We start from the raw sequence: 72089 nt of genomic DNA on the forward strand, positions 1-72089 counted from the left end.
GCAGATGTGATACCAAAAAGAGACAGCAGCTGTTTCACAGACATCTGATCTAAACAGAGACGTACACACACACACACACACACACACACACACACACACACACACACACACACACACACACACACACACACACACACACACACACACACACACACACACACACACACACAGAAATATCTGACTGACAGAATGTTGCCCTGTGTGGGCCGTTGTGATTTATAGGATAGCACTCGATATCAACCCCCTGTGGTTACACACTTGTACACACACACACTTGTACAGACACACACTTAGGACAATGTGACCTTGGGAGTCCATATCACAGCATATGTGTGTGTGCTTGTGTGAGGGTGGAGTTAAAGAGAGAGAGAGAGATAGAGCAATTCCCATTTTGCAATATACTGTACAGAACCAGTAAGAACGAGAGAGAGAGAGAGAGAGAGAGAGAGAGAGAGAGAGAGAGAGAGAGAGAGAGAGAGAGAGAGAGAGAGAGAGAGAGAGAGAGAGAGAGAGAGAGAGAGAGAGAGACTGTACAAGGGAGATCCACTCATAGTTGAAGTACGGAGGAAGGCATTAACAAGATGGAGTTTGGTGGCACTTTGAAGCAAGAAACACTATAATTGGCTTCGGATTGAGAACGCACATTCAATAGAAAAAAGAAAGAAAGAAAGAATGTTCTATTAATGTGACCTTAATATGGATAGATGGATTTCACATACGGGACACCATAATTCGAATTGTACTCTAAAATGAACGATGTGCAAGTACTGGAAAGCATCCTGGAGGTGAAGCATCCTGAAAGAAAAACGTGATAGCGAAGATGCTGGACTCCCTGGACTGCACCAGCAAGGGGAGCATGATGTTGCAAAACTTCGCCAGATGGGAAAGGCAGAGAGGAATGGGGAGGGGTGGTAGAGAAGAGGTGTGGAGTACAGCAGGAGGAGGGAGAACGCAAGCCGGAGAGGTAGAGAGTAAGAGAGTCTCAGCATTTGAAGTGCTTACAGTGACCTTAGAATCTCCCTCTATGTGTTTCACTCCCAGTCTCTCTCTCTTATTCACTCAATCCGCATTAAAGTACAATGCTGCATTTCTTCAGACCTTTAGCGTCCCAGGAACAACTGCAAGAGTGTCTGCAGGAGGATGCAGCACTCCCTACCTGCGTTGCTCTCTTCCTCCCTCTTTTTCTACAACTTTATGATGAGTGGAATGTGAACAGTGACTCTGAGGCCTGAGAGCGGAGGAGAAGTTTGGACTTGTGGGCAGGACAGGCTTCACTTACAGAAATGCACTTCACTATTTTAAGAGCAAATACTTCTTGTTTGATGGTTCATAACTGGGTAAGTAAAAGTAATTTTATCTTGCTGTGCTGTGAATAAATGCATCTGAATGTCTTTAAAATCTCTTCACTAATACTAATGTCTGTGTAAATGTGTTATGTCAGTGTACGTTATCATTTATTGTGGTGCTATACAATGTTGTTTACTCTAGGACGTATTTGTACCTGATCTGAAACTTAAAAGATGACTTTTGTCGGTTTAACTTAGTCAGGTTGATTCCGTGATGTGATTTGAAGCAAAACATTTTAGGTTTCCTGGCAGAACACACACATACTAAAACTAATCAAATAAGAATTTCAATTGTCATTATTATTCATTTTGTTTATTTAACAAATGTGATTTGGTATTGCATATATTGTAATTTATTCATAACGAAAGTTATATTATATCAAATGCATTTTTACTGAAGAACAATGTACATATGGGATGCAAACAATAAATACAAATTGTGCAAAACATAAGTTGCTTCAGTTTAAGCTTGATATAGACAAATGGTGTTCTTAAACATTTGTGATAGTCACTTTTCTTTCTGCGCATGATGGTCTCTGGTTACAAATGTAACCTTGGCTCCCTGAGAAGGGGAACAAGACACTGCGCCCTGAGACTCTAATTGGGAACGCCTCAGCGTGACTGGTATCTGAAGCATGTGTTTAAACGTGACAATTGTATTGGCTGGCAACACCAATCACTATTAGTGCAACCGTGAGGTATAAGGGCACCTCGAGAATGTGTTATCCACTTTTTAGTCTGAAGGGACTATGCAGTCAGCCCAGAAGCATGGCAATGAGAGTATCTCAGGGACCCAAGGCTACATTTGTAACCAGAGACTCCCTTTTTTGATCTGGAACCCGCACTGTGTCCTAGGACGCTAATGGGAAACAAATGCCTGTGAAGAGTACTTTGCTTCCCAGGGCTGGGTAGCAGTAGGCTTTCCTATTGCCTCCTTTATAAGTAATTTGAGCATCAAGTTAAGGGATTGTCTATGAGCCTCCTTGATAGACGGATTTTAGTAAGATCTTGGTTAGTACTCCCCTTGTTTGAGGGTCGCTATGCAGAGCAGTCTACTCAGCTCCCCCAGAGCTATTTTTCTGTAGGTCCTGAAGGACCCTTTCGGGTTAAGCTTGGAAGGTTAAGTTGAGTGTTGCTTCCGAGGGCTTCCATCTCTAAAATCCGGTGTGGTGTGGCCTTTCTGCAATACATTTTCATTGGAGGCCTCTGCTAAGGGACTGAGTCTAGAGATTATTTTTAAGCAGACAGACTTTGGGCTAACTAGGTTAAGATAGAATGATGTCAGCCTTCCTGGTGATTCTAGGGGTCAACTCTTCTACCCCCCTGAAGTAACAGGCCAGGGTCTTGTATTCCCTTATTTCATTAAGTAAATGATTCCAAGTCTTTGATCTCTGCCTTGTGTCAAGTCCTTACGTTTGACCTTGCAAGGTGAAGGGTAAGAGTAAACTTACTAATTGAGGCATGTAGCTTGGACAGTGACCATAGGAAGTAATGTCACTGAGAGCGAAATGCTGGTTTGTAGTTTTGGGGAATTTGACTCTGACAGTTAGGCCATTTGAGTCTTTAGGGCTCTCAAACGCGAGGAGAACTATACAAGCTTGAACACAAAGACGGCTTGTCAAAAACGCTCAGCCAGTTTGTTTGACAACAAGCATCAATGTAGCTAATGGAGCGGAGTACTTTACATAACTACGCTCTAGACCAAGGGGAGTACTGGACAAGCTCTGGAGAAAGTAATCAAGGAGGCTCCCAAAGAGTCCTACAACGTGTTACCAATCTGTAGAGTTTGAGGGAGCAGAGTGCTTTACATAATTACCCATAAAATAGGCAATGTACTTCAACAAGCTCAACCTGAAATCTGCTTGTCAAAAAACTTAATAGCGAATCAAGAACTCTAGTAGAAAAGGTCTGTCAAGGAGATGTGAGTGATAACACATCTTCCTCCAGCAGCTCAGTCAGCCGCTGAGGAGTGTGGCAGATTTATACCTCTCTCAATCTCCAAAGCAAGCTCCACCTGAGACCCCCACAATCTCTGTCTCCTCCCCCCCTCAGGACCCAAACCCTGGGATACAAGTGCCTGTCCCTCCTCTTTTGAGAAGAGGGACAGACGAGAATGGGGATTTGTCTAAAAATAGCGCTCACAGTGCATGCAAAAAGACCCTCAAGGACTGAGCATGCATGCTCCTCGCCCAAACAAATAACACCCAAGTCGGGTGTTATTTGGTGTCAAATATCTTGCTCACAAAACCATACACTTCTTGAAACCATTCACAAGTCATAGTAAATGCTTTCTTACCACTCAAACAAAACAGTCCCTGAAAAAGAAGAAAAAGAACATAATGTTCTCTAGGAGCCCTTCTTATGCCTCACGGCGGCACTAGTATAGTGACATAATAGGCTGTCGCCAGCAGTGTTGGAGTAACGTGCTACAAAAGTAATACATTACAGTAACGTATTACTTTTTCTATAACACAGTAGTGTAAGGCATTACTAATCTTCAGTAATATTTTACTCTACATTTTCAGTAATGCCTGCGTTACAATGCATGCCACAACCCCCCAAAACAGTGAGACATTAACGAAAGAAAAATGCAAGTTTTTACCTGTTCGTGGTCAGTCAATAGCCGCGTGTGGTGTCCAGGTTAGTAAATACAGACTAAATGACAGCTGCTAATATGTTTGATTAGCGATTTATTTCATTCATCTCTCTCTTGCTGGTGTACATTTGTATTGTGTGACATAGTCCAGTGAATGCGTGTTTAGGATAGATTTTACAGGAATGCCGCAAGCATGATTTCAGCCTCTGGCTCGCGTTGGCCCGTGAAAAAGTGGCTAAAAAAGAAGGTTTAAAGGCTCTTTCATTTCAAAGAATAGCACAACGGCAAGCTAATCGAAGAACGGACAAGGCACGCGCGCAGTCAGTGGAGGCTCACGCTGCGGAGCCAAACTAAAGTATAAACAAGACTTAATGGGTGAAGATGGCAGAAGAAGATTGTCCATTTGCGAGATGGACGTATGCGCATTACTTGGAGTTTGTCAGAGATAAGGACAAAGGCTAATAGTCAAATGCAAATACAGTCAAGTGCAACCTCTGTCTAAAACCAAAAGAACTATCGACGTTGCGAAATTATAGCACTAGAAAAAAAAACAAAAAAAAACATCTCTTGCACTTTGTGGATGACGTTTCTGTATTGTGAACCTCTTGATTTCAAAGAGAATAAAATAATGACAACAATAAGAGAAGAACAAATGCGCATCTTGTCATAACATTAGAGTTTACACACAGTTCTGTTGTGTCTATGAACGGGCCTAAGCTATTCCCATATATTTCCAGATAATCACTTTACTTCTTGTAATGAAACATTTAATTTTATTCTGTCAGACGTCGAGGCACGCACACGTAGTGTACGTGAGTGAGTCACTGGTATGTGACTAGTGAGTGAGATAAATAAATAAAGTTGGAAAAGTTATTGGACATCAACGTCTACTGACATCATTATGTATTGCTCTACAGATATATGTTTGTAAGGTTAACAACAATACAGAGTGACATTACACCTCTACCATAATTATAACAGAATGGGATCGTTTGTAATTCAGTCTGTCATGTTTTTTTCTTGCATTGTCTTGAGCCTTCACTTTGCCAATTATATGCTCTATAGTTAGCCTGGATAGCCCACAGTCATATGCTTTATCATATCGCCTTCAACTGGATATAAAATGCTCTGTGGTAGCCTACATTTTGTCATTTTGAGCTACTTCTGTAGTTATTTGTGTGAAAGTAACTCAAAAGTAATACAGGAGTAATGTCACGCATTGCAACTCTGAGCCAGTAATATTGTAATGTAAAGAATTACTTTTAAATAGCATCAATAAGTAATCTATAATGTATTACAGTTTGGAAGTAACTTGCACAACACTGGTCGCCAGCCAATACAATTTAGGTCGCGTTTAAACAGGTGCTTCCCACATTAGAGTCCTAGGACACAGTGCGAGTTCCCTTTCGAAATGGAACTTCATGCATCTTGATTAATTAAAAACAAATTGAAAGGGACAAAAAGAGAGAATGGACAAAACTAATTTAAACAATTAGATAAAATGACATCACCACAACAAACATTCATAAATGTATTCTTGTATGACTTAAGAACTAAAGAGAAATCCTTAGGGGAAAAAATAGATACAGCGGGACGTTGATGAGATGAGAATGACTTTACACACATAATATCTGCAAACCAAAAAACAACAACAACAAAAACACATAAGGGTCAGAATAAGTTAAGGTAACAGGTAAGAGTGGTCACACTGTACATAAATTGTAGTTTATAATTTGAGTATTATACACAGAATTACCAATAGAAATAAGAAAATAGAAACAAGCACTTTTAAAAACCAGAGTTGGACAAAGTACACAACTCTATTACTTGAGTAAAAGTAAAAGCACTACTGGTCAAATATTACTCCGTTACAAGTGAAAGTTGTAAAAACAGATTTTTACTCAAGTAAATGTACAGAAGTATTTGTTTTCAAAAGTACTTAAGTATAAAAGTAAATTTCTTTTTTATGCCAATGCATTACTTTATTATTGTTGTATAAATGCACACTGTCATAATGGTTTAAGCCATTCAGTGATGCTCCATCTGACATACTAGCATACGACTAACTTAAACTCATTTAAATACTTGTAGAAAAGTTGCAAAGCTCTTTACCCAGCTGCTGTCACTTTAAGGCCGAATGCACCAAGTGTATGCCATCTTAACTAATCTAGATATTTTTTTTTTTTTTTTTTTAAACTGAAACATACTTTCAAAGTGTGGCTATGGGTGCACACACTTGTGCCTAAGAACCATCTTCTTCCATTTTGGTATGAACTGATCAGTGTTCAAAAAAAGTTGGGGAAATATGTATGACCCTATAAGAGTGATTCCTGATAGACTGTCTGAAACAACAACAACAACAAAAAAAAAAAAACCTTTTAAAGAAGGAAAGAAATCATGCACCGACTTTCAGAGCTGCAACAGAAACGACTTTTGACCTAGATAGAAATGTAGTGGAGTAAAAAGTACGATATTTGTCTTTCAAATGTAGTGAAGTAAAATTCATAAGTTTCCAGAAAAAAATAATACTCCAGTAAAGTACAGATACTCAAAAATTGTACTTAAGTGCAGTACTCAAGTAAATGTACTTAGTTACTGTCCACCTATGTTAAAAACTGACTAATTACAGCATTGAATTGTTGATTGAAAGGGTTTTTATACCAGATGTTTGATTTTACACCTGTCTTGCTGACTCACTAGTGGCGGCACCGCTAAATTTACCTGTGATTCATTTAAATAAAATACGTTTAAACAAGTAATCATTTATTTTGACTGGGGTATTAATACTGATCAAAAGATGCACAGTTCCAATACAAGGTTGTCTGTTTAACCAAATTTGTTGGCAGATTATCAGAGTGCTTAGGCCTATTGATCTAAGTTGCCACAATGTTGTGGTCTGGCTGAATTTGCCACTTTGATATATATCTATGGTGTATATTCGCATACATGAGTCACCTTCACTTTTGCCTGTGCAGCAATTTTCTAATCACACTGCAGAGATGCTGTCCCCTTAACCCCCTCTGCCAGCTTCTCTCTATATAACCTATTTAAAAACACCTGCCCTGCTTACCTGCTCCAAATCTCCATGTAATGCATATTGCCACCATTTACTGTTTTAGACAACATAGCTTTAAGTAGCTCAGTTGACTGTATCAAAAAAAGAAAAGAAAAATATCAATATTTTAATACAGCTATTGTAATATTGGATATTTCTTTTGAAGGAATGGGTCATCTTCATGTGTTTTCTCCAGAGGAAAGAAAGCCATATGGATTTTAAACATAATGGGCGAATGATGACAGAATATTATATATTGAGGGGACAAAATATTGAAAATATTTAATACTTTCAGACATTTTTAGTGAAAGGTTTAATAAGAAACAGGAAGAAAATGCATTTTTCGATGTTTTTATTGAAAAAAACAAAACAATCAGTGATACAGCTCATAGTTATGGTGCAGCGCAAGCATATGCATTTAAAGTAGGCCAGGGTTAGACCTTCAGAGAGATACTAAAACAGAGGCATGCACAATGAAAAATGGGCATAAACTGGTCCCCAAACCATTCCAACCAGCCTCGCTGGACTGCTGTTATTGATTACGTCCATATAAATGTTATGCTTGCATGGTCTTGATGTGTAGGCAAATGCATTAAAGAAAACATCAAGGCAGTACAATCAACAATATGGTATTATGGTTACATATTTGTGATATAATTTACCTTTAATATATTATGAGGCTTCTTACAGTGCAATTATGTTTATTTAATGATCCAGCATCATGCCTATTATAACAAACCTATCAGTACATATTGAATACATGACCTAACCAAGTAACCAGGGATATCATTGTCTAATTCTAATAGAAGTTAATTCGGGATTTAGAGTCGAGATTCCTGGCGATGAAGGCATTTCAACCTATGAATGGCAACCGTTAATGCACCAGCCATAAAATCACTGTGCCACAGTCTGTATTTCACAAGCTGGCTTAATGTTAACTGCTGTGCAGCAAATCAAATTATGAGCTTAATGATTTTGTTACATCTTTTAGGAGTATCTTTGTGTCGCTCATACACAATTGCAAAAATGCACATGGTGGTAAAATACAATAATTAACAATCTACATGTGTACGTGAACAAAGTAAGTGTCATTTTGTATTACATTATAATCAGATACATAGCAATAACAGTAACAGTTATGATTGCACAACAGAAAATACAACCTCATGAGCACATTGATTTAAACATGTTGCTTAATAATAATAATAATAATAATAATAATAATAATAATAATAATAATAATAATAATAATAATAATAATAATAATAATAATAATAAAAAATAATTGAGAATACATTCCTTTACTAAAAAATATAGAGGTAACATGGAGCAAATTACAGTAATATTTTTGGTAATGTGTCAGTGCTATAACAAAAAACAATACATGTAATGATCTATACAATATCCCTTACATTAACCATGGTTTTATTATACTTAAAGTGTAGTAATCATGTTTTTTGTGTATTGTGGATTCCATTTGTGCAACCACAGTTTTAACACAAATACTATGCTTAAACTATAGTGTAGCAAAATAATGGTTTATTTTTCATAAGAGATGTCGAAGTGTAATATAATGCTTTTGTCAGTGAAAAAAAGGCAGCCTAAACCAATCATGAGGGTGTTTAGTGAGTTAAAGAGTGCCTGAACAGAAGCCAATATACATGTTGTCTTTGCCCAGCTTAGGGTGAGCCCTCCTGGGCTCAAAATCACTGTGGCTCCAGGCTTTGGGCCTGTGCTGCGTATATGTTGTATTACAGCATGCAAACCTAGTAACTATACACAGTGAAGTAAAATAAGTACTACAATTGTTTAAACTGTTATGGTTTGTAGGCAAATACTGTACAGTATATATTGTATGAATTGTTATGCCACAAAGATGAACTCCTTATCAATGAACAAATGTAATGTTCTAACCTAGATTTCTATTAACTGCTTCAATTTTAGTAGACAGACTTTTCAACATCATTCAGGATTACACTATACATACATATATATATTTAGATATATTTACTTTTATTGAATAGAACTATTTAAAACATACTGAACATAACACAAAATCATACTGTTATAATGTTGAGGCTATTCTTTGCAGAAATGATTTAATTTAGCAGATGGTATGTAGGGGACCTGCCCCTTCCCTACATACTACACAGTCCACAGTCTACTACTATGAGTCCACTGAAAGTGAGTTCATAATCACCGTTTTTCACAATCAAAATGGACTCCCAAACAATTCGATATGGAAACTATCACTTTTTTTTTTTAAATGGAATAAATATCAGTTTTTGGTTTTGTTTTATTCTTTTTCGAAAAATGTGTAAATGCAAGCTTCCCAGTTTAATTCTCAATTTAAGCCTCTTTTGAATTTTAAGATTAGCTGTGAAATTTGATTATCAGGTTAAAAGTATGAAGTGTTCACAAATTCAGAACTTATATGTTCATGAAGATACTCATGGGAAATAAATTCTCACATTCCAAATAACACACTGCAACATACAACACAAAAATATCAACAATCAAATTAGTTTTTTGGTTTTTATCATTAAATATAAGTATCCACCAGAATGTTTTTAAATGCCACATAATCACTGCACCTGAAATGAGACAATGTTTGTGTGTGAAAGCAGTGTTTTGTAAATGGCATTTTCCATAAATAGGGTAAAAAAATGCCTTAAAATATTTTTATAGCAGGGTTGCAAATGTGGCATAAATTCAACTGTCATAAGATATTTGTTTTATCTTTTTTTTCTCTCCCCCCTATTCATAATGTGTGGAAAGGATCTAATTTATCTTATTTTGGGGGGCATCACAAGGCATGTAACATGTTGTGTTTTTGTAATGGAGAAAAGAACCAAGGTTCTGGTTCCCTGAAGAGGAAATGAGACACTGTGGGAACGCCTCTGCTTTATTGCGTCGTGAAGCACTTGTGAAATCATTCTGATGACGGAACATCATAGACGGGTGACTTCATGACCTGGTCATGGTCATGACACTCTTCTATGATTTTAATTGTTATATAAATTAAAGAAGATTAAGTCTTCTGAGGTGGAACAGGCCAAAACCACAATTTTAAAAAAAGCAACTTTTCATGCTAAGTTAGCTTTATGTTAGATAGTAGGCATACAGTTTCTAATAGGTCGCACACATAACAAATACAACATGGGATCTGTGCCTCGAAAGGCTGTGGCATTCCAAAGGCGACTGTGTTGTCACCTCAAAAGGTGACTTTGCTCAGGGTCTTAATTTTTTAAATTTTTTTATTCATGGGACACCAAAGTATACCCTATTCATGGAATGTGCCAGATGCTTGTGCAAAGTGATAATTTGTTTTGTGCAATTTGTGTGTATCATGTATAAGCAAATTGTCATGCAATGATTGTACATGTTTTGTAGGTGTATAATGTGCTAATCTAGCAAATTATAGATTTTGATGGATAGTCAAGGTCCTGCCATTTTGGTAGGTTCAAGGTATCACTGCTAAATATTCTCCTGTTGTACATACTGAATTGTATAAACAGCACAAACTTTTGCAAACTGGCACAATGAGAAGGCACACACACAAACATACATTATGTTTCTGCCTCCACTTAAAGAGGACGTTGAGGGCAGTGATTTCTCAAGAAACTATCAAAACGTGTAAACACCATAAAGGTAACTTTGGCAGTTTTAAGGAGGACTTTGTATAATCTAAAACTTTCCTCTTTAGAAAATTCTTAGCAGAAATACTGGATGGCTAATATTAATAGTGCTAATAGGCAGTAGTTGAAGAAAAAATACATTACTGACTTTGAAGAAAGGGTGGACCAAATAAGGATGCTGTTATCACCTTAACTTGCCATAATGTCTAGAAGAGGCAGTATAAAACCCTTTGTGATTTCTCACCAGTGATTGGACATCATAGCACTGTGGCAGAGATCTTCCTACCATGACATGTTTGGTCGCTACACAAGAAAACTGAGGAATGTTGAATGAGACCGTTACAGGACGAAGAGTCAAACAAGTTTTACATATCTTCAGGCAGGAGGCATAAATTTCTGAAAGGTAAAAGAAAAACAATGAGAGAAAGACGTGAGAATAAAAGACGTATATATATATATATATATATATATATATATATATATAAGACGTATATATATATATATATATATATGACAGTTTACAATTAATCAAACAATTAATTGTTTTAAAATACTCAATATTCAATTATTCAGTTGTCGGAACCTCTGTAGGAAAAATTCCAATAAAGTTGGAAAATGTAATAATGTTATATATATATATAACAACAACGACCACAAACAGACACAGCAGAACTTAACCAGATAAAGTAAGACAACAAACACACTGATAGAAACCGGGTAATTCAGAATTCAACCTAAAAACAAGAAGGACAGACATGATGAAACAAAGATGGAAATAGAACTTGAAAGGGCCACTGTCAACCACAGTCACATGACCACCAAGACACACTAGCTAGCAATCAGTTTTACCAGAACGTGAATGATGGAGCTCCACCATCCATTAGGCCTCCATGGCTAAGATGGCAGGGTTAGGGCTGTCTGTTTCAGGATTCAAAGTAAGCAGTTTGTTTACAGGGATGAAGCACTCAAATACTGGGAAAGAAAAGTTCAACAACAACAAAATCTTACTTCGTTGCTTCTTCTGTTCCTCCTTCTCCATCTACTTTGCCCTCTTCCTCCATCTTCTGCTCGTCTGAGATCAGCTCCTGGTTCTTTTGTCTACGGATACACTTCACCACTACCATGGACAGAATGAGCAAAGCAAGAATGCCCCCCACAGATGCCCCAATGGCGACAGCAATGGTCGAATCCCTTGGTGGTGGCACTGGACAGAAGAAGACAGAAAGAAAAAAACTGATGAGATGCTAACAACAAACTTTACCATGGTAGAATATTTATTCAGTGAAAAAGTGTATTCTGAAAATAATAGTGTAAAACAAAAATATTTAAAAGCTAAGATTTAATATTTACAGCATCTATCTCTAGTGGCAAACTGGCTATGCTAAGCAGCCAAAATCTTAGTACTGCATGGTCTCAATATTGCCATTAGGGGTGCTAGAGCACACAGTAGTTCTAAACATTTTCTATAGTTTTCTCTTTCAGGTTGCCGGTCTTAGGGGCCATTTACAAAACATTGTCTAAAAAAAAAAAAAAATTTTTTTTTTTGCTGTTCATTTACACAACAGCATTTTGATTATCATTCCCTTGTAAACAGCACAAATGTGAATTTTTTGAAAAACTGATGTCATGTGCATCTGGATTATGTGTTTAGTCTATAGGCGTCTAGTGTTACATCGCCAACTACTGACCTGGCTGCATAATATAGCGTTTTTTAAATCATTTTCACAGATTTGTTAGCCTAGAAATCTAGACGCACCCTGTGGCACACATCGGATATGACATGTGAACGTGTAAGCAGTAAAAAAACGCATGGATTCCGATATCCTCAGATCGTATTCAGGCCTCACTCATATGTGATGATAAATCTGATTTGAATCGGATACGTGCATTTGCGTCTGCCATGTAAGCAGTCAAATCGGATATTCCCCAGTAAATGCGAATCGTACATCATTGAAAAAGGGATGGAGACGAATGATGTGCAGACAGCAAAAAATTGTATAATCATTTTGTCTGCTTCCATTGCATATCACGTCATTTTACTTCCTTTTCCAGTTAAGACCGTCTTGGGCTGTTTCACCAGTGTACAGTGTAAATGCAAATATCGGGTACGGGTCGATCTTAAAAGATGATGTAAGCGGGTCATCAAATTTTTTTTTATATAGTCACCAAATTGTAATTGTGCATCAAGACCAGCAGTGTAAATGCAGCCTTAGACAACGTTGTTGTCTGTACACGGAAAAACTCTTCATTTTTTTAGTATATCATTGTTGTGTAAATGTACACTTGGTGGAGCAAGAGTTTAAATCTTTCTGAGCAAGTTAAGGTTGTTTACCATGGTGTAGCTCGATTATATCCTACATTTAGGTTTTTACTTCTGCAGATTGCATTTAGGCTTCAAAATAAAATCTATAAAAAAATAAAGAAAATTGAACAATACAAATAAATAATTTGTTGGCACAGGAGCTAATTTTCTGCAATAATCCAAAATTGGATTGGTTTTTGTTAAGTGTTATCAGGCTAATGGAAAAAATGGGGTATAATCTACAAAAATACATTATTACGGCAGTACTCAACACCTGCAATAAAGAAACCCCATTCATCATTGCCTGTCCTGAAGTAACTCTGTTTGAAGACCTGAATATTTTGTCCAACAGCTTCTTAGCCCATACTGAAATCTTACATTCAGTCAGGACGTTGAACTGGATGGTGCCGTGACCCGGAATGCGATCTGGAGGGTTGCGCACATAGCAATTGTAGATTCCATCGTCCGTCAACTGCACATCTGAGATAGTGATGCTGAGGTCGTTTTTATCCAGGTTTCCAGAAAACATAACCCGATCTCCAAATCTGTTTGACTTCAGGGGTGCTATCTTGTTCTTATAAGTCATGAACTTGTAAAAGAAGACATTTTGGATGAAGGTAGATTAAGAAAATTGACAAAACAAAAGATTCATGTTACTTGTAAGGCAGTGATATTTTGATTATATTTGACATTTTAAACCTCTTATTTTTTCTCACCATCTCCTCTGTGCTGTTGAGTGTCTCCTGATAGGTCCAGTTCATTGCGAACTTGCTGGGGTCCAGCTTGTAACATGAGGTGAATGCACATGGGATTCTGACATTAGTCCCATTGAGAGCGTTGATCTGTTGTGGCACCAACACATCCATGGAAGTCACGGGAAGGGCTACAAGATATGTAAATACACACATGTATAATTCCTGCAATTTGATTTTCCTGTCACCTGATTAGTGTTTTTTTTTTGTATTATTATCTAAAGTCACGAAAATGTGTCTTGACTTCATTCACTTAAGTGTAAGTTAAAATTTTATTGCCAAGCGATGAGAAAGCTGTTTTTAAACTTTCAAAATATGCATAATGGTCTTGTTTATACTTCTGTTCACTGACAAATGTTTTTTTGAACACATTTAAAAGTGTATCTTATCATAAAATGGCTATTTTTTGACTGTAAATTCTTATTGGAAGAGGCTTTTGGAAGAGAAAAAACATTTTTATAATTTTTTCTATTTTTTTGTGGAAATCATGATAATATTTTTTTCAGGATGAATAGAAAGTTCAAAAGAACAGCTTTAATTTGAACATACATATTTTACAAATAAAATATTTATATAATACATATTTTTTAACAATGTAACAGTCTTTAATTTTACTTATGATACATTTAATGCATCCTTTCTCAAGTATTAATGTCTTTAAAAAATCTTATCGACCCTAAACTTTTAAACAGTAGTGTACTATAACCTCAAACAGTTTTATGTACATGTTTTTAATATCTAAGGTAACAAAATTATTGGAAAATATATTGAGAAATTGATATTTTCACTCAGAAAAATGTATTCAAATGTCAAAATTTGGTCTTAATAACATTCTACTGGGCACCATTTTGTTTACAAATCCCTAAAGGAAATGTTCTTTTTCTAATGTTGACAAGTTAAAAGCCAGATAAAACCACATGCGCAAAACCACTTGTGGTCACATGTGAAACACATTCTTTGCACAATGGAAACATGGTTTTGTAACAGTTCCCATGTGGAATCCATAGCAACTTTTCCACTTTTAGGTCAAACGGTTCAAATAATGGAAAGGAAAAAGGTTACGGTTATATTTCCACTTGAACTTGGTTTGGCAAGGCATGATTACAAACCGTTCTCGGTCTTGGAATTCTCCTCTAACTGTGCTGAACTCAACTGTGCTGGTAGAATGTGTGAAGTGAGTGACATCTTCACTCAGGATCGGTCACTTTTCTCTTGGCTGCCAGTTTCTTTTGCCCCGTTCCAAATGGCACACTTCATATAAACTTTCGGTTTTGTGGACTTACAATGGCTGCCGAGTGTGTCCGTTGGGTGTCCTATTTGTCCTATTTGCACCCTTGATACACACTTTTTCCTAGCCTGCACTGAAGTGATTTCTGCAGCAGACTTCTTCCTGACAGTCAAAGCAGCATTGCGTCACGAAAGTGTGCATTTATTGGGCTCCGAGAACGGCTGCAACGCTTAGTATCATGATACATGCTTACCAAATCAATGCTCTAAATTTTAATTTATCCTGCTCGCTTTACAACTTAAAATAGTCTAGAAAATCAGACAAATAGTTGTTGCTGAATGCTGAACACATCTATAATGTATTATTAAATATAGAGGCCTATGTTTTGATGAATATAGCCAATGCAGATGAACCGAGGCTGGACAGTAGAAAATTAAACCATATCCGTCCGCAAGGGCTGGACTGGCACATAATGGAATAGTTAAAGGGTTACGTCAGTGATTAACATATGGCTTTGTATCAGTAGAAACACTGTTGTATATTCGAATGATTGCATCAATTTGTGTCATCAGAGGAATTTTTGGCCAGAGGCTAAAGACTACAGCCAGCAGAGGGAGCCATTTCCACGTTTTCAACTCGCACATGGGGGGTGGGAGATCACACTCACAGCTCAGCTCGCAGCTGCAGCCTCAGGCATTCATGTAAACGGTGCGGCCGGCTGAGCAAAGTAAGTGTTTCAACTTCTCAAATGAATTCCTATGAAAGTTAAGCTTCCAAAGGCATGAACTGAAATCACACCATACTGAACACGCGCTGTGAATTTATGCCGTGAGTGCGGTCGCGTTTACCTCGGGTCTCATCATGAGAGCTCATTCAGCTCATCACGAATGTATGTAATCTGACTCCTGCAGCGTTTAGGCTGTGAGACTCCCTCAGCAGCTAAATCACATATTAAACAGACACGTTCAGATTTTAATTGTAGTGTCTGTTCTCTAACTGAACTGGTTTTATAAAAATGAACACTGTCGCAGTGGGAATGTGAAAGTGATCCAGTCACAGTGATTTAGTAGCGGTGGCTTTGGGAGTGGCCTCGTAGAGCAGCGAAGCATTCTGGGAATTGTTGTCTTTCATCCCCATGAGACAAAAATACATTTTCTGTCTTTTCTTAGTCGAAAGCACAAAATTCAAAAATAATTTCACATTTCTACTACATTAATAACTCAGTTTAAATACAGATTCATATTCCCAGCGCTGAAGTACCCCTTTAAGCAATGAGAATGGTTTGACCTGATGGTGGAAAAGTCTCATGTAGAAAACATGATAAATTCTTTATTTCTATCTGTATTAAAGGATTAGTTCACTTTAAAATGAACATTTCCTGATAATATACCCATCTCATCCAAAATGTTTATGTCTTTCTTTCATCAGTTGAAAAGAAATTAAGTTTTTTTGGAAAACATTCCAGGATTTTTCTTCACGTAATGCATTTCAATTGCAACCAATGGGTTAAAGGTCTAAATCAATGCAGTTTCAAAGTTCTTTGAAGGGCTTCAGAGGAGCTGCATGATTCCAGATGAGGGTCTTATCTAACAAAAACATCTGTCATTTTCAAGAAAAAATTTACATTCATATACTTTTGGGGCGGCAATGGCTCAGTGGTTCATGTAGGTTGTCTACAAACCGGTTGGGGGTTCGATCCCCGGTTCCACCTGGCCAATTGTCTGTTGAAATCGCTATATAAATGCAGTCTATTTTACCAATGTTTTTTACTTTTTAACCTAAATTGCTCATCTTGCGCTGCTCTGCGATGAGCCACGGATTGCGCAATCACGTCGGAAAGGTCACGCTAGAAGTAGGCGGAAGGACTGCCCCAAGCGGACGTGCGAACACTAAAACAAACGCCCTTTTCAAAAAAACAAAAAACAAACTCCATCTCCAACTTTAAAATCATCCTACATCATTGTTTAACCAATTTTTGCTAAAGGATGTTTGCTATAGTCTATGCACGAGTACTTTGTAAACACAGGCGGTACGTCCGCCTACGTCTAGTGTGACCTTTCCGAAGTGATTGCGCACTCCCTGGCAGGTCGCAGAGCAGCGAAAGATGAACAATTTACTTTTCTATTCTTTCTTTTTATTTATTTAGAAAATGACCAATGGATTCGCTAGATAAGACCCTATTCTTCATCTGGGATCATGCAGAGCTCTCTGAAGCCCTTTGAAACTGCATTGATTTGGACCTTCAATATTTTGGTTGCCATTGAGGTCCATTAAATGGAAATGTTTTCCTCAAAAAAAAGAAATAAGGACTAAAAAAAACATGAACATCATGGATGGCATGGGGGTGAGTAAATTATCAGGACATTTTCATTTTGAAGTGAACTAATCATTTAAGCTTATAGCTTACACTAGATGACATTATTTGCATTGTATCAACGGACAAAATGTCATAATGTTGTCTATCAGAAAGGTTTATTGTCTCCACCTATGCACCATTTCATCCCTCTGCAGTCAGGAGTTTTGTGTTTCTGGACAAGTTCCCACTGCTGCAGCAGTTATGTTTTATCGGCCTGGCTCTCTGCAGTAGTAGCAGCAAGTTCGTCACACCCTCCCATCCCATCCCACCCCCTCAAAGTGCTGCAGTTTAGTCCGCCCCCCTCCCTCTAGAAAAATCAGGTGTCCTCATGGATAGAAAGCAAGAACTACAGCAGCTGTGTTCAGCATACACATACACACACAAACCCCATGTGTATGAGATTACCTTCAGTAACTATTATGATTTATAGAATTATAATACTAGTGCGTTATACTCAAAGTGCTTACAAAGCAACATTTTAACTATACAGGTATACAAGGATACATTATATGCATAGCGTTTTGTGCTACAAATAATGCAGCACTCCATCATGTCAGTCTCCTATACACTTTCAGTGTGGGTTGTAATATACACACTCAGAGACACACACGCATGTTCAGCATAAATACACACACACACACACACACACACACACACACACACACACACACACACACACACACACACACACGCAGAGTCAGCACTCGGCCAGGCGTGTTACTCAATACCGGCACTACGTCAATGTCGTCCCCACCCACCCTTTTACTTTCATGTATATTTAGTCGGTTACTCTCTGCGCTCTGTGCTACAGCAGAGATGCTTTAAAACTCCTTCGCATACCCCATGCACATTACATCACTGAATTCATGCATTTTCTTGGAGAAATCAGTAAATAATTCTCTCTCAATGTTGTAGTTAAAAAGCAACAATGTATACTCTCTTACATGACTGTTTGGGTTTATATGAACATGAAAGGGGTCTGAATACTGCTGTCTCCAGCCCACTCTTGGGGCGCCGATTTGATGCTTATGTATCAATATTCACTGCTGTAGGCCTAAAATACTGCAGTGTATCTCTCTCTCTCTCTCTCTCTCTCTCTCTCTCTCTCTCTCTCTCTCTCTCTCTCTCTCTCTCTCTCTCTCTCTCTCTCTCTCTCTCTCTCTCTCTCTCCACCCTCCCTTCTCTGTCTGTGTCCTCTTTTTCACTGCTCTCAAGGTTATGGTTAAAGGAGAAATGTGGACAAGGTACGCAGTACATTGTGGAGCTATGCATGCACACGCAAACAAACAAAAAAATATAATAATAATAATATAGAGTCAAAATCAGCTAAGGGGTAATAATGGTCAGTTTTATTTAAAGCGGCGGACTAATGCTATTTCACGTATTCAGTTTTTAACATTGTTAAAGACTTGGATCCCCATGGCCGAAAATTCAAGAGTATTTCTGTGCAAAAAAAAAATTCCTTCCGGTTTCTCAGAAGCTTCGTAACGTTTTTTTTTTTTTTTTTTTTGGGAGTATGGGTTTATGCGACGTCAACAACACGTCAACAACTTGAAAATAAAGGTTCTCAAATGGTTATTTGTCAGGTTGTATGGTTCTGTGAAGAACCTTTAATATCCAAAGAGCCTTTCACAAAACGGTTCTTTTGGGGACCAAAAATGGTTCTTCACTATCACTGTGAAAATCCATTTTTGGTTCTTCCTGGCACCTTTATATTTTTAAGGGTGAAGTGCAGAATTTCCTTGTACGGGCACTTCTCCCAGAAGGGCTCACATACACGCACATGTACACGCACACGTCGACCAGAGCGAGAGAGCAAAAGTACGCCTATGAATGCGATTTGCACGGCTTTAAGGAAGTCGTCAGCTGAGGTCACAGGGCTTCATGAAATCAACAATGTCACCATAGAAATGTGTTTTTAGTTGTTAGGGCAAGACATAATTTCACTTCCCAAAGAACCCAGCTATCATTAAGGGGACAGTGGATGGAGTTTGTTTTTCCGGAGCAGCGGCGAAGTCGCGCAAATGTTTTTGTTTGTTCCCTGCATTTCGGCGACTATGGTTTATAAAAAAGGTACAGTTCAACTCTGGATTTGCAGATTGTCTAAAGATGAAAGATGGAACGGTTCCAAACGATAAAGGCTCACGGTCAGGGCCGGCTCTAGCTCTTTGGTTGCCCTAGGCGAGATGGACTTTTGCGCCCCCCACCCCTCCCCACCCCACCCCACTCCACTCACTTTTATCGTCTCTATTCTAATTCAGCACGTCTGTTTTCCTAGGCCTACCCGTAACCGAGTTAAACACGTTTGCCGCTTTATTTCCACTTTTCAAACATTTTCTCACTTTTTATTGAAAATATATGCCTTTCCGATCTGGTATGTGATGGGAAAAGGGAATAGAGCGAGTGTGGCAAAAGGCAGGATCAAACCTCTGATCGATCTGCATCAAATCTTGATGCCATCCCACATGGAAAGAACCTATATGAGGATATATGCACATATATGAAACATATATGCAGCTTATATGTACATATGCATATATGCACATATATGATAATATGTATGCTGCATATATGCACATATATAATATGTATGCTGCATATATGCACATATATGATAATATGTATGCTGCATATATGCACATATATTCCACATATAGGTAAAATTGAGGTGCATATATGTGCATATCAGGCCATATAGGTCTCCTGTATTGCTTCTTTATATCCACATATAAGCCATATAAGATATGTCTCAGCTCATGGCAGGATCCGGTCATAGCTCAATGTAATTTTACAGGTTATGGTCTGTATTATTTGTTTTGTTTTTTGTTTTTACAGAATTTTTCTGTTTTTTCATTATACAAGAAATGCCTGGTGTTTTACAGATATTCGCTGTAATTTAAATTTCGACTATTAAATTTACAGGAATTGCTTGTATTCTGGTAGCCTATTACATCTGTGTTTTTTTTTAAGATGGATTTTTACAGAATAATATGTAATTTTAGCCTATACATAAAAGTGTGATTAATATTTTACAGATTTTTTTTTGTAAAATTAGAAAAAAGTAAACGAATGTTTAACTACAGAAATCAGCAGTCATTCAACATGTTTTACTTACCATTTAAGATAATGTGCTGGTTAGTGAGTTGTTTTAGGCTAAATAATAGTATTTGTACATTAGGCCTATACATATTAGTCAAACTATAAATTGGATTGTAGCTACTAATCTTTTAACCTTGTCTTGCAAACAAAAAAAAAGAAGCTAATTTTGATAATTTTTTGCACTGACTAATTCTCCCCTAAATTTCCTAACCACATCTATTCATGTACATTTGATGGGTTTCCAAATCCAGTTGCAAATGCAGCTGTGTGTGTGCATGTGCGTGTGCTTGCATGCGCGCGCGCGTGACGCAGTTTCAAATTTGCTGCCGGTTAATTTTCCGTTAGTCACGCCCACAACAGTTTGCGGAGAGGTAACGTTACAGTGATGTTAGAGCGGGTGATTTGATATTAGGCTAAGCTACACTCGTGAAGTGAGTCGTGAGATTAACTGGATTTGAGCAGCCGTGAGCAGGATCTCGGAACTATGTGAGGAAAAATAACGCGCCATTTCAGCGAGAATGTCTCGGCAACTACAGCGACTTTTGACAAGCAGCGGCCATCATATCAACCGATCACTGGGCTGAGGTAAGAGTCTCATTCTATGATATTTATATCGTGTGGCTGCACATTGATGTTGTTGGTTGTTTTAAAGCTGTTGTTAACATTTCTAATCGGTGTTCAGTCACATGACTGGCGTTGAGAGTAAAACACTGAAAATTATAGCAGTTCAGGCCTCTTTCAATTTTCCAACTGTTTAACCAAGATTAACTTAGCTATTCATAAAGTTTGAAAGGTTGTGGTAGTTATGTTACCGTCATTATATCTTTTGAAACAATGAACTAACTTTATCGATTAACTATAGGCCTATATATATATATATATATATATATATATATATATATATATATATATATATATATATATATATAGCTCTGGAAAAATGAAAATATATTATATTATCATCGATCCAGATGATTGGACAGTTACGTTACACCCCTAGAGTTATATGATGCAGCTAACGTTAAGTCTTCCAGATCACATTAGGTTGAGGTTTTTGGTCTCAGTAAAACATGCTGGCATGTTTTAATTAATGTAATAGTCCTATTTTTTTTATTTGTATAATTTTTTTATGCTTTTTTGTGTGATTTCAGGTCCTGTGGAAAGACTGGAGGTCTACAGCAGGTGAGCATTGCAGGTGTGGAATAAGGGCACTGTTCTTCTCATTCAACAAATTCTTTGTTTGCATCTTATCATGCAGCTGTTTTGAATAGTATTTTGTTATAATTGCAACTAGAATAATTCAGAAACATGGCTTTTCCTATCACTGCTATCCTGACACAGCTCTCTACCCTTCATTCCAGCGGATGATCAGCCGTATAGCTGCTCGCATCTCAGCCTGCTTGATGGAAATTTCCGACCTTCACCTGGATGACCTTTACCTTCAACTCAACCTCGCCAAGACGGAAGTGCTCGTGGTTTCAGCCAGCCCTACCTTTGTGTTATAACTGATCAGTTAATCTTCACAGACCACATTGCTAGAACTGCCCGATCTTTAGATTTTCCTTGTACAGCATTGGGATGATCAGGCCATTCCTATCGAAACATGCTACACAACTCATCCAAGCTCATGTTCCAGCCACTGGCATCAGTGTTTGCTGATGCACTGTGAAGACTTGCGCTGTGAAGGCAATTGGCGCATTGTGGTGCCATCCCAAAGAGGCACAAAATCACTTTCACAGACCTTTATCTGGACTGTTCCATGCTGGTGGAATAACCTGACTAACTCCAGCCATTTTCAGGAGACCACTAAAGATGCATTCTTTTGTGAACACATGACCCATTAAAACTAGCTCTTTTCTGTTTCACAAAACTGCTAGACTAACTAAAAATTGTCACTGCACTTATTGCTGCTTCCATACTCTTCATTTGTAAGTTGCTTTGGATAAAATTTAATTGTACATGTGTAAAATAATAACTGCAATGTGACAGTATAAAAATAGAAAGATAATTGTCTTTTAATGTAGATATTTTTGCATATTCTAAATTATATACTAAGCTTGTATTTCCTACAACAGAAGTAACTTGACATATGTGTTATGTAAAATGACTAATAATGTAAATGTGCAGTTTCTGTACAATATTTTGTAAATTTAACAGAAATTGGCTGTAAAGGTTGCTATTTATGTACAAGTAGGCCTACTTAATTTAGAGGTTGAAGTTGTGAGTGGTTCTGTTCAAATAAATATTAATACTGTAAATATGCAAACATGTTTTTGAATTGATGTGCTTACTGCATTTTTATAAATAATATCTTAGTTATTGTACATAGAAAACATATATTTTAAAAGTAAATTACTGTAGATGGACAGCAGGTTTGTAAAATAAATTTGAAAATTTGATGTTTTATGTGTAATTTAACATAATTGATCCGTTTTTCCACAGTTTAATAAATTATAATTAACATTAATATACTGTAATTAATTTTTTTACAGTGTAGGTGAACATTTAGGTGCATATATGCACACATATGAGTGCATATATGTACATATATGTGCATATATACATATATGTGCATATATGTACATATAATATAGGAAAACGGCCAATTTTATATATGTCACATATATTAAAAACCTATATCAAATCCTATATTAAAACATATATGTTTATATAGGTTCTTTCCATGTGGGATGCGCCGTACCACTACACTACAGCCACTGTAAAGAACTTGGTGAACACAGCATATTTGTGTTTAATGTAAATAATATGGCATCTATCGTTAGGCTGCTCCAGTAAAAAAAAAAAAAAAAAAAACGAGAGGCCGTATTTATTTCCTTCCGACGCCCACGTAGAGAGTTTTTGTACTTTTCATAAATAACATGCATACGTTATCCATATTCATAACGAACTGGACTTTTGATGACATCCATTTAGGTTATTGTAGATTATTGTCAGTGAAGTTATGTTTGCAATACGTATAGTAATTATGTAGAAAACTAGCAAGTGATAGCTTAGTGACAATATTAATAATATTTATAAAATAAATATTAGTTGATAAGATTGATACTAAGTAATTTTATTTAGTTTGACAACTTATTGGCTGAGATAAGAAGACTAACCTCTATACTGGGCTTTCTTTCGATTTTCTTCCTTTCTTTTTTTCTCTTTTTCCGTCCCTGTGCATCCGCGGGTTTAGACGCCTCACTTTTGATGAACGCGCAAGATGAGCACTTGCCTGACCTAACGCCTGAACTAATAATCAATAATCACCATCAATTCAATCTAATAATCAGGTTGATAAGTAATTAAACGTGTGGCTGAGGGGGCGCCCTATGATGATCATGTTTAATGATTATTATGTTGTATTTCGCTTGTTTCGATTCTATGCTTAATGGGAAGTAATGGGCGGCACTAGAGCGCGCTTGCGCCCCTAACACAATTGTCGCCCTAGGCAACCGCCTAGCTCGCCTATAGCAAACGCCGGCCCTGCTCACGGTCATGCATTGGATCTGCAGGCGGTGAGTAAAACTGCTTCAAATGTCTGTATGTTCTGTAAGTGCACATCAAGTAAACCTGTGACTCTTTAGCTCCGTCAGTACAGTGTATCTGTCTTTTATAAATATGATAAAACTAAAGACTTTTCTGATATAGGAAGGATTCAGTACTACCCTATAGATACACAAGATTGATAAAAACTGTCTGATACCCTCCTTAAGCCACGAAATATACTTCATTCCGTAAAATAAGTATAATGAACTACGCAAAATGCATTTTGAACACCTCCAACATGTTTTACAACTACCCAAAAATCAAATGTTGTTCACCACTTATGCATGTTATCACGTCCATCAAAAAACATATTTTTGTTAGAAAATTAGTACTAAAAACATCGCTATAATACTTGCTAGCTAAGACACAAATAAATATGATCAATATTATGATCCATCTGTTTTTAAATCCACATCACTTGAATATCACGGCATCGATGTCCGTCAAAAAAATGACATGCACAATACACTGTAGTATTTATGAGAAGCAGAGTAAGCGCATTTCCTGGAAAACCCACACTACCGGAAAACTCTAATTAAAAATAATTTTCCGAGAGGAGAGAGAAAAAAAATGGCCTTAGACGCTTTAACATGCTGTCTGTCCGAGACGATAATTTGCATAATACATAACGCATGTTACGATAAATGTGTTCCTTACACACTGAAATTATACTTCACACTAGAGAATAAACGTCAATCCGATTGAAAAACTTTGCTGGCTTTGAGAGCGTTCAAAATGTTGGTTTTGGCGGATATTTTTTTATGCACAAATTCATTCTCTGACATCACTGATTTAAATATTATCAATAATATTGATTATACTTATATCGGTGGTTAAAAAAAAAAAGTTTCACACACACTTCTCAGTTGTTTAAAAGATTAAGTCATTTATCAAAGTTACAATGTTACATTTTCAAATGAAAGATTATAAATTATTATATGATTTGTTCCATTTAATTACCACTTAGCAGATTTTGACTTATAAATAATGTATATTTCTGTAGGCTATATTGATATATACATTTCAATTGTGCTTGAAATAGTCTAACAGCACTGAGACAGACACTATTTGTATCACACTGCACTCACGTATATGTGATATTTCTTATAGTCACAGAAAGCATCTCTTTTATTTCACAAGTAAACAGTACACAGAAAAAGGGTGTCAAAATTGTACCTTTAGGAGTATAACAGCTCGGTGCCGGGCAGTACCCTTAAAAGGACATCTTTGTAACTTTTTTTTGCTCCTAAAAGCTGCATATTAGTACCTTAGAATACAAAGATGTCCTTTTAAGGGTACTGCCCCGGGCGGTTGTACCCCTAAAGTTACAATTCTGACCCCATTTCACACTGTGCATGTGTATAGGGATTTTAAAGCATGTGGCACAAATAAGTTTAAATGCAGAAAGTTTAAACACACTGCATTTTAGTTGCTGCCTAATGACTGAAATATTGCAGGCAAAACAGTGAACATGGCATGTTTGCACAGTAAATCAGAAGAGCGAGACATCTGTATTTCAGTGAAAACAGATTTTTAAGAGCAATTGTTTTCTCATAATCTACCATATGTCATATCCAGCTTACAGACAACTGTCACCGCAGTTGGATTTTATCCATCGATCCGCTATTTTCAGGGACAGTTCAACCAAAAAATGATATTTTGTCATCATTTACTCACCCTCATAAAGGTCAGAATGAAGTAGCAGAATGTCCGAGCAGCTATTTTCCACAGAATAAAATTGAATAACTTGCAAGCGAAATTGTCAGTAACTAATATCTTAAATTGTAGTCTGTTCCACACAAAAAGAACAAGTTTATGACAGCTCTTGGTACCAGCCACTTTTATTGAATAAAAGGAGTCAGAACAATGTTCCACGGAAGAAAGAACATCCTATAGTTTTGGAATGAAATGGCCATGAGTAAATGCTATATTTTTATTTGTGGTTGAACTGTCCCTTTAAATTAAGACTAACAAAACGGTAGCATAATAAAACAAAGAAATACATACATTTACTGTATGCATTCTAAAATATTATTTTAAACTATTATTCTTATAGTTAGATTTACTCCGATATATTGGTGTAGACTTTGTATATTATCTATAGTTTATTTATCTTTTATGTTTGTATACCTTTAAAAAAAAAGATTGGGGTTGATGAGATTTGTAGCCTATTTCTTTGAAAAAAAGTATCTTATGCTCACCAAGGATGTATTAATGATCGAAATACAGAAACAAGTATTGTAAAGTATTACAATTTAAATCAGCACTTTTCTATTGAAATCTATTTTAAAATATAATTTATTCCTGTGATTTTAAAGCTGAATTTGCTGCACCATTACTCCAGTTTTCAGTCTATGATCCGTAAGAAATCATTCTAATACGTGGATTTGATGCTCAATAAACGTTTCCTCAAAGATATTAATATAATAAATAATTAAAATTGTTTTAACATTGATAATAATACAAGTTAGAAAATTAAAAATAACATTTACTTGAAACTTTTTTTGAACCATTGATCTTTTGAATGCAACATTGCGGAATGCAAATATTCATATCTTAAAAAAACTAAAAACTAAATAACAACCTTTTGAACAGTAGTGTATCTTTATACTAAAGAAGGTTTTAGTAGTTCAAAATTTGAGTTCAAATGATGTTTTCAAAAAGCAGAAATTATTAACTTGCGCAAAATATTTCTACAATTCATAGTATGCATCTTTATACCTGGATGCGGTATTGAAGTGTAAATAATTTTGCAAATGAAAGTCACTGAGGCCAATTTCTCTAGAGGAAGAAAACTGAAAGTTTCCTGCATTGATATTTGTATTTAAATTCATATAGAGGGCCAAAATATATCTGTACACAGAACATTTAAATTTGCTATCGCAATAAATATCAAAATATCAAACCAACTGACATGCATTTTACATTAATAAATAAATGAATTAACCTACATGAAATATGAGCATCTGAGCTGCAGACATGAACTCTGCCGAATGTCTTTGCATATGTAGTGTATATTTAGAAACTGTCTAAAAGTTGATGCTTTTTATCTGGCCACATCTTTCAGGATGGGAAGTAGGAGGATTTTTTGGAGCTTGTGTTTATCTTCTGTCACTAAAATCCTGCATTCTACGCCCTCTGCTGACTTTATAGAGAAACTGCACTTAATTCACTTGAACTTGAATGCAACCTCCCTAGTCTCATATTTTTAACGAAAACTATTTTGGTGTGTGTAGCTCTTTTTCCTTAATGTAAAGTCTACAGTACAATGAAATATAGTTCAGTAAGAAAACGTTAATTCATTAAATTTTATGGACTATACATAGCTATGGATTAAGCACAGCAAAGTAGGTCATCTGCCTTCTGTTGAAATAAATAATCCTCATGTAATGTTCAAAAGCAGCAGTCTCATGAGGACAGAAATACAGCAGTAAACCTTTTCACAGAATAACCAGAACATGCGCATTGGTTGATTATGATTTTCATTGTGTTTGTTCAGACATTCAGTTTCTTTTTTTTCTTTTCTTTTTTTTGTTGCTCTGAATCACTTTGTATTTACAAAGTGAAACGTGTGGTCTATTAAATATTGATTCACTCCATTAAGCCCTATTTGCTCACCCAGGAAAATGTTCTCCACATTTCCCATTTAACTGATATTACTGTTATTATTGTTTGAAAGTGTTGTTCCTCTGCATGTCTTTAAACGTTAAATAATATGTGGATGTTACTAGTTATGACGAAATCAAATGTCACACACTTTCTCTCCTGCTTTCAGTTTTTGAATTGTATCTTACAAAAGGCTATTGCCAGTTCTCATGGTTCCAAATAAAGCCAAAGCAGAGCTAGTTTAGTCTTCATTCCTGAATGAGTCTGCTTTTCTAAAGGAATCATTTGAGTTAAAGATTATATATATATATATAAGTGTATTTATATTTTAATTTTTGTATAGTTTTAAGTTTAAGTTTGTAACTATTTAAACATTGGCAAGGATGCATTATTTTATCAAAACACAGTAGCAAGTTTTATAAAGTATTGCCCTTGAAATTAGCACTTTTCTATCTAAATATATTTTGAAATATAATTTATTCCTGTGATTGTAAAACTGAATGTTCAGCATCATTACTTTAGCTTTCAGAGCATGATCCTTCAGAAATCATTCTAATAGGCTTATTTGATGCTCAAGAAACATTTTTTTTATTATTATCAATGTTGAAAACAATTGTAATGAATACTATTTTTGAGGAAACTTACATATTTGTAGAAGTTGAAAATAATATATTTGGAATGAACAGATTTTTATAACAATGGTCATTTTGATGCATTGCTGAATAATAATAATAATAATAATAAGAATAATACTATCATAACGACTGTTGAATGATAGTGTACATTTATACTGAGGAGGAGGAAGAAGAAGTTTCAGTAGTAAAATTGAGTTCAAATTTGAGTTCAAATTGAGTTCCTGAATGAGTCTGCATTTTAGGGAATCATTTGAGTTAAAGATTCCATGACTCACTCACTCATAAACAATTTCACTTGCCGCCATCTACCGATTTAATGAACCATGAAGAGTGTAGCTACATCATCAATATGATGCTTAACAGATCATACAAAAAAGGCAGCAATGCTCAATATCATCAAAGCTGCTTGTCTGGGGAAAATAAATAAATAAATAAATAAATAAATAAATAAATAAATAAATAAATAAATAAATAAATAAATAAATAAATAAATAAATAAATAAATAAATAAATAAATAACACAGAAGTGCTGTTTACTATTTTTTCTTTTTCTTTTTTTTGACAACGAATGGGAAAAAAATAAAATAAATCACCCATATTTTATGATTTGCTTTGCGTTCCATACTCATCTGATCTAAATGCTCTCACAATGGATCACGATAAAACGCAACGATAATGCTGATGGAGAATTGCATTCTTTCCTGTAACGCATAATATCAATAATAGGCTATAGGCAGGGAAACCTGATTGTAATCACATCTGTTTGGCTGGTACATAGAAATCGTTAACATGTCAAAGTATCATTTTTATGATGGGCTTTTTATTGTTTTTGTCCATAGCAGAAGCCTTTTTTTACTTACCCAAAAACATCACCATTGCAACACAGGATAATTTCAAAGCGGACGCCCACTGCGTTTTCCCAGAATGCAATAAAATGGTCATTTTGGTCGCTGACAATAAACGTATCGGAAAATAAGTATTAAAAAATGCGTTTGAGATCTATTTTTCCGTTTCAATAATATATAAAACCGCGGAAATGTTTTTATTTTGTGCTATGATATGGCTGGCAGTGTCTGTAGCAGGAGCACTGGTTGATATTATGGTTGTGGTTTGTCATTTGTTTTAATTGAGCTTTCAAACGTTGCAACGTTATAATATAAAACTATTATAATAGGCCTAGCAGAACATCAGATGGCATATCAATAATTTCACACGATCTGGGAAAAAACAGGATGTATCAATATATTACATGTCCCTGCTCGATTCAGTGCAATCAGAAATCAGTCGAAGAAAATACACGCGTCCGTTGACGCAAAACAAAAAAAATGACGCACTAGCTTGCAGAAAGACCACCTCTCCTCTCCTTAACTCCACACTTAATAGAGATTAAGGGGCCGTTAACATGGCACCGTTTTCAACAAAAAAAAAAACATTTTGCCACTTCATTTTCACGACAACGGCGTTTGGGGGCCTGAAAACGCAAACTTTTGAAAACGGGTTTAAAAGTGGAAGATTTTGAAACCGTGCCTTGATGTCAATATTGTTTTAACCACAAGTTTTATTGTGTTAATAATACTTGGTCTGTGGTACGTCAAATCTCAAAGGACAGAGTGAGCATGAATACTTGAGTCCGCAATACTTACAGGTACAGCCCTTGTAGCCTACATTTTATTTGGCTGCCTCTTCAGAGACAGAGACAGTGGGTCTGATAGAAGAAGTGGCAATTTCATGCTGATGAGAAGTCATTGAGCAGATAAGGAGGAAAGTTGAGTGGCTGAAACTCGGACAATGAAGTGCAGTATAAACTATATTGACCACTGTTGACACCTGCAGATGATGGAAGAGGTGAGGACAAAAAAAGCTAAATAAATAAAATGACATTGAATGAATCATGTGTATTCAGAGATAAAAAAGGTTTATGATAATAAGTTACAGTCAACCAGGCAGTATTACAAAATAAACCATTTAATTACATTTTAAAAGGTACACTATGCAACTTTTTTTTTTTTTTTTTCAAATGAACACAATTTAAAGGATTAGTTCACTTTAAAATGAAACTGTTCCTATGATTTACTTAGGCTACTCTCGACTTTCTTGTTTCTGATAAACACTATAAGAATTATAATAAATATACATGGCTCTTCCGAGCTTTATAATGGAGTTTGAAGCTTTAAAAGGTGCACCCATCCATCATAAACATAATCCACACGGCTACAGTGAGGTTTATAAAGGCCTTCTGAAGTGAACTGATGGTTTTTTGTAAGAAAAATATGAATATTTACAACTTATAAAGTAGACAATATCCAGCTTCCGCTAGACCCCGTTTCATATTCAACTTAAGGAAAAAGCGTAACTGACGCGACATATGACATCGGACATAGCGTAAGGTTTTATTCTTACTTTGTAAATTAAATATATATGGGATTCTGGAGAAGTTAGATATTTTACTTTATTATTATTATTATTTATTTATTTTTTTCATGTCAGCGGGCAAATACAGGTTCCTTGTCCTCTGGCTGCCAATCAGAGGGAAGACGTCTACTGCATCCAGCTGTGACAGGAGCATTTGGTGCGAAAGGGAAACCCTTCTGCTTCCAGCAATTGAGAACACACACACACACACACACACACACACACACACAAAACATTTTACATCATGTGAACACATTCTCTCTGTACTAAATGTTTAATGTTTAATATCTAGTTGCAATGCATTTACATATACGCATGATTTTACTTACTTTAATATAACTTTATATGTTATTTCATAATTCCATTGTCTTTGGTTAAAGTGTACTTGAGAAGGCACTGACAAGCATTTATGGTAAACTAAATAGTAATTTCTATTGACTTGTGTCATGTAAGTAAATATATGATGAAGTTGAAATTTAGTACATTTGAAATATACAAACCTAAATATAATGTAAAATAAAACAAAATTTGAATTAGTCAGGAAATCAAAATAAGCACACTTTAAAAGCACAGCAAAATAGTTATTAAAACATATCAATTTAAAATGTACTTTTAAGTAACACTTTTTTAGTAACACTTAAAGTATACCTCACTTTCTGTTGCTCTTGTTGACGTTGTCCTGAACGAGTTAAAGGGATAGTTCACCCAAAAATGAAAATTAGCCCATGATTTACTCACCCTCAAGCCATGTATATGCCATTCATCTTTTAGACAAATAAAATCTTGAGTTATATTTAAAAAAGCCCTGGCTAATCCAAGCTTTATAATGGCAGTAAATTGTGGCCTTGTTTCTGTCAGGACCACTCGTTCCCTCCATCAAGGAACGTAGGATACAAACCAAGAGTTTTATTCTTTTTTTAAATTTTTTTTATACTTTTAAGATTTAATGTACACTACAAGTGCAAAGGTAAGCACACTTCTTTTCAAGAAAAAAAGTTCAAAAGTCATAATTGGATTTTTTACAAGATTCGTTAGCGATTCATTAACATATATCTACCACATGACGTAAAATATAGGCAGAAAAAAGTTGTTTGAAAAATGTTTTCAGTAAAGCAATAATATAAAAGTAAAACAACTAATTTATTATCTTGCTTTCATTTCTTGCTTACCATGGTGACGTAGATGTTGTCTGGACTGGGAGGACTGCTCACATCTGCCAGAGCAGGCAGAGAGTTGAATCCCACCTGAGATACAAAAAAAGATTAAAGGCACAGTATGCAAGTTTTGCCACTAGAGATCTCTTATTCAAAACAAAATCGTAACTTGATGACGCGATCAATGTGTGTGAAATCATGGGAGTTGTTGGCTTCACCGCCACAGTCGATGGAAAGGAATCCAGTGGACTCGAGCAGAAATAATTTTCATGAATGAGCGAGTATATTAAAAGGGTGGTAAAACACAATTTCACTTTTCTAACTTTAGCGAGTGTGTATTGTTGCTGTTTGAGCATAAACAACATCTGCAAAGTTACAACGTTCAAAGTTTAAAGCAAAGGGAGATTTTTGCTTTTAAAGAAATCAATTTCTAAGGACTACAGCAAACGGCCGGTAGGGACTACAGACATTCCTCCAGGGTTTCTGAAATCACCAGCCTCAATATTTGCATAATATCCTCCGAGAATATTAAATAAGGGGGGCGAGGCCATTTTCATCCGGACTGTAGGTCCACTTTGTTCAGCCTTCCTAGGGACAGGGAAGTTAGGGATCAATGGTTAAAATTTAAATCTCGCTCTCTGTGCTGCACATTTTACGGAGGAATTAAAGCTCACAATCGTCGCGAGTTCAATGCAGGATTCGCAGTTCCAACTTTAAAAACAGAAGCTGTTTACGGGCCATAACCTGTAAGTATGATTTAGTTTTCGTTTATGTGTTTTCCTGTAAAGGTTTGTATTGTTAATTGTATGTTTTTAGCAAGGAACATATGACAACGCTGTTGGTCCTGCAAACCAGTTTGTTAACCTGAAGCTAAGCAAGGCTGAGCCTGGTCAGTACCTGGATGGGAGACCAACTGGGAAAACCAGGTATGTTTTTCCTGGCCAAATTTGCCCATTGGCCTCTGTCCTTCATGGCTTCCTAATCATCCCCTTCTCCTGATTGGATTCAGCACTCGGTCTCCTCTCCACCAATCAGCTGGTGTGTGGTGAGCGTTCTGGCGCAAAATGGCTGCCGTCGCATCATCCAGGTGGATGCTGCACATTGGTGGTGGTGGCACATATATCAGGTGAAGTGGATGATCTTGTGTTATAAATCCAGCATGCTCTGACTTCATGTAATGTCGGCACCCCACCCACAGCTCCTGATAACTTACAGATCTACAAACACGTGAACTATGCGAATCAGAACACTGCTGGGCCAGCTAACCAATCTGAGCCCATTTTGAGGGACCGGCTTGATAGAACACAGAAACCATCTCACCGTTTTTACAAGGAGGGACAGAGCAGTGTAGAATAAAGGTAAAATATATGAAAAAATATGATTTTTTTTAAAAAATGAAGCATGAACACATGTAACAGTGCACCACACAAACACAATCAGGCCTTTGAAAGAATGTGTTTAACCACCCCTTTAAAGTTTTATAAACATTGCGGTGGTATGAAGCAGAATGCCCCGTGAGCCCTTGGGAGCGAATGCTAATGAGGGAGAACTGCAAGTAACACTGGTCTCTGAGTCTTTATTATGCTTATGCTAATTAGAGGTGTTAGTGAGGCCAGCAGGGGGCGCTCACCCTGTGGTCTGTGTGGGTCCTAACACCCCAGTATAGTGATGGGGACACTATACTGCAAAGAGCACCGTCTTTCGGATGAGACGTTAAACCAAGGTCCTGACTCTCTGTGGTCATTAAAAATCCCAGGATGTCTTTCGGAAAAAGAGTAGGGGTGTAACCCCGGCATCCTGGCCAAATTTGCCCATTGGCCTCTATCCATCATGGCCTCCTAATAATCCCCATATCCTGATTGGCTTCATCACTCTGTCTCCTCTCCACCAATCAGCTGGTGTGTGGTGGGCGTTCTGGCGCAATATGGCTGCCGTCGGATCATCCAGGTGGATGCTGCACATTGGTGGTGGTTGAGGAGATTCCCCCCTTCTATGTAAAGCGCTTTGAGTGCCTTGAAAAGCGCTATATAAATCGAACGCATCATCATCATCATCATCATTATGCTACAGTCTGCTTTTTCTGCTCTTTTTGTTGTTTATGTGGGGTAACTCAGCACTGTTTTACATGGCTAAAACAATCATACTAAATACATTTGAAAGTGTTGAAAGTTATGTTATGTTACTCTGTGCGTTCACTCTGTGGCTGCATGAGACACAGAGTGTCTAGATCTATATTAGTAGTCTATATCAGAATATCATATTAATAAAAACAGGATGACGAAATGATATGTAATTACATTTAAAATATATTGTATGATGGAGAAATCTCTGATTATGCTGTTAGCTACTTGAAATAATAGTGTTGTCTTTGAGGTACTGTAAAACACAGTTACTCGCGGTGAATCAAGAAAACAAGCGAGTCAAACAATAAGACTAACCGTGTTGCGCTGTATAAAATCATCTTCAAAACCCATGCAATAAGATTCAAAGCTCAACCACTGTTTTGCTGATTTAAACAGAATAAACAAATCCTAGAATCTATGAATCTGATTGATTAATTTACTTTACAGATTGCAGAAATCAAAAAGAGGATATGAGAGCAGAAATACAGAAGTTACAAAGAAAGTGTGTTACCTTGTATGTCATTCCCATGTGTTCAGAGGCAGTTGTGGTATTAACCTCTTCCATATTTCGCCTATAGAATATAAAGCACAACATGAAGCCAAGCAGAAAAATCTGCTATATATCTCTCTGCGGACTGACAATGACTTACTTTGGGTCATCACTTTTCTGGATTGATTTGCAAGCCCTCTTTCCCCAAAACACACAAGCAATTAGTAACAAAAACCAAGCCACTGACACAAGCGCCGGCCACCAGCGAGGATGAGCCTGTGGATGAATCACACCTGGACTGTTTCTCCTGGTCAGTGCTGAAGAAAATAAAGACACCTGAGTTTAGAGCTCTTATACAAACTAATCCAACCAAGGAAACCTTAAAGGGGGGGTGAAATGCTGTTTCATGCATACTGAGCTTTTTACACTGTTAAAGACTTGGATTCCCATCCTAAACATAGACAAAGTTTCAAAAACTAATGTTGGACGTTTGATGGAGTATTTCTGTCAAAAATACTCCTTCCGGTTTCTTTCTGAGTTTTTTTCGAGTATGGGTCGGCTTCACATCAACAGAGCGGAAGGTCCTTGTATGGGCCGTACGGCTCTTCTCCCAGAAGGGTGCACGCACACGCGACCAGAAGCGAGAGAGCAAATGCACGCCCATAAACACTCTCTCAGCTGCAGATCCACTTGTCCGTAAGCACTTATGTCGTTATAGTCCGCGCCGCGCTCCACTTTATTCCTATGGGTGACGTCAAGCGACTTCAACGCTTCAGCATAGCATAGGAAGGCAGCGCTGCATTTGAACCAATTTGAACGCAGAAATGACGGGAAGCTTCACAACATCGCGGATCTCCACGGTCACTGCTGTCACAGGACTTCACCAAATCATACCAAAGAAGTGTGTTTTTGACGGAGCGGTCGCAGCGATAAAGGTTCACGGTCCTGCTTTGGAAGCAGCCGGTGAGTAAAACTGCTTCAAATGTCTATGTTGTTGGCTATCATCGCGTGAGTAAACATCAGTAAACGACACAATCGTGTATAGTTAATTTATCAATGGAGCATGCGATCTATGGTGTGTGTTTAAATACATTTGTTTAGCTGACCATTATAGGTGTCAGTAAAACCACTCAAACATAAACCTAGCGTTCTCACAAAGCGTGCTTCGTCATTCAAATGCGCTAACAGACTCCATTGTTGTTCTCTGTATAACGTTACACTAGTCTGACGTGCAAAACTGTTTTGCTTGCTACTGCTAAGGTTTAATCGCATACAATAGTCCATAAACCGAATCATGTCCTCATAAACTGCGAGTAAAGACACACAAATGTTGACAGGCCACTAAATACAGTACATACCACAGAGACGGATGTCCTGACGTTGCTGCTTCTCCTGTTTAATTTATTTCAGCTTCCGGATCTGATTCTGGATCATATATGTATTAGTTGAATCTGATTTAGGGTCGTGTTACAGCCTATATTGGATGCAATACTACTCTATAGGTACTCAAGATTGACATGAGATTGAGTGTTTCACCCCCCCTTTAATTTTTTTTTTAGTATGTTATGAAATGTTGACAGGCAATTTCAATCATTTCAACAAACAAAGATCACAAAGATGTTAATTTTGCTGCATTTGGTCTGACATTATTAAAAGTTTGAGGTTGGTAAGATTTTTGTTAAAGGTGCACTATGTAAACATTTTTTCTGTAAAATATCCGAAAACCACTAGGCCAGTGTTATATATTTTGTTCAATTGAGTACTTACAATATCCTACATTTTTCCAACTATTTGTGAATTGTGAGAAAATTGCTATTTTAGGACCAGGACGTGTGAGCCTGTCAACTGCGTCCTATCTGCGTTACCCTCGGTTTCCGGTTTTATTTAGCCGAACCGCTTCACTGCAGCTGCCGAGTAATGTCATAACAACATTTTCAACACACTCAAATGTATCCAATATGATGAACCGAGCTGCATTAACTCATGTTTATGATCGGGAAAGTGTAAATGTTGCCAGCGACTGTGGGGTAATAAAGTCCCGCTGCTCATGAGGAGAGTGTTGCGTTCATCTTATTAACAATCGCATCCAGTGGCCTTGCTCACCTCCACAACACTTGGTCCTGCTCTGGTTCATACTACAGTAACGTTAATAACCACATCCATCAAACCAGAGTCCAAATTTCCCAAGATTCTTAGCTCAAACTAGACGTTATCAAACTACACCTTTGTTTTGAATAGGCATCCTCTAGCGGACAGAAAATGCACATAGTGCACCTTTAATGTTTTCGAAAAATAAAGACATTTATTTGATCAAAAGTAGACAAGTTTTGGTTCTTTTTTTTTATCATAAGCCAAACTTATTCATGTAAACATTCCATGGTAATAAGAAACTCTATGCTCACTTTGTCTCTCAGTTATCCAAAGAGAGCCAAATAAACAATAAAAACATTTTGAAAACATCTGTTACCTGACTGGACAATGAGGTGTGTATGATTCTTGAAGAACTTGCCACTGAGACGCAATCTACACAAGTAAGTTCCATTGTTCTCATTGCTCACGGATGGGAGGTGTATATCAAAACTCCCCATTTTGACATCTCCGTGAAAAAATACTCCAGGAAGTGTTGATACAGTTTGATTTCTGATGTAGTACAGGATTATTTTTGTCTGAGAGATATTCTGTGTTTAAAAATAGAATAAGCATTGAAGCATGAGTTTGGGTTTTTAAGTTAGAAATAAATAAAAAAAAGTATTTTTTGCATAAATGTGTAAAGTATATTTGTGCTGCGTGGTCTGTATCCCTAAAGATATGCCTACCTTGAATTCCCACTCCACACTAAGAGACATGATATCCAGATGTCCAGGACATTGGAAGAAATTACATGACAAATACACATCTGTACCATCATTAACCTTCTGGTATGGACTTGTCATCACACAACCATGGGTTCCATGTACTAAAAGAATGTATGTTATATTTAAAAAGTAATTAAAATATTTAATTTGCTCACATAATACATTTCTGCTTACCTGTAAAGATAAGTATGACCAAATACCACATCACTGAGCATTTAAAAAGACACTCCAAAGTTTAGTTCCTTTTCTTTTTTTCCCCTATTTAACAGAATACACACATAAAGGAAAGGCACACATCACAAGATCCAGAAAAGTCTTACAACTCAAAAGTTATTTGCTTCATTGTGATGTGACAGACTTTCTGTGATGGTTATGAGCATGTGAATGTTCATTTACCACATCCTCTATGGCCTAAACACATGATCAAACTGAGGCAGCTGTTTCTTCCTTGTGCCATTTTTAGATATAGACATCAGGAACAAGAATGAACATAGTTCTTGTGCCTAAAGATAATAGCTTATCAACACCGCAAGACAATACTGGGTTTCCTTTGATCCGTTCATACGAAAGCTACATTAGAGTTTATGTCCATCAAATCCTTAAAGGGGGGTGAAACACTCAGTTTCAGTCAATCCCATGTCAATCTTGAGTACTGATAGAGTAGTATGCATCCATATCTCAGAAAAAGACGTTAATATATATATATATGTGTGTGTGTGTGACACTGTCTGAGAAAACCCTCCTAAAGTCATTTTTTTTGTGATTCACTGTTTTCTACATAATCATTCTACATAATGCAAAGTACATTCTGTTAAAATATTACCATGATATCTCTAATATTAACGGAGTATGGCTATGTTAAAGATTTGCTGAATTTCGGGCTTTTAGAAAATCATGTTTTTGAGAAATTCCAATGTAAACACGAGCTTATTTTTAAAACTGCAACACATTTGATGCATAATTATCCTGCATATGAGCCATATACCACATTAAAGCTGAGATTTTCCCGTTTTCAGTGATATATGACCCATTTATGGGAAAATTCTTAGTTTTGTAAAACAGGCCCATTTATTATGATGCGTATGTCCAAAAAGCACAAAAATATTCAAATGAATTGGGGGTACAAGAGCTTGATTGTAGCAACAATAACCAAGTCAATTAATTTAAATTAATTAAATTTCTTTATTAATAAAATTAAATATCCATGGAAAAAGTCATTAATATATTACATTTCAGTAGAAAATCTCTAACTTAAATTATTTTACTGGGCTACTATGTAACATTAAGTACAGTACTATAGTAAAAAAAAAAAAAAGAGGGATAGTTCACCCAAAAATGAAAATTCTGTCATCATTTATTTACCCTCATGTTGTTCCAAACCTGCACTTTCTTCAATAAACCCAGTTATATCATTATTCGGGGTAATTCCCCCGAGATTAATATCGGAAAAGCTGTTTAAACAATCAGCTATTTTCTGCAAAGTGCTGCCATGTCAAATAGCCTAGATAACTTAAAGGGTTACTTCAGCGATTAGCATATGGCTTTGTATCAGTAGAAACCCTGGAGTATATTTAAATGATTGTGCTTTCCCCCCTCATATCCCCCTGAGACAAGAGATTTATGCATTTTATTTCTGGAAAAATTTCTCCTATGATGCAAATTGACGATATTTGCATCATAGGAGGAATGTTTGCCCAAAGGCTAAAGACTACAGCCAGCAGAGGGAGCCATTTCCGCATGTTTTGAATCTGTGCATGGGGGATGGAGATTACACTCAGCTTGCAGGGAGAGCTCAGCTTGCAGCTACAGGCACTCATTTAAACGGAGCTATGGTGAGCAATGTAAGTCTTCTAACTTCTCAAATTAATTTCTATGAAAGTTAAGCTTGCAAAGGCATGAACTGAAACGCGTGCCAGAGTGAACTCGCGTTGTGAATGTATGCCACGAGTGTAATCGCGATTACCTCAGCTCTCATCACCTCATCAGCTCATTTTTTCACTTGTGCAGTTAGTGCTCAGTGCTGTGATACTCGTGCGGTGACTCACTCATTATATTGAAAAGACACGTTCAGTTTTTAATTGTAGTGTCTTCTCTAACTCAGTCACTGTAATCAAGTTGGTGGCTTTGGGAATGGCCTCACAGGGCAGCGAAGCATTCTGGGAATTGTAGTCTTTCATCCCCATGAGACAAAAATACATTTTTTGTCTTTTCTCAGTCTAGAAGGCACCAAATTAAAAAATAATTTCACATTTCTACTGCATTGATGACCCAGATTAAATACAGATTCATCTTCCCAGCGCTGAAGTACCCCTTTAATTCATTAATCCAGTGTTTCCCAAACTTTTTTCAGTCATGGCGCACTTTGAAAATCTTATTGCATGGGTTTTTCTAAATTTTGTTAGGGGTATAACAGTACAGACTGCTCACGATTCGGTTTTAGGTTCACAGTTTCAGGTTCACAGTTTCTGTATGGTTCAGTATTTGCTATGTTCATGGAAAAAAGGACTACTGTCAAATAAAAATAAAGAAAAGAACAAATAACTTAAATACAAGCAGCAGCACAAATAATTACTATTGAGAAAAGATAATAAAATAATGCTTTTTTCTTTTCTTTTCAGGAAGGTCTAACATTAGTTTTAGGTAAATAAATTGAATAAAGTAATCAAATGAAAAATTACTGCATATTTAACTGTTTAAATTAAACATTAATCCTTATTAAACTTACAAAGGCTATTCAATCAAGAGCAGTGAGTGATTCCTTATCTTCATTGACATTAAACAGACAAAAGTAAAGGCTACTGCTCCTGTAAGACCCAGGGGTATCGCTTTCTTGACTGTATATTCACTTAAGGCATATTTAGACTATGTCTGCTTAGATATTCATCAAGATGGACATGTTGACATCGGCTACTTCTTGTGTGAGTTTGTCCGTTCAAGCGCAAGACTTGAAAGAGAACTCAATAGTTGCGCGCTCAGACGTGCATGTGCGCGCTTTCGGATGACCGCACAGAGACAAATCTTCTCACATCGCGATCACACGTGAGTTCTCAATCGCGTCTTCTGGCTCTACACCCGTATTCATATTCGAAGATACGGCAGCACTCACATGGATTGAACAAAGTTTACTAAGAGAGACCGTTTGCCCACGTTTTTCTTTTATTATCGCTGTTGTTGTAATGTATAACTGAGCGGCCAGGACGTATCCATCGACAGAAACATACATAATGCATTATTTTAAAGTTACAACCTATATTAAAGATGCATCATCAGCTGTGAGACGAACCGCGATGCAATTGTGTGCTGAAACCTTTTACGCGGCACCCCGCGCACCCCGGTTGGGAAACACTGCATTAATCTGATGCACCACCACCCACAACATGTTTTATATTGACACATAGCAGGACTAATATGACTTTAAATTAAGATGGTTATTATTGGCACAATGTTGAGCTACAAAACAAAGAAGAAAATATTAAAATATTGGCGATGACACGAAAATATCTCCCCAGACATCTGAACCCGGCTAAAGTCACAATGACCTCTTTGCCGCTCGTGCCGATTGATGTATAATTTTATAATTATAAAATTGGTATAATTTATCATTATGGCTATGGCACTTTGGCGATCAAAATCTCATAATTAAATTTTGCGACTTTAGCCATATATATATATATATATATATATATATATATATATATATATATATATCTGTACAGCCTATCTTATATATATATATATATATATATATATATATATATATATATATATATATATATATATATATATATATCTGTACAGCCTATCTTATATATATATATATATATATATATATATATATATATATATATATATATATATATATATATATATATATATATATATATATATATATATATATATATATATATATAGTCTTGTTCAAAATAATAGCAGTACAATGTGACTAACCAGAATAATCAAGGTTTTTCATATATTTTTTATTGCTACGTGGCAAACAAGTTACCAGTAGGTTCAGTAGATTGTCAGAAAACAAACAAGACCCAGCATTCATGATATGCACGCTCTTAAGGCTGTGCAATTGGGCAATTAGTTGAATTAGTTGAAAGGGGTGTGTTCAAAAAAATAGCAGTGTGGCATTCAATCACTGAGGTCATCAATTTTGTGAAGAAACAGGTGTGAATCAGGTGGCCCCTATTTAAGGATGAAGCCAACACTTGTTGAACATGCATTTGAAAGCTGAGGAAAATGGGTCGTTCAAGACATTGTTCAGAAGAACAGCGTACTTTGATTAAAAAGTTGATTAGAGAGGGGAAAACCAATAAAGAGGTGCAAAAAATGATAGGCTGTTCAGCTAAAATGATCGCCAATGCCTTAAAATGGAGAGCAAAACCAGAGAGACGTGGAAGAAAACGGAAGACAACCATCAAAATGGATAGAAGAATAACCAGAATGGCAAAGGCTCAGCCAATGATCACCTCCAGGATGATCAAAGACAGTCTGGAGTTACCTGTAAGTACTGTGACAGTTAGAAGACGTCTGTGTGAAGCTAATCTATTTTCAAGAATCCCCCGCAAAGTCCCTCTGTTAAAAAAAAGGCATGTGCAGAAGAGGTTACAATTTGCCAAAGAACACATCAACTGGCCTAAAGAGAAATGGAGGAACATTTTGTGGACTGATGAGAGTAAAATTGTTCTTTTTGGGTCCAAGGGCCACAGGCAGTTTGTGAGACTACCCCCAAACTCTGAATTCAAGCCACAGTACACAGTGAAGACAGTGAAGCATGGAGGTGCAAGCATCATGATATGGACATGTTTCTCCTACTATGGTGTTGGGCCTATTTATCGCATACCAGGGATCATGGATCAGTTTGCATATGTTAAAATACTTGAAGAGGTCATGTTGCCCTATGCTGAAGAGGACATGCCCTTGAAACGGTTGTTTCAACAAGACAATGACCCAAAACACACTAGTAAACGGGCAAAGTCTTGGTTCCAAACCAACAAAATTAATGTTGTGGAGTGGCCAGCCCAATCTCCAGACTTTAATCCAATTGAGAACTTGTGGGGTGATATCAAAAATGCTGTTTCTGAAGCAAAACCAAGAAATGTGAATGAATTGTGGAATGTTGTTAAAGAATCATGGAGTGGAATAACAGCTAAGAGGTGCCACAAGTTGGTTGACTCCATGCCACACAGATGTCAAGCAGTTTTAAAAAACTGTGGTCATACAACTAAATATTAGTTTAGTGATTCACAGGATTGCTAAATCCCAGAAAAAAAAAATGTTTGTACAAAATAGTTTTGAGTTTGTACAGTCAAAGGTAGACACTGCTATTTTTTTGAACACACCCCTTTCAACTAATTGCCCAATTGCCCAGCCTTAAGAGCGTGCATATCATGAATGCTGGGTCTTGTTTGTTTTCTGACAATCTACTGAACCTACTGGTAACTTGTTTGCCACGTAGCAATAAAAAATATACTAAAAACCTTGAATTATTCTGGTTAGTCACATTGTACTGCTATTATTTTGAACAAGACTGTATATATATATATATATATATATATATATATATATATATATATATATATATATATATATATATATATATATATATATAAGATAGGCTGTACAGAGTCTTTCTGAAAAAAAAAAAAAAATGAGGATGAGGCATATCGTGTGGGCGAAGCTAAAGAATCACGATCACGGGCATGTGCATTGAGAGTCCATCAACATCCCTAATGCTTACACAGTCCTGTAGCTCATCCTGGGTCCACATTTCATTCACTAACATCAGGCAGTTTTGATTCATATGCTGTTTAATGATGATGATCAAGTTATTTTTCATATGATTACATACTGTTGCTTATTTTACTCCATCTTACTCACGTGTGTTTTGATCAAGAGATTCTGTTTTTGGCCTGGAAGCGTTTTCTCACAAATAACGGAAAATTCTGTATTTGGTGGGGAAAGGATGGAGACAAAGGTGTAGCCGGAGGGATAAGGGAGGCAGAGGATCTCAGGTGGATCCAAGGGTGGGAGGAGCCAATGCAGTGGCGACAGGGCGGTGGCCCGAGGCGGAACGAAGGGATCAATGGCCAGAAGAAGGAGCCGAGGGATCCTCACGGTTTGGTGAAGCTATTGAGTGCATGGCCTGAGGCTTGACATAAGAGTTGTACTTTAACTATTAGGGAAGCAGTGATGTGTGAGCTGATTTTGGTGACAGTACAGTGTTTTACAGTCAAGTTATTAAATCTATTTTTTCATAATAGTCAAGTTACTTAATATTTTTTCATAATAAAAAAACAAAACAAAAATTATGCAAAAAGACATTTCCCCAAAAGAAGTGTTGTAGTTTAACTATCAAGGCAGAAGTAGGTAATGTGTAAGCTGAATTTGGTGACAGTACAGTGTAGCCTGCTCTGTACAGTTTCTGACAGGGACATGATAGATTCTTTTTTGTTTTGTTTTTTAGTGAACAATCCCTTAAGAAAGAATTTAGGTCGGTCAAATGAACATCTGCTTTCCAAATAAAAAAGGATCTCTTTTGCCCTCTAGTGTGCCATTTTTACGTTAGCTATATTAGATTGGAGGACTCTACCTCAAGAGAACAGAGACATCATTGTGTCAAATGAAGTTTCTGTGTAAAGATACATCACCTAAGGCTATAACCAAAGACATTTGACACATTTATCGATAAATTTTTTCGAGTTCAGCACATTTAGCTTTAACAAAAACATTTAGCCATTTCTGTACATTTGATGAAATACAAACGGGACATGGTTTTTCAGAAGATAGAATCATTATACGGGTCAGAAATTTCCTCAGCATTGCAAAATGTATTATTCATGAATAAAAAATTATTCTGTAAAACAGACATGTTTTTTTAAACAAAAAAATCAGTTTTAAATAGTGCTTATAGCCCTACACTATCAATCTGAATCTCTTGTGACTGATTAATTTAATTATTCATCAGATAAATACATATATTCACAATAAGAGAATATATAATCAACTAGTTGTTACTGAACGCATGCTATTGCCAAATGTTTGAACTGAGCAAGCTTGCTTTAAGTATTCAATGGATATACACAGAGAGAGACTAGATGCTGCAGCTGCCTTACATTTGCAAACTGTATAATATATATATCTCCTAACTGTGATAATAAAGGAGTTAAGATCATAATAATTGCCTTGAAATCCAGGACCTTGTTAAAAACAGTACTGGGAGACATTACAGGTAACCTAAGTTCTGTTATCAGATAATCCATGTAGTGTGAATGAGAATGCAAAGCATGTTTAAGATGAAATCCATGGACTGTTACAATTCAAAACATTGCAGGCCTACATACTTTCATGGTTCAACTATTATGTTATTAACCAGCGTAGACACTACATGTTAGTAACCATGTATGTAAAACATTAGGCTATCTAAGAGACATAAATTTGCCTTGCTGAATAAAATAGATATTACCTTGTCTACATTCGTTTATGGAAGCTGAACAGAAGGTTTCTTGAGCTGAGTCACCACTTCAATTTGATGTCAAAACACAGAAAGACAGTTAACTAGTGTTAGCTTGTTTACATCGACAAGGGGTCATGTCATAGTGTACTTCTCAACAGGATGTAGTGCTAAAACACGCTCCTGAACAAAGAGAATAAACTCCAAAATACAAAACAGCCAGGGATTATGTATCTCATAACAAGAGTTATCAAGAGTTAAAAAATAAATTTCACACTTTTGTGTCTAACTTCTGATTTTTTTTTTTAACTCCAGAAATTTGCTGTGCAGTAAAGTAATGCTCTTCTTGACAAAATTAATACAAATCCATTACTGAGTTAATATTTCAAAGTAATAGAAGTTACTTTCCATTTTTGACCGACAGCTTCCTGTCCCCATATTTCTAGATTCCCAGATAAATGTGAGAAGCAAATTGCTCATCTTGCACAAAAACAGATTCAGCATTGCTAAAAAAGGAATAAAATGCAAATGAAATGCATTTAGTGAAATGCAAATTCAGAATTTTAGCAAATCTGCTATATTTAAGCAGCAGAGGGTGCACGACTTTATACTGTGGCCAGGTGAGTATACTTCATGGTTTATCTTCCCTCTGCGAAGAATGATTGGCTGGAGTGCGGAAGACAATAGGGCGCACGGCAAAACAATGTATGCTCACGTGAGCCAAATCACCTTTATTTACACAAGTGTTTTATACAGAACAGATTTCAATGCATCTTTACAGTGATAAACAGGACAATAATGATCCATGATGCAAGCAGAAGTTCATTGATTATGAAAAAAAATCATAATTTTTATGTTTATGCAGAAAACAGCTTTGTATATGGCTTCGGCGGTGAGGCGCAGTCAGACTTCCATAGTCCACAACTGACAAATACTTAAAGAGGGCTCGTGTGGGTGCGTGGTTGGATTGAAACCGAACCTATTTGAGTTGTTGACTTTAAACATTTTAAAAATAACACTGATGATCCATTCCAATTCAACCAAATGCAAAAAAATGACTTAAGACTAAAATAATAATTTGTATTTCCTTCAGCTCTAGTATTAATTATTTCACTTTTAGCGTGAAAGGGTCTTAACATTTGCTGATAATATTATTAAAAAAACAAGCAAAGCCCAGGTAAGAAAAAAGTAACAAAATGTAACACTTCCAAAAAAGGAAACTAAGAAGCTTGACAAGCTTTTTTTCTTTCCATTCTGGAATCCTTCGGTTAGTTATACAGTTTCCAGAATAGGGAACGAGACGCTGTGTCAAAACGCTGCAGGAACTCCCCTGTGTGATTGCGTCATGAAGCACCTATCATTCCAATGGCATGACAAAATGGATTGTCATTGACCAGAAAACAATAAAGCTTTCCCAAACTAAATAGCATTAGCTTCTGAAAAGCCTGAAGCAAAGACTGTAAAGACTGGTTTTACTGCTAAGACAAAAAACTGAGATCCAATACTCTGCAATAAAACAATACAATCTGGATCTCATAGAAACAGTTTGGAACACAGCCCTGCCCAAATTTTCCCCTACACTCTTAAAAATGATGTGTTAAAAATGAACACAGAATTTGTGTTAAAGGATTCGTAACACATTTTGTGTTACTACAGACACATGATGTGTAAATATAGTGTTCAACTGTTTACACAATTACTGTGTAAAACCCATTTAGTAGTATGTTTACATTAAAGGCATCTTTTCTGTTGCAAATAGTCAATGGGTGTTGGCAACTTTAACTATTGGATTTATTTATCACGTTGCAAATGTGAATATCGCATTTTAACGGGGGAAAACAACTAGGACTGCCGGAATGACATTGCTGCGCTGCCTACGCGTGCGCGGTGGCTTCCGTTTCCAGCAAAGAATCGGAGCCGGCCAGCCGTCAGTTTGTCAGTCTCCCTCAGGTGAGTGAATTTAATTAAACGCGTAAAATAGTGCATATTTCTCCACATAACATGAGAAAGATTTGTGTTAATTGTCTAGGAAATATAATTTGTTTGTTTTAACTGTTATTATGCCGTTTCCATGTTCCCACACACCGAATGTTTGTGTGTTAGGCCAGCGGGCTCTCACGTTTTGCAAAGGTGTTTATAGGTAACGTTATTGTTTTTAAAAAGACTTAAAGGTTAATGCATGGTTCCTTTAGTTTAAACTTGTAATAGTCCCTTTTGGCTTTTACCAAATACTATGCGTTAGTTTAAACGACGTTGTGGCGACGTGTGTTGTGTAATGTTATATTTTTTAAAGTCTATGGTTGTGTAACGTTAGTTTAAAAACGCGCCACTTTGTGCCAGCAGCTTGTCACTGACTAAGTTATTTAAAGTTGTATGGATTACGGGATGAAAACATTTAACATTTACGTTTTTTCGTTGGTTTAAATTATGACTCATATGATTACAGCATTATAATATGGTGTTGTTTTTATTATTATATATTTTAACTAGGTAATGGAAGACCAGGATCCAGTCACATCATATTACGTTACACTTGGTAAGTTAATACTTGTTAAACAGAGCTGCTGAGCACTTTACACAAAGGTTGTTTTATAATTTGTTAATATTAATATTTCATTGTTTCTGTTTTTCTGTTTTATTCACTGCATGTGGACATTGAATTTTCCAAGATGACCGGTGGGAAAGAAGACAGACTGGAGAAAGCTGATAATCAGCAGGATGGTAAGGATTTATTTTATTTCTTTGGCATGTGCACACATTTCTAAATGTGGTAATGGGACAATGACATGTACATTGTAACACTCAATTCATAAATTAAAAGTAATAATTTCAAATAGACACTGTTAATCCTCATTCATCATCATCATCATCATCATCATCATCATCATCATCATCATCATCATCATCATCATCATCATCATCATCCACATACTCTATTGGAACTGGTGCCAGTATGCATTATGTTAGCTTTTAATAAAGTTTCAATATTGCATGAAACATTTTCTGATGCTTTTCATTGTTTCATTGTTGTAGGCTGGTACCAGTGTGACGTCTCTGCTTACAGAAGGCATAAAAGGATCGCCAATGTCAACTCAGCCGCAGCTGGTTTCCATCGGCTCTACAGGACATTAAAGGGTTCGTTCACCCAAAAATGAAAATTGTCATTAATGACTCACTCTAATGTCGTTTCAGACCCATAAGACCTGCGTTCATCTTCGGAGCACGGTTTAAGATATTTTATATTTAGTCTGAGCGCTTTCTGTATCTCCATTTAACACGTATGTATGGTATACTGTTCCTTTCCTGAAGGACCAGAAAGCTAATAAAAACATCATCAAAGTAGTCCATGTGTGACATCTGTGGGTTTTTTAGAATCTCTTGAAGCATCCAAAATAAATTTTGGTCCAAAAATAACAAACACTACGAAAACTACTAATCAGCATTGTCTTCTTTTCCGTGTTTGTTTTAAATCAACCGACTATATCCCTTAGCAGTGACGCTGCTGATGTGTTTTTGGGTGCGCACAAGTTTCGTTTATAGTCTGAGGGAGTCTGCGCAGTCGCGAACGCGGATTAAAAACAAACACAGAAGAGATGACAATGCTGAAAAAAGTCGTAGCTTTTGTTATTTTGGGACCAAAATCTATTTTCGATGCTTCAAAAATTCTAACTAATCCACAGATGTCACACATGGACTACTTTGATGATGTTTTTTTCCCCTTTCTGGAAAGGAACAGTATACTGTGCATATGTTTTCAATGGAGAGACAGAATCTCTCGGATTAAATCTAAAATATCTTAAACTGTGTGTGAAGATGAACGAAGGTCTTACGGGTGTGGAACGACATTAGGGTGAGGAGTTAATGACATCGTTTTCATTTTTGGCTGAACTAACCCTTTAAGACGGTATGTAATTGTGGCAAATAATTATTATTTTGCTCTTCCACTTGATGTACAAAGCCTCACTTGTGCTCTAGACAAACTTTTCAAATTCTATTGACTGTGTAATCTTCAATATCTATGCCAACTGTCTTCAGTTTATAATGTATGTGACCTGCCTTTGTCCCAGTCCACTTGCAAACGATCAAATGCTATAGAATTAATTGCCAAATTGTAGCGTTGTGCCTAATTTAAACAGAGGATGTATAACTGTCAAAGTGCTTGGAAAATATTTTTGTCAATACAAAACTTGATTTGACATTTAAAGGGTTACTTCACTGCTTTTTCATATTAAACTGTTATTTCCTTAACTAAGACGAGTTGACACACACCTCTCTCGTCTCAGTGCGTGCTCTTAATCTCTCTGACACGCGGTGATGATCTGATAGCATTTAGCTTAGCCCACTAAGCCCAGTTCATTCACTATGGTACCAAACAGGGAGGATGTGAGGGAGGATTTTTCAGCCGGGACTTTTTACTGCGCCGAGTCGAAGTACTCTCAGAAGTGCTATTCCTCCATACATTATAGTTCTCCTTTTTAATCCGCTTAGAAAAGCGCCACGTTTTATTTTGTCACCATACTAGGTCGTTCAGCTATTAGTGTAACTGTATTTAAATAGGGGAAACGTGGACGTGTTTGGTTGCTTCTAACTTGATCTCTGTTTGGTACCATAGTGAATGAACTGGGCTTAGTGGGCTAAGCTAAATGCTATCAGATCGTCAACACGCGTCAGAGAGATTAAGTGCACGCACTGAGACGAGAGAGGTGTGTGTCAACTCGTCTTAGTTAAGGAAATAACTGTTTAATATGAAAAAGCGGTGAAGTAACCCTTTAAGGAAAAAACATGCACTCTTTAGGTAAATATGAATTATGTGTGTGTGGTGTGATGTGGTGATTTCGTTGACTTCAATTTTTAAGTTTTTTAATCATATTTGATGTATGTTGTTATTTAAAGAAGTGTTTGATTAATGTTTTGTATGAATCATGTTTTTAAAATGCTTATTTTTGTATTGACTTTTTTATAAAAGCTAAATAAACACTATATGATCAGTATTCAATGCTTCAGTGTGATTTCATGAAAGTGTACATATTGTATTCTGATCTAGCTTTTTCAATAATCTTTTAGAGTAAAAAATAAATAGTAGAAATCTATAACACAGTTGTGTTGGATGTATACAAAAAGTACACATTAATGTGTTTACTAAAGTAACACATTTGTGTGTATATTTTCACAACACATATTCTGTGTTGTATTTAACACAACATGTGTTGTCCCTGAGCACACTCAGAACATGTGTTGGAAACAACACAAGTTGTGTTGTTTTTAACACATTTGTTTTAAGAGTGTAGTATCCCCCCTCTCTTCCCTTTCTCTCCCTTCCCCCTGATTCAAGTCACTGAATGTTTATATGGTATATGGTTTATATGGTAATATATATTTATTATATTTTAAGGTATTTTTTAAAGGTGCGATTAGTAAAATGGTCTGAAGTCACTGGTTGGATGATAAAGATTGAAACAGATCCCCCATGTGGTGCCATGTCAATGTCTTAAAGACACTCTCACACACTATGTGTACTGTGCCAAATATGATTACTCTTTGAAACTATTTTCATATTACTTTGTAATTGTGTTTTATATTTTATTCTGATTCTTGTTTAATTTGTTTTATTTATGGTCTGTTTGGCCAAAATAAATGGTAATCTTGATGTATTCTCTATCATTCTGAAATCTTTATTTTAGTAGTGATCAATGAGGAGTTTTTATATTTCAAAGTTTCAAGGAGGAGGTATTGCCGCAAATCTCTCTGCCAGGATAGATTATACCAACGACCCAATGAATGGGGCATGGAGCACATCATTAGAGGCAATCCTATTTCTGACTGTATTAGCAATTTTTCGTGACTATTACTAAAAATTGCACTTTTTATGAGTAAGCGTGTGTAACATGACAAGGTAAAATAGTCATTTTAAATGACTATTAGACTATTAGTCATTCTGCCTTCTCTGTAATATCAGAACTGGCTAATTTTTGTCCATGAGCTAATGTAATCGCAAGGCTTAATTGTGCAGTGGAATGAATATGTGAAAATTAGAGATACTAAGAAAAATCAACCTAAATGGAATCACAACTATTTTTATGATCAGCTCTTAAGTTACAAACATAATGAATTTAACATAAAAATCAAAAAATTGGAGTTAGATTAAATTATTCATGTAGTCAGATACCCACATTTTAATAAACAGAGTGAACTTCACAGAAACGCTGAAAAGTGTAGACCAAATTTTATTAGTCAGTATTACTTTTATTACTTTTATTACTTTATGAATTACTTAGCATTCATAATCAGTTTATATTTTGTATCTGTATTATTATTTTTATAATCATTTATAACCATTGTATGCTTGAATAAGTGTGTTAGAGAAGGCATGTGTGTAAGTATCATATGTCAGAGACAGGGAGAGCAGTTTCAGTGCATATGTTGACCTAACAATTCGCTATACATTCCATTTAATGGAAATAATTATGTTCTTCGGGGTGCATAAAACCACAAGCCCTTTGTCTGGAGAGTAGAGAATGGATGTTGGAAATTGGCAGAGAAGCTGCATATAACATCACTCCAGAAACAAACTGTCTCACCTATGTCTGACCCAGTGTCTCGTTCCCTATTTAGAGAACTAAGGTTACATACATAATGAGACGTCCCCTTTCAAGGCAACTCCCGCTGTATCGAAATGCTGCAGGAACACTATACCCACATCACTATATGAGCAAGTACCTCACAAATACACTCACCTAAAGGATTATTAGGAACAAGGAACAAGGGTGTTTTCTTGGCACACTTTAGGCCCCTTAGTGGCAATTGGGCATTGTTTAAATGCCACAGCCTACCTTAGCATTGTTTCTGACCATATCTATCCCATTATGACCACCATGTACCCATCCTCTAATGGCTACTTCCAGCAGGATAATGCACCATGTCACAAAGCTTGAATCATTTCAAATTGGTTTCTTGAACATGACAATGAGTTCACTGTACTAAAATGGCCCCCACAGTCACCAGATCTCAACCCAATAGAGCATCTTTGGGATGTGGTGGAACGGGAGCTTTGTGCCCTGGATTTGCATTCCGCAAATCTCCATCAACTGCAAGATGCTATCCTATAAATATGGAGCAACATTTTTAAAGAATGCTTTCAGCACCTTGTTGAATCAGTGCCATGTAGAATTAAGGCAGTTCTGAAGGCGAAAGGGGGTCAAAAACAGTATTAATATGGTGTTCTTAAGATACTTTAGGTGCAGAGAAGACCAGCCTGCCACATCACAAACATCCCAGAGGGAGACTCCTGACAGTAATGCTATGAAAGCAGCCATACTCCTAGTCGGGCCTGTACACCCAAGGTTGAAGGCTGGCCAACTTATAAGCAACTGGGATGACCTCAACCACCTACTTGCTCATCCTCTGCTTAGATGCAGGGTACCCTTTCCTAGGTGACCCAACGCAAATGAACAGTTGTTCAGACTTTCTCCACAGAGCTCTGACAACATAAGCATCTAATGTCCCTACAGGGCAGAGCAGATCCATTTTCTCCTGGAAGATTCAGGAATCTCTAGCAGAGAGCTGTCTAGGAGAGACACCATGTCTGGGAACCAATACTATGGCCAGCCAGTACAGGATTCTTAGTAGGACTGGTTGTTAAAGATCCGTAACTTTCTGCACAACAGTTGAACAGGGATTTCATCTTGTATGGGGTGAAATTTTGCACAGATCTCATGGTGCCACCAGTGTGACACATCTTCAGTTGTGTGCCCGACCTCATTGGGTGTTTCGGCCACTTATCACAAGACACCCTCTGCCGGGGTTGGCCCACCACGGGTTGATCAGACCCGGGTGTGTGTCGCACGGTGGTGGCACCATGCGATCATTTGGCAGCCCATATTGCATCCATACGTTTTAGCCACAGCCAGTGACTGCTCCGTTCCGCTGCAGTGGCAAGTTCTTTGATTGCCCTCCGTTGGGACTGCTCTCTGATCCCTACTTCCTTCAAGAGCCTTGTGGTAGAGCTGGCTACAAAATCTCTGCATCCCACCTCCACTGGCCACACCTTCACGTTCCAGCCCCGCCCCTCTGCTTCAGCTGCTAAGTTGGCATATCGCAGCCTCTTCCGCTCAAATGCCTCGTCGATGGCGTCCTCACATGGGACAGTCATTTGAACGATGAAGACACGCCGGCAGGACTTGGACCAAAGGACAAGGTCTGGGCGCAGGTTGGTTGCTGCAATTTCGGGTGGGAAGGTGAGCCTCTGGTACAGATCTACCCGCATTTCCCAATCCCGGGCTGCGTTCAGTGGGCCAGACTCTGGGAGTGATGGCTTAGTCCACTGTTTCTCCCCTTCCCGCATGAAGGTTACTAATAAGAATACTAATAAGAGATGGGCCCTGTCCCGGCGAACTTTCTCCAGAACTCCCAGAAGCAGAGCAATTAGGGGAAAGGCATAGAGGGGTAGCCTCAGCCACTCCCAAAGGAACTCGATAACCACAGGAGCTCCACCCCCTCGGTGTGGAGTCTCCATTATCAGGGTCTGCTTTGATAGATGATGGTCCTGCCACAGACCTTGAGCCGAGCGATGACTCATGATTGCTCCTCAGCCTGTGAGGGATGCATTTGTTGTTAACGAGAGATGATGTGATGACAAGGGGCTCTCAACACTAGCCCTTTGGATATGAACCAATGTTCTTTCCACATGACTAAGGCACAAAAGCTTTGCCGCATGACCTTGATCATGCAAAGCGGACTTCTCTTTAGGAAGAATCCTTTGGTTTTGAGCCAAAACAGCAATGGTCTCATGTTCAACAGTCCAAAAGTTAATACTTGGGTCGCAGCTGTCATAAGACCTTACAGTCTCTGGAACTGTTTGACAATGAGTTACTGTCTCTGCAAATGTGAGATCTGAGCCACTAGGATCTTTATTGCATACCATAATCTATGCACTGCCTTAGCAAATGCAAGGATCGAAGCCACTAGATTCTTGTTGCAGACAGCAATGCCCGTCTCTGACCCCTCTGTTAGATCCATTCGTGTACCCCACGCCCTGAGCCGGCGCTCAACCTCGGCAAAAGCTGGACCCAGGTCGGGAGTAACGCAAGGCGAGGCTGTCTCCAGTAAAAACGCCCACTGGGATAAACAACACCCAGTACAGATGTATTTCCACCTGTGACATACCATGGGCAAGGACGAACACACACACAAAATGCTGTTTGCTTGCCATTTTTATAGTTTTGTTTTATTGAAGGCGAAAACTCCTGTCTAACAATGCTTTGAATATGCTTAGGAAAGACAAAAAAAAAAAAGACCAAGAATTTCACATAGAGCACTTTCTAAAGGAATAGAATCTACCAGTGTTTGGTTTGGGTATGTTTTATAGTTTTTTTTTGGTTGATGACGTCATCTGTTCCGTCACGCCATTGGACTGTTTCCATAGGTGCTTCAATATACAATCATGCAGGGGAGTTTCCATAGTGTTTTGATGCAGCGTGAGTTCCCTTAAAAGGGAACTTCATCTGTCTTACCGTTTTTGTAAATCTATGAAATGTAAAATGTAAAAAAAAAATATTTATGAACAATGGAAGAACTTTGGATTTGGTAGAGTTACAGTATGTTTATGTAAATCATGGTTTGAATGGCAAGAATCGGGGCCGTTTTTCTTTGTCTTCAATCTACAGTAACAGTATGTGTTTCTTCTGCTGTCAGTTTATCTTTTAGTCAATTGGCCAGTCACATCTCAGATAACAGCAGTTATCTATTAAATCATGTACCACCAACGCAGCTTATTTTCAAAATCTTAAAGTTAAATTGTGTCACGTTGTTAAATTAAAACAAACCAATGCTTTTGCTAAGTCACATGCCGGAATTCATTAAAATTGCTGACATTAAACACTTAATTAAGAAAACAGCTCCTTGTGATTGGTTTAATTATCAGTCTGTTTCACATATTTCTTTTATCTCCAAGGTACTGAGAAAGACTGTTGCTCAGCAACCGTCTCACTCTTGCACAGGAACAACACTTGTGAGATGTTCTACTCAGGTTTATAGCTAATTGTAGAGGGAAGTGACTGTATAATGTCATATATATGAAAGAATAAAGATTGAATGATACATTTTCTTTGGTAAAGTTAATTTTAGAGGAAGTACAGTAAATGTTTCACTGACATTGTTTGAGTGCACTGAATTAACTGTTGATTTAGATGTTTCTTCATTTGATGGTGGTTTACACATAGACTGTAGTAACATGGACGATATTTGCTTCCACTGTAGTAAAATGAAGCCACACTACCCCATTAACACTCATCATTTGGAATCTGTGGATTAGCTGTCAATCATTATGTTACACCCCATTTTTATTGCATAAAATAAATAAAAGCCAAACTTACTGGAAAAAACAAACAAACAAACAAACAAACAATTGAGCATAACTCTGCATGATAAGAACTACCTCAAATGACAGTAATCCTCCTATCCTCCTATGTTTACTTGAAGTTTATTATATTATATTATTATTTTTTTGCGTTTCACTAGCATCCTATTCATGGACATGGAGAGGGTTGGGTTGCAGCCAGCCATCAGGCAGCCATCAAAATGTTTTGGCTTCAGTTATCAGGATGTGTGCGGGACACTGCATCTGAAATCGCACACTTCCCTACTTAATAGTAGGCGAAAAAGAGTATGTGACAAAAAGGCAGAGCCAGACAGTAATCGAGCACATTTACTTGAGTCCAATTTTGAGGGATCTGTACTTTTAATCGAGTATCATTTTTGGGGAGGCAACTCATCCCAAAATCATGACTCACGTACAATTGAGAGGCAGATATTTTACTATTTACTCAGCTACATTTATCCATATCCATCAGTACCCGTTACTCCTAAAAAATAAACAATGAAAAAAAAAGAGAAATCTCTGAAACCCTCAATTTTCCCTCTCAAACGTGATTGGATTGTGCAGGTGCCACTGATTGGGACAGCCTACCAGAAATCACCTTCATCTTTCCACCAAAGTCAACTCCATGGTCAGATTTAGATAAGAGATGAAACCATGGACTAAACAACGGATGAAGACGCAGCAGGTCCATCCCGGGAATGTGCCAACCCGTGATGTTCCGTGAGGAGTATGCGATGTGTTTAACACAGCCAGGTTCAAAATGTGGGTGGCTACAAAAAATAAATAAATCCATTAAAACATTAAAACAATCGCCATTGTGCTATTGCCTTGTGTTAAATGTTGAACAACTTGAAATTTTTTTGATTTTACATTTAATTCCTTTTACATTCTCCAAGACATTAACATTTTTAATTACTCCATGTACGTTTCTGCACATAAATGTAAGCAATAGTAATGCGATATTTAGAAAATGTACTCTTCATACTCAAGCACTTTTAAAAACAAGTACTTCAGTATTTTTACTTAAGTAGACAGCTGACTGTAGTACTTTTTAGCAAAGGGGAATCTGTACTTTTACTCAAGTAATGAACCTGCATACTCTGGCCGCCTCTGCAAAAAGGTATCTCTGAACTCACAGTATTCATTAAATAGTATGCAAAAAGTACCCAGACCTACTACTTCCAATATGATGGACACGTTACTATGCCGTGAAGACATGGAGAGGACTTGTGAATGGCATAGAAGTGACGTAGGTCACATGATAAAGACAGCAGGGTGAAAGTAGTACGTCCAGATTAAATTCATACTACACACACTACTGTAATACAAACATACTTTTTTTCAGTAGTTAAGGTAATACCTACTCAAGAGAACATGTGATTTTTGCTGATTTTTTACTGAACCCCCTCAGAAAAAAAATCTGATGCTAATGATAATATGCCGGAACCAGTGAGGTTTCTTATCATTTTCTACATCTGCTCTACCGCCTTTCCCATACATGCTGTCGAGTTACTTTAAAGTGGTGTGCTTAAACAAAACTGTGCTGAGTATGATTTGCGTTGAGTAAATATATTATGTTTAATGTTTTCAACCACTTTTTGTAACAAAACAAAGAATATATAGCTACAGAGTGCATTGTTTTTTCTCAATACTTTGAGATTGTCTTTATTTCTTTGATTGTATTTTAGTCCACATTTAAGGCCAAACAAACCTGTATTTGAAGATACATTTGTTTGTCAATCACAGGACAAAAGCTTGTAAGATCAAAATAATATCAAAGTAATATCTAATAAATGCTAAAATATCTTTATGTTGAGCCTTGTTTTGGTATATCGTCTATAGTCTGCATACTATTGAGAGCTACATCTTTGTATGTAATGCAAAGTCAGTCTTAGCTGACCCCCTTCCCCTCTCAATATCGATTCCCCTCCATTGATTTGTGCCCTTGTTTAACCTAAACACACTCATCAAGCTGGATCCTCAAGTTCTTCTGTGATGCACACTTACCTCCTCCTGATCTCAAAGATCGGATCTTCTTCTTACATACAAAATGATAATCTATATTGATGAATAGACTATATTGTTGTATCAATATCCAGTAATCAACAGCGTGCCGTAGAGTTTAACTTGAATAAACAGTTTATTCAATTAATGGATGGGATGTAACACCATCACCAACCACTAGAATGCAGTGTGGTACCACTCAACACATAGGACTTCCTGCAACCCCAAACCTGACAGATGTTAGAATGTGTGTTGGCAATTTGTTAATAATTTATGAGGAATTAATTAGCATTCCTCTAATTACCTCATGAATATTCCACCCGGCCGTTCACAGTGTTGAAGAGTTTTAAATGGGATTAGCAATAGCGCACGTCCCCATGCACAAGATCAGGAGACCTTTTTTCTGCAACATCCTGGAGGCTCAAGTCTAGTCAGCGCTTTGGAGCTCAGCTGCATTAGTATGTACAGCGCATGATGCCAGGTAAACTGGTCCTGGGCCAGCTGAAACGAGCATCAGGTCTCTTGAGTGCTGGTGAACAACAGCAGAATCAATGACAACAGGAAATTGCTGATGGGAGACTCTGGCCAGGCCTCACCCGGGAGGGCCAGATCAAATGAGGGGCCTGTGATTATCTCACTGGGAGATTAGTGTGAGAGATCATAAACCACAGCCAGGAAATAAAACACTGGAGATGAAGTGGAGTTTTTAAATTTATTATTATTTTTTTTGTAAATATATATATATATATATATATATATATATATATATATATATATATATATATATATATATATATATATATATATATATATATATATATATATATATATATATATATATATATATATACATATATACATATATACATACATACATACACACACACACACACACACACACACACACACACACACACACACGTAAAAGCAAGTCTTAAAATTCTTAAAAGTTTATTGAAATTAAAAAAAATTGAGTTGACACAATAGAGGAAATTGGTTTAATAAGGTTTAATAAATAAAAACTCAAAATATTATTGTATCTGAACCACATACAAAATGTGGTAAATCATGAAATATGAATATATATATATATATATATTCAACTAGCAGAGTACACTCTCTGAAGGCCTTTAGAGCTTGTAGTAGGGCAGGTGTCCCATGTATAGTGTACATGCTGAGAGATCAGGGGGCGTAGTGGTCAGCTGGCGTTGTATGCACTGACAACTCTGGTGTTCATCCTCATCTGGCAGTCTCAAGTGTCATGTGCGTATAATATATATATATATATATATATATATATATATATATATATATATATATATATATATATATATATATATATATATATATATATATATATATATATACCCACATGTATTCTAATTAATTTAATTTAAAATTAATTATTTAGCCCTAACTTCACCGATAACAATGTATTTATGCAATATGGCAGATCGGCTTGTGTTGATATTATGGATAATCTTCAAAATATGAACCAATCCTCAGTTTTTTACTCTTAATGTTCTTGTTTTTTTCACCCCAAGTTTATCTCTGACAATCTTGCATCCTGTCGATGCTCTTGAACTCTCTCTGCTCGCATACACTTTTGCTCTGTATCCAGCTTTCACACACATAGAGTGGATGGGATTATGGGATTGTTGACAGCAAATAGATTACTCAGTCAAATGTTTGTATAACATGGACACTCTCTTCACAGTCTTATAAGCATTATCCCTAATGAAAATAACATCTGTTTTTGTTCAGGGTATTTTTTAAATTTTTATAAGTATAACCAATGTTTGGCCCTACTCAGTGAACTATAGTCTTGATCAATAAAGGTTAATAGAGGGTAGATAATGACGACATACTCCCTTTCACCAATCACAGCATTGCATATTGATATCTAAGACATAACGAAGCCTTCCACTGAGAAGAGTTTGTATCTATTGAAAAATAAAATAAAAATAAGATGATGGATTCATGTTTTTGACCAGGAATTCCGGAATGGAGATGGGATTGCGCCGTGGGACAGGATCTTGCACGTCACAGCCTAAAACAATGCTTTGCTACTTGCTTTTTGCTAGTCAGACCAAACAATCCTCTAATTGTTGAACAGCACAGAGATGCTTTGAGGATGATACTGATATGGCCACGCTTTTGTGCAATTTTCTGTAGCAATTGTTTTTCACTGGAAGAGTGTGACATACAAAGGCTATGCTTTTGATGTGTCTAAAGGAAGGTTTTAGTGCTGTGGTGATCTGAAGTTGACAAGAATCATGTGATTTTGGGAAAAAAAACAAACAAGAAAATTTGATTCAGGTTTGTTATATTGTCATAGCAGATGGTGTTTGCAGAATTTCTTTCAAGACATGCTGATTTAGGAACACGTTCTCACTCCCAACTCGTCACATATTGATGCTTGGTTAGGACCCTTTGGCATCAGTTTTAAACACACAGTGTTTAATGCGCAGGGTACTTCATTTCAGAGAGAAACCTTTAGCCTCATGTAGATGTATTGGGCATGGGACTGTTATTTTTATGATCCAGTTATATATTGAGTTATGCTTTTGCCATTATGACATGTTGGGTTGTGATTCTCAATTATATATCAGCCAGCATCATTTTGTACTTTTTTACTGTTTTTGCAATAAAAACTTAATTTGCCTGTTTTTTATTGTTTAGAAAGGTTTAGGGTTACGAGTGGGGTTAGTTGCTCCAAAATATAAACTACTAATATTAATAAAATCATGCCTACTTTTACAAACGCAAAGAATTAAATGAGTCTTAATCTGACACATTGGGCAAACAACTGGAATCAATCACTGGAGTGATTGACAGTAAAAACTGAAATGCGAAAATTGCGCAAAATTCAGTTAAAAAGGGTTCCCTGTGTTAACAAGTGACACAGAGAGATCCTGACCATGCATCGATATGTGATGAGTTGGGACTGAAAATGTGTTGGTTTATATGTATACAATATACATAAGTTATTTAGCTCTTTTTCAAAACCTCGCTGTTTATTTAAGCCCCAGAAAATGTGCGTATGGGCACATGTGTACAGCTAGAAATGTAACCTTTCAAAATATACTCCATTTGATAGTGTGCGAACACATGCATTTGACACTAAAAGGTTTATGTAGATCCAGATTAGTCACTCATGAGATTCAGTTTCAGGTAGCTGTCTATGTAGGCAGGAGGCAGCTCACTAGGCTTTGGAACAAATGCTATGTTCCAGTGTGTGAGTGTGCTTGTCTTTGTTTACTATGTGTATGTGTTTTCTCATGTGTTCTCTTCACTTCCTGGACTACACAGCACCACGCAAATTCCATTGAAAAAAAAAAAACAACAACAACAACAACAACAACAACAACAACAACAACAACAACAACAACAAAAACATCTATTGTGCAAGTGCATCAATGCAACCAAGCTGTCACACCCTCACAGCCATCAGACACTGCCACACCCACCCGTTCACCATCACCCCGTTCTGATCACCTGTGCACCATCACCAGTCACCACTACATAAGCACTCCTCACCTTCACACTCACTGTCTGGTCTTGCACCGATCCCACCATTCGACTACATGTCCCTCCAAGAAGCCTTCACCTGTATCAATCTTTGTCTTCGTCTTCATCGTCATCGTCTTCACCTTCACCTTCATCCTCTTCACCATCATCATCCTTCGTCTGAGTGTCACCATCCACCTAAGTATCACCTGTGTCCGTAACCTCTGATAATAAACTTTGCACTTGCACTAATCCCTCTGTGTCCTCGTCTGTGTCTGACACAAGCACAGGCCGAAAAAATGAAGCCATATTCTCAAACTGACTCATCTCCAAGAATAGAGCATGTTTTGAGAGCCGCCTATCGTCCCTCATGGTAGGAATTTTTGTATGAACCCTGCAGAGTTAATGATATCTTTAACTTTTCAGCAGATCCACAAAATCTTTGTTTTGTCAGTAAGTGCTGGTCTGGGATCAAGAGGAGAAAACCGGCAGTCAACATTGGGGTAGAGCATGTGCCTCAGTCGAGATATGTAAACCTAGGGCTGATCAATTATGCAAAGGCACAAATGGCAGTCTGATGTATCAGCTGTCCTCTCTGAACTCTCCATTACAGTAAAGCTACTGTCAGTAAACCATTGACAGTAAAGATCAGCCAAAAGGATAGAAGTTAACCAGCTGGGCTTGTGGTGCTATATGAACAAGTTATAAACATTTTATAGCTTTTCCTAAAACCTAAAAATTATAATTTTTCAGAATTATTACCATTATTAAATACCATTATTGTTTCATCATAAACAGTAACATCATCATCGTGATATTAATCAAAATATCATAATTTCCATCACAACAATCATCACCACTTCTATTATTATTACCATCATTCTCATAATTGTTTCACTAACTTGTCTTCATCATCAACACTACACTGTTATCATTAACATTGTTACCATAGTTTTTTAACCATAATTTTACCATCATCATTACTGTCATGCCCATCATTTTCATCATAATCATCACTCTCACTGTTAGCATAACCAACATTTTCATCATAATTATCAATCTCACTGTTATCATAACCATCATTTTCATCAAAATCATCACTCTCACTGTTATCATAACCACCATTTTCATCATAATCATCACTCTCACTGTTATCATAAACATCATTTTCATCGTTACCACCACCACACTATCATAATAATTACCACCACCCTTATCCTTGCAATTATTGCTCATCATCAGTCATCATCAATACTATAATCAACAAAACCAACCATCTTCATCATGATCATCACTGTAATACCCCCACTGTTATCATAACCATCATTTTCATTGTTACCACCACATCTTTATCATAACCATCATCCTCATCATCATCCTCATCATCATCCTCCTCATCATCATCATCACAACTACTGACATCATTAAACTTTGTGGACGTTATGACCAACTCCCCTTTTTTATTAAACTATAAGTTCTGTTTATTCAAAAATTTCGTAGGAAATATAAAAATAGGGAAACATGAAAATCCAGCAATTTAATAAATGTGAATAGCATAGTCCATATAATGGAGAATTGGAAAAATTTAAGTTTAGAGTGTGGCATGGTTGATGTCTTTTCTGAATGTCTTCAGCAGTCACCTATAGTGCACCTGGAAAGTACTCACAGCGCTTCGCTTCTTTAATGTTGTTATGTTACAGCCCTATTTCAAAATTGATTCAATTCATTATTTTCCCCCCTCAATTTTACAAAGAGTACCCCATAATGACAATGTGAAATAAGCTTTGTACTTTGTACAATTACAGCCTTTTTAAAGTATGACCAGTCGGTTCAAGTCTGGGCTCTGGCTGGTCCATTCAAAGACATTGACAGAGTTGTCCAGTTGCCACACCTTTGTTATCTTGGATGTGTGCTTAGGGTCGTGGTCCTGTTGGACACTGAATCTTCGCCCCATTCTGAGGTCCAGAGCGCACTGTAGCAGGTTTTTATCATTTATGTCTCTGTATATTGCTGCATCTTTCCCTTGATCCTGACAGAAAAACATCCCCACAGCATGATGCTGCCACCACCATGCTTCACTGTGGGTATGGTATTGACAGGTGATAAGCGATGTCTGGTTTCCTCCAGACATGACGCTGACCATTCAGGCCGAAAAGTTCAATCATTGTTTCATCAGACCAGATAACTTTATTTATCGTGTCTGAGAGTCATTCAGGTGCCTTTTGGCAAACTCCAGGAGGGATGGCATGTCCCTTTTACAGAGGAGTGGCTTTCTGGCCACTCTACCATACAGGCCTGATTGGTGGAGTGCTGCAGAGATAGTTGTTCTCCTAGAAGTTTCTCCTCTCTCCACAAAGAAACACTTGAGCTCTGTCAGAGTGACCATCAGGTTCTTGATCCCCTCACTGAATAAGGCCCTTCTTCCCCGATCGCACAGTTTGGCCAGGCAGCCAGCTCTAAGAAGAGTCCTGGTGGTTCCAAACTTATTCTTCCGTTTACGGATGATGGAGACAACTTTGCTCATTGGGACCTTCAATGCTGCAGAAATATTTCTGTACCCTTCCCCAGAACTATGCCTCGATACAATCCTGTCCCGGAGGTGTACAGTCAATTCCTTGGACTTCATGGCTTTGTTTTTGCTCTGACGTGCACTGTTAACTGTGTGACTTTATATAGAAAGGTGTGTGCCTCTCCAAATAATGTCCAATCAACTGAATTTAACACAAGTGGACTCCAGTCAAGTTGTAGAAATCTCAAGGATGATCAGTGGAAACAGGATGAACCCGAACTAAATTTTGATTTTCATGGCAAAGGCGTGAATATTCATGTACATATGATTTTGACCTTTTTTTATTTTTAATTCATTTGCAAATATTATAAAATAAAATAAAATACAAAATAAAATGAAATAAAAATCATGTTTTCATTATGGGGCATTGTTTTTAGAATTGAGGGAAAAATAAATGTAATCCATTTTGGAATAAGGTATAAGGTTGTAACATAACAAAACGTGGGAAAAGTGAAGTACTGTGAATACTTTCTGGATGCACTGTATGATGTTCCTGGAGTCTGACTTGCTGACTTGCTCTCCATTTTTTGGTCTAGGAAAAGAAATAATAGAGATTCCATTTGTGATTTTCTTTTTGCTTCCAACAGGCAAACATCCCATAGATTTTACAAATATGGAAACCCAACACTTCAAACTCTCACAGATTCATGTGAGGAAATATGAGTAATGTGAGGTCTCTCTTTTGAAACAAAGCAGTCATTAATTTGAGGATTAGCTCTCATCTATCCTCTCTGTCTGCCTCTGTTTGTAGGGCTGAATCAGGCCAGTGGTGCCCGGGGCCCATCACTTTGAAAGCTGTTTCCTGCGGCATGCTGGCCTTGTGTCAGAAATTGGCTATTTGAAAGACATCTGACATCCACTGGAGAGTACAGTGCTGTAAAGGGGGAGGGATGGAGAGGGTGAATAGATTTGAAGCAGAACATGTTCCCATCCAGCCCAGCATTTTAGGGCATGAATGACCTTTAAAAAGAAAGTGATCTACTCATTTTCAGCCTGTGAGGCTCATTATCGGCCTGCTTGGGCTAATGAAAAAGATCCCTTCTTTAAGGTCCTAGAAAGAAGAAGAAGAAGAAGAAGAAAGAAAAGGGTTACCGTGTGTTGCTGGTTAAAAAATAATAAAATGTTATGGATATTGTTAGTGAACTTCATCAAAACTTATTTGTGCTTTTTTATTTGTGCTCTAAGTTACAATAAGGTACAACGTACATAAATAATTAAAGTGAGAACCATTCATGCAGAAAATTGTTTTATATAGGGCACATATTGCTGATGCACATAATATCTTCTGCGATGTGCATTTACCCATGTCAATGTTTATATTTCCTTTAAGTTATTTCACATATCTAACCTTTAAATGCATACCTCGGGTCGTTCTCGACTCAAGATGTCATTTACTACCCTCCTCCCCTTTAAATTTTTTTTAAAGTTAGACATCAACCGTCATAGTATTTCTGAATCAATCCATTTTAAACAATATAACAAGAAAAAAAAATTGAATTATAATGAAATTTCCTGTTATTCCATTGTATAGGGTTGCTAACGACTTGATGTGTGTAAGATTGTACATTTTTTTTGCACAATGATAGATTAATCTATAATGACAAAATAGGGTGCAATTCACCTTTATTCCACAAGGTGGCAATGTCAGATATGCAATGATGAAGTGACGTTTCACTCATAGTCACCACAGACTATGCAAGTATCTGTATACATCTGTAACAGTAGAATCTGCAAAACTTGAAATGGCTTATTGATTTACTGCAGAGAGCAAGTACTAAACACAATCACATATTAGTGTCACTTTCTCTTAATGATGGATGTGGTCAAGAAGCTGTCAATGATCAAAATATTGATTTTAAAGACGTTGAAAATGAGTTTGGAGAATATGCGTGAGATCGGCCAATATGAGTCAGACACTGAATGTACTGGCAACGAGCTCTGATGAGGACATGTGATGATGGTATTAAACATCTGATCAAACTGAACCCTTCCAAGCTCCAAAAGGTAACAAAATATGTTTTATTTTATTCTTCTGTAATTGTTACTTTAACATCAAGCGTTTTATGTATTATCGCGGCAGGTAAAGATCTATCAAATCAGCAGCACTTTTTTGATTATTTTAAGGGCTGTCTAATGGGTCCTGTACACTGCGATTTTTCAAAATCGTTTGCGAATGTTCCTTGTCAGACGGTACAAACATGATCCCCAATGTAAGCCATGTCACACTGTAAAATTTCAGCTGTAATTAACTTCAGACTGTTCGATAGTCAAGGCACGCTAAAAATGGGCTTTTATATCATCAATGAATGACGCGTTCGGTGACAGTGAGCTGCATTACACGCAGGACTGAAACGATGGCTACAAAGAAATCTCTAGCTCTCGTTTTGGTCGTAGTTTGTCTTGAAAAACCGAGATATTTGACGGTTGTCGTAGGAGAAGTCACACTGCAGGATTGTGCGGCAAATCTTCTGACACTGCCAGAATTTCATCTGAGGTAAAATTTGATCGCAGTGGTCATAAATCAGCTGCCGGTGAACATGTCAAACTAGCGATTAAAGACGTCAGATTTTAGTCTAGGATAAGAGGTATCTTTTAGAATTTGCTAAATTTGTCTCAGACGGCCAAATTGTGGGCAAAATCGCACAGTGTGCACTCGACTTAAATCGCAGAATCCTTCCTGGTTACTGAAATTTTTGCTCGCTAAAAAGTCTCTTTGCAATGCTCTGCAAAACCCAGGGTCAAATTAAATGCTTTAACAAAGTAAATCAGTACCAGGGATTATCATTGAACGTATAGTTTATACGTTTTAGTTCCCAGCTGTGAGGTGATAGAAATAATCCCAATCGCACATTGATTGTTATGCTGTCATGACTGTTTAGGACAAAAATAAAGTTAGAAAAATAAGTTAATAGTAAAAATATAAAGTTATTAACCCTTAAAGGGTTACTTCAGCGATTAGCATAGGGCTTTGTATCAGTAGAAACCCTGGAGCATATTCAAATGATTGAGCTTTCCCCCTTCATATCCCCCTGAGACAAGAGATTTATGCATTTTATTTCTGGAAAAATTCCTCCTATGATGCAAATTGACGATATTTGTATCATAGGAGGAGCAATGTAAGTCTTTTAACTTCTCAAATTAATTTCTATAAAAGTTAAGCTTGCAAAGGCATGAACTGAAACGCACCAGACTGAACTCGCGTTGTGAATGTATGCCGCGAGTGTTGTCGCGATTACCTCAGGACTCATCACGAGAGCTCAGCTCATTTATCTGACTCCTGCAGTTAGTGCTCAGTGCTGTGATACTCGTGCGGTGACTCACTCATTATATTGAAAAGACACGTTCAGTTTTTAATTGTAGTGTCTTCTCTAACTCAGTCACTGTAATCAAGTTGGTGGCTTTGGGAATGGCCTCACAGGGCAGCGAAGCATTCTGGGAATTGTAGTCTTTCATCCCCATGAGACAAAAATAAATTTTCTGTCTTTTCTCAGTCTAGAAGGCAGCAAATTCAAAAATAATTTCACATTTCGACTACATTGATGATCCAGTTTAAATACAGATTCATCTGCCCAGCGCTGAAGTACCCCTTTAAATGCATTGGTCTTTATCCACCTGGGACATCATTCACTACCCTCCTCCTCATTCATTTTTTTTTTAAAGTAAGAAATAAATCTTTTTAGTATTTGCCAATCAATTCATTATAAACTATATATATATATATATATATATATATATATATATATATATATATATATATATATATATATATATATATATACATACATATATAAATAATATATAAAAAAATTTCTGCACAGCAATAATTTAATATTTGACGACTGAATAAGTGCAATTCACCGTTATTCCACAAGGCGGCAATGTCTAATACACAATAATGAAGTGACATCTTTCTTGTGACATCTGGTGATCTGGGCCCGTATTTATCAAGCTTCTCAAAGTGTTATTTTAGTCTTAAGTGCTGAGAATTCATGAAATTTACTCCTACTTTCAGACTTAAGTATAAAAGCAAGTTATCAAATTTCTTAAAGCTAAGAATCACTCTTACTCTCCCAGTTATTTAAGACAGCTCGAGAGGTCTCTCAAGTGGTTAGGAGTTGCCAGTAGGGGCTTGAGATGGCGCTGAGAAGACAGAGATGTGTGCAAATCTTTCAATAGAGGGAGAATGTGTTCGAAATATTTGACGACAAATAGTTAATCAAACAGTATCGTTTGGACAGACGATCATCATCTTTTTCAGCGCTGGTTAATGTTGGGTTTTATAAAACAAAAACAAAAAAACACTGTTCGAGTAATTCAGCAAGCAGTAGCGATCGCTTCTTCCTCCTGCCATGTCAGTTTTCTTTTGGAATCCATGGTGGTTGATTATATAAAAATCTAGGCTATATATAGGCAGGTCATTTAACAGCACACCAGTTTAAAAAAAATAATTAAATGGATGAAAACATGTTTATCTTTCATGTAAAATGTGTATATTATAATGTATTCTCTTGAAAACTCTTTATTGTCAAATGTGTATTGGATGTAAACTCCTCTTAGGAATTTCACCATTCAGTGTGAATTTATCTGAGAATATTCCTAAATAAGGACATCTATTCAGTGATTGGTTCATGCCTATGACATCATCCAAAATCCTGTTTGTGGCACAGCAAAGTGTCGTAAATCCACTCTAAGAATGGCACTTAAGATTTAGTCCTACACTTTACTTAAAGCATGATTGGGATGCTTGAGAACTAACTTTTAAGCACAGCTTTGAGCCAAGAACTTTTTTACTCTTAAGTCAATTCTTAGCAGTGTTCTTGTGAGTAATTCTAAGATGTTTGATAAATTCGGGCCCTGGTCAGCAATCAAAATATTGATTTTTAAGGTGTTGAAAATTATAGTTTTGGGAATATGTTTGAGATTCTCAAAACAATAAATTGCTGAATGTACTGGGATATGAGCTCTGACTAGGACAGTGATGAAAACATCTGCTCAAACTGAACCCTTCCAAGCTCCAAAAAGTTACAAAATATGCTTTTTTTTTTCTTTTGTAATTGTTACTCTAATGTCTGGGGAGTTTTATATTATTGCGACATGGTGAGATCTATCCATGTTAGATATATATCTGGGTCGCTATAGGCCGAAATATGTAAGAATGATTGGCAAAATATGTATGCATTTAAGGGTAAAGTAAATTGCTAAATATTTCATTGTCCCATCTTTCCATGCACCAAACAGCCCTTTGCCTAAAAATGGTTGAAGATGAATGTTCTAATAAATAAAACAGGCAGAAGGGCTAAAAATAAAATTGGAAAGGTCATCAGGAAAAACAAATTCGACCTCTAAGACTACGAAGCTCTGAATTCAGTACTATGGTCCTCTTGTGGACAGAGCCATTCTCTGATTATGGATTTGGCCAGAGATTTCAGATGAGAGCCCATCTTAAACTAAGCAACACTTAACAGCAAGTGCTTATAACCTCAACTCATCAAATAGCCCCATCAAACGGCACCCTCATTTTCAGGATGGGATTGCTTAAAAATGCTGTTACTTCATTGACGACACTTCCATCAAAATCTGAAAAGCATCCAATAATGCAGTTGCTTGTGGAAGCCTATTTAGATTAGGTGGAATTGAGGTCATGTTAGTTAGACTATGTCACTCATGTGTGTATATTTTCTTCTAGCAGAGTTACAGATTGTCATTGTCCTGATGCAACTTTTCACACACACACACGCAAAAAAAAAAAAAAAAAACATTCTCACAACACGCAAGTGAACAATTGAAAGCATTTTACATCAGGCAACATTTATGCTATTCCAAGCAAAAGAGAGTAGCTCTGTATGTCACAAGCACTTCTGTTGCCAATGGCAGAGTGATAATGAGGTGGTATGGCACAGAATGGCTTGAGCTGTGTCCAGTTCATTAGAAGCCGACCATTCCGTGACATGACTTGCCAAACGCAGGCTGACCCTGCTTGTCCAGTAATGAGCCACTGGTAAGGTCAGGAAGCGGAATGAATTAATATTGATACAGCTCATAGAGAGGTTGTTGAATTGCAGAAGAGAACTTGAGAAGTCTGGCCATCTGGAGAACAGATTATCTGGGGGCCTGACAATTTGAATGATTTGATGGAATAATCAACTAAATTTGGGGTAGAGCTTGACAGTTAAAAAATTGGTAAAGTAGTTATTGATTTGTCTGTGTAACAGTTGCCTTCCGTGTTGCTCAAAGTCAGTTTTATGCCCCTTTTTTTCACAAAAATTACACAATATAAAACACAAAACTTCGTATTTTGAACAACCAGTAGAAATACTGTATGTGATTCTGAGAAGCAAGCTGGTCCAAATAAACTGAGAACCGACCCATCTTTCAGGAGCAAGCTTTTTGCGACTCAAGAAGCAGTCGTCGTTAACATGAGGGCTGGTCAAGTTGTTCGCGGGCATTATGCAAATATAATTTCTAGTGTCGTAGAACTGTCCCACAGTAAGATTCTAACAAAAGAAAAAGACTCGTAAGGTGTTTTAGAGTCAGTACTTTCTTTTGAGAGACAATAACTTTACGACTTCGCAGAACGTTTACATTCATAGACAGCTATATTTCAAACTTCATGAAAGGGAATATTCGACAAAGCATGAGAGGGGTAACACACAGGAGATCGCTGGAGTAAATAATGTAGAAATACACTCTTCTCATTAAACATTGATGACACAAAGACAGTGAACTGAATGATTCTGAGGGCTTAAATACAGGCAGAGAGCAAGCAATGGAAAACAGAACAGGCGCATGCGTAACGGTGCGTAAATTAATTAACAACCAAGCAAACTACATAGGAACTAAGGCAAAACGAGCACAGTGAAAACTGAACTAAAATAGAGGACACATTAAAACAAAAGCTGAAAACATTACATACACAATGCATTAAAAGCTGGGGATGTAAACTTTTTTTAATTGGATGATCGTCATTTTTTACCTTTTTTTGTCTTCTGGGAAAAGTAACTTTTTCTAGAGGACATTGCTAAATTAGAAATAATAAAAATGATCCCTCTTAATTTAAAATTATCAACAATTTTCATAGATTCTGCAAAGGGTATGCACACTTTATATATATATTTGATTTATATATATATAGAGGGTACCCCTCTATATAGAGGATATATAGAGGGTACCCGTTACTCAGTTCCATTACCCCCTGTCTGACACCCCTGCAAATATATATTGATAATCCATAATATTAACATGACAAAATTACATAGTTATTAGTGGCCCACCCCTTGATTCTGTGACCAGGGCTCAACATTTGCTGCTACACCCCTGAGTGTAAGGTAACTAATTAAGTTAACCCTTGTGTTATGTTGCAGATCAATTTGACCCATTTCAGTTTTCAAGTTGTTGGAAATACTGGTTAACCTATGTTTTTTTTTTTTTTAGATATTTTGTGACTTTTTCTCATTTATCATCATGAACATGCATGCAAAGTTTCAACATGCTGGTGTTTTTTGACATATGCAAACAAAATTACTATTATGTACGTGATGTTCGCGGGTCAATTTGACCCGCATATTTTAATGCTCTAAGGCAACTGTACTGACCCAAAATAATAACATATCTTGGTTATATTTTGTTATTTTATTTTTTTACTACCGTATGAAGCAAAAACATTTGGTTTTCCACACTTATTTCAATATAGAAAAATATTTTGTCGGCCACAGATGGTAAAAATGACCTATCATTTATTTGTTCAAGCTACCTGATATAATATTAAACTTTTGTTTTTTTTTTCTTGATATTTTGTGACTTTTTCTCATTTATCATCATGACCATGCATGCAAAGTTTCAACATGCTGGTGTTTTTTGACATATGCAAACTACTATTACGTTTGTGATGTTCGCGGGTCAATTTGACCCTCAGGCAGCTATTCAAAAGCAACTGTACAGACACAAAATAAAAACATTTATTTTATGTATGTCAGGGCATCAACTGCAGTTTTAAAGTGTAAGTGTATCTAAAAGTGCTCTAACCCTAACCAAACACACTTCAAAAAGCATGGTGTTCAGAATTAATGGCAAATTACAAATTAAAATCTTTGACAGACAAAGATAGTAAAAGAAGCTCTCATTTATATATTCAAGATATCTGAAATACCTAGCTTTTAACCAAACCTTTTATGTAGGATTTTCAAAGGCAGCTTCACAGAACCAAAACATTAAAAAAAAAAACATTTATTTGACATATGTTTTTGTTATGTTTTGTTTCTCACTCCTCTGTGAATGAATAATGAGCTTTCCCACACCGCGGCTTTGGTTGAGTCCGTGCAAGCAGGTGGATCTGCAGTCAGAGTGAACACAGAAAATGAAGGAGTGAACACAGATTATAGGAAAAAAACTGAAGAGATGTGAGGTGTGCCTATCTAAGCTTGACAGCAAAACCAGCACCATGTGTGTGAAGTGCAAGAAATTCATATGCAGAAAGCACACACTTGCTCACTCATCATGTTAGAAGTAAATTCTTGACTTTATGAAATTTGACTTTATGAGTTTAAAAAACAGCCAACTTAGGAAAAGTAAATATTTCCATTATACAGCTAAATTTAAGTGTTCAGTTTGGATTTAAAAAATAAAAAACATTTAAAAAAAATAAAATAAAAAAAATGTGCATGTCAGCATACTATTTATTTTTAAATTTTGTCAAAACAAAACATTTTTAAAAAATGGTTAAAAAACATTTTTATTAAATCATATCTTCAGATATATATATATATATATATATATATATATATATATATATATATATATATATATATATATATATATATATATATATATATATATATATATATATATATATATATATATATATATCTTCAGATATATATATATATATATATATATATATATATATATATTTTGGAATATTTGACAAATGTTGATATTACAAGTTTACAGTTTGTACCTAAATCTTTGTTGTTTTTCATA

At 36.6% G+C, this 72089-nt stretch overlaps 2 protein-coding genes and 2 long non-coding RNA genes across 6 annotated transcripts; 2 read left to right on the forward strand and 2 right to left on the reverse strand.

The window, feature by feature from the left end:
• Positions 1-7334: 7334 nt before the first annotated feature.
• On the reverse strand, positions 7335-29271 carry scn2b (sodium channel, voltage-gated, type II, beta). Of its 2 annotated transcripts, XR_010906777.1 has the most exons (6): positions 29023-29270; positions 13654-13820; positions 13316-13526; positions 11644-11839; positions 11485-11553; positions 7335-11031 (listed from the first exon to the last, which is right to left on the reverse strand). XR_010906777.1 is itself a non-coding variant. In XM_067451005.1 (5 exons), exons 1-5 carry the CDS (start codon positions 29102-29104, stop codon positions 11001-11003), a joined length of 687 nt encoding a protein of 228 aa, XP_067307106.1. In that variant the 5' UTR covers positions 29105-29271; the 3' UTR covers positions 7335-11000. The 2 variants fall into 2 exon arrangements, 1 of the variants encoding a protein (XP_067307106.1); XM_067451005.1 differs by lacking the exon at positions 11485-11553 and having other exon boundaries at positions 29023-29271.
• Positions 20784-22750, forward strand: LOC137085247 (uncharacterized). The gene is made up of 3 exons (XR_010906942.1): positions 20784-20957; positions 21524-21567; positions 21734-22750. It is a non-coding gene; the product is annotated as an uncharacterized lncRNA (long non-coding RNA).
• Positions 29272-29967: 696 nt separating the features above from the next.
• LOC137084654 (uncharacterized) lies at positions 29968-37546 on the reverse strand. 2 transcript variants are annotated; one of them, XR_010906776.1, is made up of 8 exons: positions 37371-37546; positions 37158-37297; positions 36809-37019; positions 34502-34658; positions 34363-34423; positions 32626-32945; positions 31744-31818; positions 30692-30750 (listed from the first exon to the last, which is right to left on the reverse strand). XR_010906776.1 is itself a non-coding variant. In XM_067451004.1 (7 exons), exons 1-7 carry the CDS (start codon positions 37399-37401, stop codon positions 30646-30648), a joined length of 780 nt encoding a protein of 259 aa, XP_067307105.1. In that variant the 5' UTR covers positions 37402-37546; the 3' UTR covers positions 29968-30645. The 2 variants fall into 2 exon arrangements, 1 of the variants encoding a protein (XP_067307105.1); XM_067451004.1 differs by lacking the exon at positions 32626-32945 and having other exon boundaries at positions 29968-30750.
• Positions 37547-46507: 8961 nt separating this feature from the next.
• Positions 46508-48172, forward strand: LOC137085248 (uncharacterized). The gene is made up of 4 exons (XR_010906943.1): positions 46508-46605; positions 47146-47191; positions 47325-47376; positions 47689-48172. It is a non-coding gene; the product is annotated as an uncharacterized lncRNA (long non-coding RNA).
• The last annotated feature ends 23917 nt before the right edge of the window (positions 48173-72089 follow it).

Source organism: Pseudorasbora parva, chromosome 8, assembly GCF_024679245.1.
Source record: "Pseudorasbora parva isolate DD20220531a chromosome 8, ASM2467924v1, whole genome shotgun sequence".
NCBI classification, from domain to species: Eukaryota; Metazoa; Chordata; class Actinopteri; order Cypriniformes; family Gobionidae; genus Pseudorasbora; species Pseudorasbora parva.

Bases quoted from the DNA above. Each gene is read 5' to 3' on its own strand.
- scn2b (XM_067451005.1), bottom strand. From the start codon at position 29,104: ATGACCATTTTATTGCATTCTGGGAAAACGCAGTGGGCGTCCGCTTTG. The intron at 13,527-13,653 runs GTGAGAAAAAAT...TTCTTTTACAAG, and splicing joins TCAACAGCACAGAGGAGATG to TTCATGACTTATAAGAACAA. The intron at 11,840-13,315 runs GTAAGATTTCAG...TCTTCTGTCCAG, and splicing joins GTTCAACGTCCTGACTGAAT to TGCCACCACCAAGGGATTCG.
- LOC137084654 (XM_067451004.1), bottom strand. From the start codon at position 37,401: ATGTGGTATTTGGTCATACTTATCTTTACAG. The intron at 37,298-37,370 runs GTAAGCAGAAAT...ACATTCTTTTAG, and splicing joins GGTCATACTTATCTTTACAG to TACATGGAACCCATGGTTGT. The intron at 34,659-36,808 runs GTAACAGATGTT...TATTTTCTTCAG, and splicing joins ACACCTCATTGTCCAGTCAG to CACTGACCAGGAGAAACAGT.